Raw genomic sequence first — 72,089 nt, forward strand, 5'->3', positions numbered from 1 at the left:
TTCGTGCTCGTTGTAGTATTTTTTGTCAAAAAATGCAGTTTGTAGAAGCTTGTATACACAAGGAACCATAGCCAATCACAGTAAAGTGAAATCCAAACTTCATTCAATAATTTTTTTACCTTTGACAGCCTTGCATTTTCTGAGTTTATTGGTTTTATGCTAATGAAAGATTAGGTCCCCATTAATATTTGCCTCATGAATTTAATCCTCTTGTGTCTGAACATACCAGTACCTGATATGATGCTTTACATGAGAAAAGTGTGATGTGTTTTAAATGTAGAGATGGAAAAGATCTACTAAAACTGAAAGCTATTTTATTAAAGAACAATCAGTCATGAAAATAAGACAGGTCTGGGTACAACGGTTCCTAACAAGTAGTGATGAAGAGTTGAACAGTGGCCATAGATGTGTTTGTGACAATCTAATAATTGTCACTTTATTTTAGTGGATAACGTTGAGTTTTTAATATCTGTGAAAGTAGGAAAATAAAGGTTTTAATGTTCTTCACTACAAACTGTAATTTAAGAAAGAAAATGGAGGTTTTTTAAGTAAAGTTTCATGTGGCCTTCTAATACAAAACCCTGACATAGAAATTGCCATGAAGTGTTTTCCTGCAGTACTAAAACTCTTTTTTAGTGTTCTGTATTCAAGGCACGTGTCTCTTCACTGGTATTCATGCTGTCCAGGGCTTCCTTTTACAGTATTGATTCAAGGCCTCGGTATCTTGTCTGGATTAAATCCGGGATATATATATATACTGTATTCCTTGGTTTACACCTCAGGATTGTCACTTAGAAATTGTCCAGCAAAGAGCCCTCTTAAAGCTTTTTTTCAGCTCTTAACAATTGGGACATAATCAATCTCATGTACAGACCTGAGTGCCAGTGCTGGAAGGCTTATTTCTTAATACTTTCTTTCTCTGCCCAACTCCCTTTCATCCTCTTATTACTTAATATTGGATGGTACCCTGGTTTGGTACTCGGCTTTGAAAGACTACCAATAAATGTAATTATGCACAAGAGCTCCAGCTAGACTTTATTGTGATTTTTATTTTATTTTGCAGGTATGACAACAGAAAGCTGTTCAGATTAGACTTTAATTGCATTCCAAGCACATCAAACAAGGGCTTGATAAAGTATAATTAGGTTTCCTCCTCTGCAGTAGAACTTGTTTTATCTTCTACTGAAATACTAGTGAGGATTATACTGAACCTCATTTTTCCCAGCAAAAAGTTGAAACTTGAAACTAATGTTTTTACTGCCCTTTTTGAATTCTTACAAGACACCATAAGATATATATATTATTTCCATTGTTCTTAACAATTTCATAATTTATAATTATCACAATAGAAATTCAACATTCAACAACAATGGTGCCTGTGGTATGTGTATTTTTAATGTTGAGCCCCTGTATGCACATATTATAGTTCTCCACATCATACGGTATTGGAGTCAATAAATGTGCGCAGAAATGCTATTTCTCTACAGTATATAAATGTGTATAGATATGTAGTATATGGATATTTTCATCTCTTTGATCAGCACCTACTGTATCTTAATGGTAAGAATGTAAAGCAACACGATTGTCTTTTGCTTTTGTTATGGTACGGTATTTATAGATTCATGTTTATTACTTTGTTTCCTACATCTAATATTGCTGATATTGCTCTCCAAATGCCTGACATATCAAAGAGCCAATTTTAAGCATGTGTAAAGCCCCCACTAAACTGTAAACATTCTATATTGACATGCAAAGGCCCCTTAAAATCACTAAATTGTGCAACTTTGGAGAATGTTATGCAAGCCAAGCTTCCATAAAAATGTGTGTTGTGTGATATTCATACTCTTTACATGTTACTTGTGTCTAGTGGCATGGCTCTTATTGATGGTTTCATAGAACTGAATGACTTTTCAGAAGACTTACAGTTTCCAATAGTGTGAAATCTGTATTAATGAGATAATCAAATTTCAGTTTGTTATCCCTTTTTCTTAGCTCATTCTCAACCTTAGCAATCAGCCATTTTGTAATTATTCAGTGTGTAAAAACAATTGGCAAATATGTATTTTTATTGCTAACAGAGATTAAGTATTCACATGTCATATACTGTATCACTAGCATTTTTTATTCTTTTAATGTTACTGCATTGATCACACCTCTGAATATGGATCATATTCACAGTCCAGCAGGTGTCCAGATAGCCCTTTCTTAATTGCGGACATGACATTTTATTCATACCATCTTATTGAACCATTTGTTTTTTACTGAGGAAGATGGCACACTGCTGTGTTCTCTCCCATCTCCAGAGTGCAGAGTGCTCCTTAATGTTCAAGCCCTGAATATAATGATCTGACAAGCAAAAACAATATCTTGGTCTTTCCTGCTGTTGAATAAAAAATGGGAAAAAACATATTTGAAATATTTTGCTGCTGTGAGTTTTCTCAACCTTCAAGCTATCACGGCTTTCTTTTTGATCTTAAAGAAATAACTTATATAATTTAAATGTTCAAGTTAATCAGCTTCTGTAATACAGTATAATGAGGTGTGTATAGTAAGCACTGTTTTCTAACAAATATATATATTTTTTATTTTGCCTTCATTTCTTAAATAATTTTAGTGAGTTATTACTTTGTGGCACATCATGACATGTCATTTACCAAAAGTGGTGAATTTTACTGTAGTTTCTTTCAGCTTTTTTGTTTAATTTTATAGTCCTATGAAATGTTATAATGTTTTAACGTTTGAATTCGTGATAAACACTTGTTTGTTTTCCACTAACTGAGGAAGATACAGTATGCAGCACATTTTTTTACAGCTGTTACAACTCTTTCTGGTTAGAAGCTGAAAGACTGACTATACGGTTGGATGCAAATTAAGACATTTTAAAGTGGTATTGAATAGGTCAAAAAGACAAAAGAAGTAGCCGGCCTACTTTAGACTTCTCAACAGCAAATCGCATAGGATATGGCATATAGCTTATAAAAGTGTATCATTTCTAGAAGGACTTAGTGTCCTTGTATTCAGTCATTGGATTTTGGAACTGTGATGTGTCTGGCACCGTACAGTATCTCTGTCTCTGTATATTTGTTATTTTATATTTTACCAAAATATTGGCTAGTGCAATTATTATTTAGACGTCTAAATAACTCTGATTTACTGTATTATCAACACCATTAAAGAATTATGAAAGGTTTCTCTAATGTGTGAATATTACTGCATGCAATCAAAGTATCGCAGTTATTTATGCATGTCTGTTCTATACTTCATAGGAGAATGAGCTCAAAGTGGTTCAACAGGAAAAAAGTCGCTTGAGTATTCAGTTGTCAACCTACAGCCAGAAAGTAGCAGAATATGACCAGGTAAGAGCCGATTTGTTATATTGCTTGGACCAGATAATGAAATATGTGTGTCAAGCTGATAACAGGATAACAATTCCTGACCATTCTATTTTATAGAGATTTTTACCTGTCCAGTAACAAGCAACAATTTTGAAAAAAATCATACACTTGCTTTTTTCAGTCAAGACACAACAGCTTTGCCTCCTGTATTCTGTAAACTTAGTTGTATAGGCATATCAATGTCTGTATTTGTAGCTGTATGATTGTCAGAGAGTAAGAGGCTTCTTACTTGAGTTTCCATATGCCTCATCTGTAAAACCTCCCACTCAAGTGGTTTGTTGAGAAAGCCTGTTTTTTGATGATTTGAATCCAGGCTGTGGCCTGGAGCACTTGAGGTCAGCACAAAATTGGCTTCTGAGCTTCTGATCTAGGGTGAGATGCAATAACAGTAGTTGTAGAATCATTAACTATTCCTCAGTACTGCAATGACAGGACTGAGAAGAAAAGCCCAATCCCTCAGACAGTGAATAGATCTGCGTTATTTTCTCTTTTTATTTTATCTGCTTATTTCTAAGTGTAGAAAGAAGTACTTGGTCTGACTATCTGTGTGTTTCAGAGGATAGGTTTGAGTAATTGTCCAGCTAATTAATATCAAGATAGTTCATCTAAGTCTACACTGTAGCAATGTGAATAAAACCCAGTAAACTGAACTGACTGCAGTATCAGTGAAATGCAATTTACAGGGGTGTTGTATACAGTAGCTCTGTCTAGCTTTCATTCTTGAGATCTGTGTGATCTGCACAGCATACTGTAGTTGTTTTGTGCTGAAGTAAAACAATACAGAGATGGAAAAAAGAGAGAGCTACAGGCATTATTGTCTTATCTGAAGGAGATGTGCTTCGACACAAGAATTTATAAGGTAGATTATAGTTCAGGATATGAAAAAAGAACAGTGCAGCACTCTAGAAATTACTTTGTGCTAATGCGAAAGTATTGTGATGTTATCATTTTGAAGAACTGAAGAACATTAACCTGACTGTGACAAAACCTTATAAGCTTCACATCAAAACAGCATTTTAGAGCTTCAGTATGTTTTTTCCCCAATTAGGACAATTTTGCATTGTTGCTTTTTATTCCTTAGGAAATGACTCCTGCTGAGCTGAAGGGTGATGAGTTGATGCGCTTTTTTTAAAAACACAGAATGTCACTTCTTGTTATCTGTTTACTGTAGGACTGTATTCACATACAGTAGCATTTAGCAAGCCAGCAATAACTGCAATAATATAGACAAAAAATATAAATGTGAAGAAGAAACACTTGCAATACTTACATTCAAATGAGCCGAAGGTTTTGATCACAGGTAATGACTTGCTTTTGTATGAATGGGTATAATGAGGGACCATCAAAGAGTCTTGTTCTTGTTTTCTTATTCTTCGTCTTCAGAAATGAATACCTCTTAATATTGGGGGGAAATAGTACTCAGTATTGGAATGCTGTGGAAATGAAAGTATATTTTTTAGTTAAACTTTTTTACTCCTTAATCTTTGTTGGAAATACCACAACATAAATTGTAGAGTTTGGACTATTCATGAGGCATCCAAACATACAGTATTTTTCAGGAGATGTCCAGTTAAAGTTAAAGTGAATATTGATCTGTTAGGCAGATGTTATAATGTTGTTGGTTTAAATCCTTGTAATCTAACAGCTATAGCCACATTTTATTTTATTTTTTGTGGTACAAGTTTACCAAAAATCTAATCTGACATTATAATTGATTAATTGTTGTGTTGCATAAGAGGTTAATAACTTGTTTTCATAACTGTCTCGTTATATTGGATCTAAGCTTGATGTACTTTTGTGTTGCCTAAACAAGAATTCACCTAGGATCAGAATCATATTAAAGCTTCTAGTTTTTTTTTAAATTACATAAGTCTTCTACAATGCTCATATCTGCAATGTTGCAGTGCTCAGATCCGCAGATACAAGGATATGAGATTTTATCGAAAATTTGGAAAGCAGGCTTTATTCCAGATGAGAGAAAATGCTCATTCAAAACCAGAAGTGCAGTTTGTCATGCTTGAGACGTAGTAAGTTGTTACTTCTGCAAAAAGCCATTGAAATGACACAATTTGTTACTTTATGCTGCACCTTTTAGATGTAGAAAATTATTTTACAAAAAGTGAACAGATGGCAAAACAAAAGAGTAAAATAAGCCGTCTACCTCCGTGGGTGGAAATCAACAGAAATTATCACTGCCTATTAATGAAAAGGGATCTTCTGAAGGTCTGCTCGCCAGCACTAAACATGAAGTGGATCATGCTCATGGCCCATGAAACCCCAGATTCTGCAGTTATATAGTGCTAAAGATAATTCCCCTCTGTTTATTGTTTAATAATAAACACCCTACATGCAGTTACAGCTGTGGGTTTCTTGGAATTTAAGATGTTATTTTAGCACACATGTACATTTTGAAGAGCTTAGACCTTTTAACCTTTTTTAAGTGTTAAAAAGTGTAAATCCTAGTAAACAGGAAAAAAAAAGACTTATCAGTCATTTTCATGATAGCATCATGAGTTATCATGTGCTTTTCCTGGCCCTTTCTCTCTACTTCCACTCCCACTCTAATTACATATCAAAAAAGCGCGTCTAAAAATTACATATAAAAAAAGAGCACAATTACTTATTGTGACACAAATCTAATACCAGTTCTAGTTAATCATTTCTCCATCACATCTCTGTCAAATCGACAAAATATATAAAAAAAAACTGTACTGACAGATACTAATGAGATCACCAAAACTTGGTAAATAATACGGGGAAATGTTTTTTTGTGAAGACATGAGAGGACATGGAAGTAATCAATATATGAAATGAGAATAAAATGGAATGTCATGAGGTTACATGATCAAGCACCTGATGTAGTTGGATTTTAAGTTTCTGTTTCATTCTGTGTTTAAATTGTTTTTTTAAATCACTCCATTGCTTCTTATTGACACTATTTGTATTTGTATGTTCTCACTACGCTTGTGTGTGTTAAAAAAAAACACATTTAATTTGATTTTCAGGTGAAGTCGGACTATGTCCAGCTTAGGGAAACCCTTGATATTGTGACTCAGGACAGAAATTCGGCCCTGCAGGAGAAGAAACAGCTCCACGTCAAACTGGAGAACCTAGAGCAGGTCCTAAAGGTGAGGAAATTCACACAAAAACATCAGCTTCCCAGATATCTCCAGATGTTTTAGATGTTGCACTGTCTGATACATTCCAGAGTAAACCTGTCCTATGTCTACAACCTTTCAATTGCATAGTTACCGCTAAATCTGCTGAACAAAAAGGAAAATAAGCACTTTCTCCAAGCTGTTGCTAGACGTTTCTCACAACAAACATTTCTTAAACAGAATAATGCCAAACATCTTGAGCTGTAAACTAAAAGGATGATTTTGTAGTTACAACTGCAGAAATAGAAGATTAGTCAAATAAAAGACCTGTAAGTGCAGTTTGGATGAAAATGCACTGTTCAAAAAGGAGATTGATTTCAGATAAAACATTACCAAGAATAGATGACTGATGTCACTTGAACAGTACAAAAAAAGGACAATTGTTTTGTGATTGGGAAAGGGAAGCCTATCATTTATGCCAAATGACTGAGGTTTCAGTGAACCTATACAGATAATACTATGTCTTGTAAAATCCACTTAACTGCTGGCTTAATATTTGAAGTAGGACATGATTCTTAAACATAAATGGAGATTCCAGATTTAATTCCTGAGAGTTAATTCCAGATTTTTTAACTTGCCAAATACTATCCTAATGGACTATACAGTAGTATGCAGGAGTAAAACCCCAGCAATACTGGTCCCCACCCAAATACCTGTGTAGATGGAAGCAAATGGGGTACATTACCTAAACCAAGTGTAGAACAGCAATTTCTGTGGCACAGACTGAACCCACAAACCTTTAGTTATGAGTCCAATGGCCTATCCCCTATGCTACGCTACCCCCTTTTCGTAATATAAAATGTACGATCATTTTTCAATGACAGCTACTTTCTTTTTAAAACCCCAATCTTGGATTTAGCAATTCAGAGTCCTTGTACTGTAGCAACAGAGGGGGTAGAGAACTGTGTTTGGTTTCTTCTAAACAGTGGAACCATACACCACAAATCCCACAGTGCCTACAGCTAAGCAGCAATTCATAGTAGGAACAGTGCAGCTCCTTGTTACACATCAAAGTTGCAAACCCTTGACAAGCATCAGGCTCACTGTTGCAGGATGTGTAGGTCGCTCTGGCTAATGTTTTTGCCATTAATTGTGGGGAAGCCCTGACTACGAGCTTTTTATGACAAAGCAAGCTCAAATCAGGGTTATAGAGCTCAGTCTGTTCTTTCGAGAAGCCACTCTGGGACCCTGCCATTACAGATTTTATTGAGAATTCTGTGTTAGGCAATATTTCAGAGGAATCCTGGAATTCAGCATTACTTTTACTGTAAATTATAGTTGGAAATAACACTTCTTCATATTTTTTATTTTACAGTTAGAAGTGATGTGTCTATGGTTTGTGGGTACCCTTTTTATTTCTGTATATCAAGAGTAAAATTGTATTTCTTGTTCCTGTATTCAGTATACAAAGAGAAATCAGACAATGGCTTTAGCTTGAGAAGTACAGTGAACTAATCATAAATGCATGGTTTCAGTTTGTGATGTCATTCTTTGCTATTTTCCAGTCATTAAGCCCTTGTTGGAATTTCTCCAAGGAAGACTAAAATAATTTAAAAAACATACACATTGAAATCATCCAAAACCCAAATTACTAATCGTGTGCATGTGTTAATCTGAATTCCATACAGTATGAAAAAGTAGCAAAGATTGTTTTATTTGGGTTGGAGAAGGGCTTTGGTTGCACTACAATTCATTTGCTCATATCTGGCTATCTGTAAAACAAATGTCACATTCATTTTCATGAACTCATTATTCACAAGACACATGGGATACTACTGTCCTTGAACACCTCATTAGCACACAATTAAATAATACTATGCAGATCTATACCACACTTCCACATCAAATAGCTGGTTTTTCATTTTCCTTTCTGCTAGATAAATGTATTTTTATTCGTGTAATGTTTATACAAAGTTTTTGAAATACTGTATATATAATCCTGAAATACATAGCCTCTTATCATCAAGCGCAAAATACCTCATTGCTTGCTAGGAAACAGCTATAACACGAAATATTGTAGCCGTGATCATCAGTAGTGATAGTGACACAGAAGTGATTTTTGCACCAATTGGATTTTGTGTCATACTGCATTACCACTAATATTGGCATACAGTAGTTACTTCTCCCATATGCTCTTTCTAAAGTAATCTCCTATTTCTTTCATTAAATCTACTTCATCTTGCTTTCCTATCCAATATGGCATTTTCAGACTGCTACTGCTGAAACTATTATAAAAATCTTTTAAAGGTCTGCATTGTGCAATTCCTTTTTTCTCAAGAAATACGCCATAAGGCTGCATTCAGCTTTCCTTACCTATTCATTATCATCATTTTCTTCATTCAAATGAGTGAAGAAAAAGGAATATTAGGATATTACGGGATATTATAGGACATTCTGGCAATACATTTTCTCTTTGACTTGGACTTACACATTTGCACCATATTCATATCCCTCATTAAGAAGACAGTTATCACCAAAACTCTATTTCTGAGTTTGGAGAGTTGTCAATTAAAGAATTCTAGCAAAAATCATTAACCATCAATTATGAGAAAGCTTGTTATTTCTGATAAGGGCTATAGCATTCTAGAGCCTATCCCAGAAGCACAGGCCACTCGGGATGCCAGGTCATCGCAGGGCATACACGGATAAGCACGATACATAATTTAGTGACAAATGTTAAACGAGCCAACATTTCTTTTGAAGGCGAGTGCAAACCAAAGCCCTTCTGAAAACCCCCATGAACCCTGTGGAACCCCCATAAAAAGATGAAAAGAGATGAAACTCAGAAGGGCCCACGTCTGCAATCGAACTGAGGACCATGGGCTATTAGGCAGTAGTAGTAACTGGTATAACACTATTCAGTAATTGCTGCAATCTTCAGTTTCAGGTTCACGAGCTCAGAGCATGAGTTCTATTGGAAAAATCAGTATAGCCATTATTTTGTATGCCCGTTGGTCAATAGAATCTGTACTTAACTGGGACTGGAAATGGGATTTCTACAGCACAGATCTTAGTTTCTTTTCCTACTTATTGATTTCAAGAAGAGAGTTAATGAAGAAATTAGAGCTAGAAACATCTGCAGAGCATTTCAGGTGTTTGTTTCAGTCACAGCTCTGAAGTTGAAAGAAAGTGATACAACAAAGTTTTGGACACTATCTGTTATTGTAGAAGGATTTTTTCTTTCAGTTGAAAGTTGGGAAGGGGGTTGAGTAACTCATATTAACAGGGTGGTCTCGCTGTGAAAATTATCCATTCTCTCAGATAACAATTTAAAAAAATTAATGAGGTAATTACAGTGATTACTTTCTCTATTATATATTAAAATGCTTCCCATTAACAAGTAACACTCAACAGTACACCAGTAATGGGAACAATTGTTCCCTTTGGTGCTTTCAGTCATTAATGCCTGTTGCAGTGGAAAAGAAGGCATTATATAGTTGAGTCTTTTAAAAGAAAGCATTCACACAACATTCTGTTACACAAAGACAAGGTGGTCAGTGGATTGAAAGAACAGAGTCTCTGAAAATGAAAGTCCTGCTGATGTTCAGAAAATGTACAAGTATCCACTTTATCTCTTCAAAATGTTTTCTACTCCATATAATAAACTAAAAAAAAGTTCTGAGTTGCAGCATCTGCCTTCATTTTTCATCTCAGAAAGGTGAAATTCTTGTGTCTTTGTTTTACAGCTACAGTGTATAACATGACAAACAACTACTGTATCTACAATGTCTGCTTTGAAAAATAGCAAAGCAGAAGGTGTTGTGTTAATTGGTAGAAATTTAGAAATGTTTTCTAAAAATGTTTTTTGGAATCTAATTGGAATGTCGAAATAGCAAACATTTTTTTTTATTTTGGTAAAATATTGTTTTATTTTGGGGAAGGAAATGCACAGTTCCTATCAAATGTGTTGGTTTGTGTTGTAAATAACAGTGCACATCATTAAGGATAGGTTTCAGCTAGAAAAGAGTTAGGCCTCAGTACAAATACCTTCTTGCTGATGAGCAATCATTCTATACCACATCCCCAGCTGAGAGAATCCCAGAGCAGCTGTTAGTGCTACAGTACCTTGGTAATTTGTTTCAGTGTGCAAGTTGCAGTTCTTTCCCTGAATAAATGTAACCCATCTGTAGCAGAATACAAATATCATCTGAGGAATTGCCACGTTTTTACATTTAAGTGTCCATTCCCAGGGAACACCTTGAAATGCTGATTGCAAAGGAATGTTATGGAGCAAGAAAATCTGAAGTATATACTGTTCATGTGACTGTCCCCTGTTGTAGTGGACACAGATGGTTTGAGAGCCCGTCATTACTGCTACATCATTGCCCATTTAGGAGTTTTTCAACTGCAGCTTTTCTTTCCGTTTTGACTCTTAATCTGTGCTTTTTCAACCTAGGCTATATCTCTGCCAGGAAAGTTACTGTATATAAAAAGTGCAATCTGCTTCTCGCTGCTCCTAATTAAAATGCTACTGATCCCAATATCTTTCCATTTTTTTACTAAAGAAACTGATTTTGTATATATATTGTTGATACAATCTAATTAACTACCAATTTGTTTAATAGTAAAATAATCACTTAATTTATCTGAAACTCCACAGCACATTGCTCTTGGGAAATGATAGAAATATGAAGTATTTCGTGTGATGTAGATATGATATTCACTTCAAATTCCTGAGTTTTATGAAAAGCAGCCTCTCCCAAATAAATAGCAAGGTTACAATTTACATGTCATATATATTTGTGATTCACAAGACCATGTGAACATAAGAGGACTTCAGATGAGAGGTGACCATTCAATGCATCACACTCTAATGGTTGCTAGTAGATCGATCTGACACCTCCCACCCTTTGTGTAAAGAAGTCCTTTATGTTCTCATTCTTCAATGTACTTTCTTATTACCTCCATTTGTGATCTTGTCTTCTGGTTTTGCAGCCACAACTATACTTAATCACAGTTTGTTTTTTTTAAATTAACACTATTTTATACTCCTACGGTTAAAAAAGAGATTTGAAAGTTTTTTTTAGAATAAGGTAAAAGATACATATCTTTGTAAGATCATGTCTGTTTATTGTAAACAGTCTGGCTTAGCTTTTTTTACTTGTAGATTATATTTTTTCATCAGGCACTTTTTCCAAAATGCTACTTCATATCTTCAAAGCCTTTTTGCATCGTTTCACATTTTATTAAAAACTGAAAGCTTTCCTTTCCGCAAAGTGAAAATATATTTATTTATGAAAAACAAAAATGGGAACCTGACACAGTGACAGATTAATTTATTATACCCAGTTATATCCCCTACAAAATGAAGGATGCAGTACCAATAATTCTGTTTTAGCAGCAATGCCTCTTCTTGTATCCAATGAATGTGCATGAAAACAGATTCTGCATTACTCTTATAACCACAATGTTGTCAGTTAATCTTCTGAAGCATTAAAAGAGGGGAACTAACCTCCAGTCACAGGGTCAATCAGGTCCAGAATTGTGTTCCAAACAAGAGCCAAAACTCTGCCGTTCGCCAATTACAAATCACTTAAATGTTTATTGCTTTCCAGTGCCTGGTTGGAACTAATAACTGGAGCTGTTACAGCCTTGGAGGACTGGAGCTGTTCACCCCTGAGTTAGATTAAGAAGGTATCATGATATCTACCCCCATCAAGGTGGGGGGGTGGGCTGTTTTTATACTTATAGTCCTTCTTTCCTCTTCATCTTACGCTTTCTTCTGGCACGTGATATCTCATGAGGACCTTTCTTCAATGTACAGCACAATGCAGTTTTGCATGTGACAATAGGCATTGATGCTTCATACACAAACTCGGCTGCAAAGGGCAATCAAAGTTTTGTTAACGAGTGTCTCACGAAAACCTCGCAGGTGAAGTACGACGTAGCATGACAGAAGTATCGCTGTCAATAAACTCATCAATCCGTGGAAACATTTTGCAGAGTTAAGAACTTTTTTTCAATCCATTGTTTTCTTTACCCTATAAAATCATGCATTACTCATTTTGCCCATAATAGTCTTGGATTAAACCCGCATTTATTATTCACCAGTTATTACAAAGGATCGCAGACAATAACCAACAAACAATGAAGCACACTGGAGAGTTTACACCAAAGGGCTCTAGCAGAAAAAAATGATGCATAGTTTGAATGACTTAATACTGTTTTATTTCCTAGTGGTTTTCCAGATACCCAAATTAACATTCCCATTGAAGCTCATCAATTATATGTCTAAGAGATGGTTATAAAAGAAACTGGATAGCAATCTTTTCAGGGTGCTGAATGCTTTATGGATGCAGCATGTCTCCAGTCCTCTTTCATAATTTGGTCCGAGATTTCTTGCCCAAAGATCACTAGCAAAAGATACTCGCCAAGAGCCTCCAATGTGCTGCACGCTTCTTACTAGTGCATGGTTCACGAAAACATCTGGAGCTGTTACAGTTTAACAGGACCAGAGCTGCCCACTTCTCTGGCAGGCGGAGGTGCTGCTGTGTCTAATATGTTTATTTCTATGTATTGATTCATTGCAGCATATGCGTGAGGCTGCCGAGCGGAGGCAACAGCTGGAGTTAGAGCATGAGCATGCTTTGGCAGTTCTCAATGCTAAGCAGCAGGAGATCGACCTTCTGCAGAAGGTAAGGTAGGACTCTGTGGAATACAAAACGGACAATTAGGAATGCACACATTAGTAACACCGTCTTAACAAAATTTCAACTTTGAGCATCTCTTATTTGCAATGCATTCAATAAAGAATATTAGAAAAACAAAAGGCAGAAGGCAATGAAAAGATGTCATCGCACCCGGATCAAGATTTGGATACATGCTTGTATAAAATAATTATATCTAGAACAAAATGTTTTGGAATCTTCTTCTGTTGTCTAATCACTCAAAGTCCAGTGTAAGATTAAGATATAAGAATGGTACTGTACTTGAAAGCCTTCAAATATGGCTGTTGTATCAAGAAATAAAGTGTGGATGCAACACAGAAAGCATAAGCAATATCTATAAAATAAAGAACAAGTATTTTCCAAGATGGCACATGAAAGATCGAATAAGAAGGAATATCATCTGATACTCATATACAGTAACATACAACCCCCATCAAGTGTTATTCATGGGTAGAAGGAGTTAATCTTAATTTGCATCAATAATACCTTGTTACATTTTGCTTGCTTTTTCTTCAGGGGAAGGGGGACAGTTTAATCACTTGTGCTGTGGTTTTATAAAATTAGAAATATGGCAGATGTTACCTTAGTCATGTGGAACAACATTTTTCTTGACAGATGTTAGGAGTCATATCAAATAAAAGGAAGTAAATTGTGCTGTATTTTAGGTAATAAAGTTGAATGTTTGCAAATGCAGTATTAAACACCCATTAATAATATGGAATGGCTGCCTGTTTTGTACCTCAGTTTTCAGTAGCGATGAAATATTGTGCAGTAACATCTGATTTGCAGTGAGACCATAAAGTACAAGAACGTAACACAAAACAGGTAACAATTGCAAATAAACAATGGTAGCTGGCAGATTGTTGGTCTGAGAAACCTGAGAAGCCATGTCCCTAGGAGCCTTCTGATTTCCAACCATTTTTTAAAAATATTCCTTAGATATTTGCTCCATACACAAACTTAACTAAAGAACCATTGCTTCTCCTCCTTCCTGACACAATAAACCCAAGCAAAGACATCACGAACATGATCCTTCTCCTGTCAAGTTCATGTGCTCCTGCAGTAGAACAGGAGAACACTTGAATCTGAATTCTCCTAGCTCACCTAGTGGTTTTTACTAATCTCATGCACCTGTCCAGAGTTGACTGTGCTTTTTGAATTACTGCCCCAATATAGTCCAAAAACAAATCAGGAAGCCAATGAAATGGATTGAGAAGAGATGGGGGTGACAGAACTACGGGGTACAGCAATCACCATGAATCCACAATCTCATTGATTAATCTGTGACAAAGGCAGAGTTTAGTAGTGGAGTCCTCTTCTCTGCACTTGAAGTCATTCTACTCTAATGAGCCTTCAAATTGAAGTAGACGAGCACTTTCTGTTTTATTATGCCGATAATTTAGAGAAATAACTCTAATTGTTGTTCCGTATTATTATTCCCAATCACCTTATAACAGAGTTTAACTGCACAGAAGAAAATGTATCATCTGCGCAGAAAACATTTTTTAGTCTGTGATATTGCAATCTCTTCTTCAAAACCCCCTAATTAAAGTGGATTAATACGCCACAGAGTACTATTTGTGTATCCAAAATATTTCTTAAGCCCAGCATTATGTGGTTATTATAACACATTCTTTGGAACTGGCAGTACAGAAAGGGCATGATGTGATTTAATAGTTGTCTTGTTTTCTCTAGTGAAACAGGGGCTTAATTTTAATAACATGTTCTATATTTAAAACAAACTACTTAAGTACTCTCTTAATGCTGGCGTCATTAAATGAATCAACATTTGTAAGGGTCATGAAAGAGAAATTTGCAGAAGTATTTTGTTTCTTTCATCTGAAACATAAATTATAAATATATAAATATTATTACATTTAAGTAATACCAGTATGAACATTTGTCTGTTTAGTTTAAATATGATTATCTTTATTTTTTAACTTAATTAAAAGTACAATAGGTAGACAAAGCAAATGAGCTTATTATCGTAGTGTAAAATACTGCAAAGACACCAACAATATTAAAGAACTTGTCTGATGTAGAAAAAATGGATTTGTAACATTTGTAACAGTTATCAAAAAAGTGCAACCAACTCTCCCTGGATGCACTGATATTAGTGTTGAGTGTGGCTCTATTAACTGAAGGTAATGAAACCTAAACAGATGGCAGCTGAATGACTTTTTCAGTATTAGTTGTTTTAAAAGCTGAATGTTGTGGATTCTATTCTTATAAATTTATAGGATCAATGAATAAGGTACTGAAGATACAGAAAGCTTTCGTCTCACTTCTTTACTCTTATTGTCTGTGATTTCATGCATCTGCAATCATTGGTCTCAGCTGACTAACTTCATTGCCCTAACTGGCCTTCCACGCCTTCTTCATAAATGGACAGTATAATCTAGAGATCCCTTTTAGAAAATCAAAAATTCTCTGAAATCATAAACTGAGCATCACAGATAACCTCTAGAAATCAACAAGGTAATCACTGTGAAAATATGTATTGTGGCTGTTGCATTGGCATGTTATTCAACAGAGTGAATCTACAGCTAACGTCACAGGCTAGCGTCATGGGTGACCATAGTTGAAAGCAATGAAAGCTGTAAGTCTGTGACATGTGCTTTAAGCCAGGTTGCAGATGAAGATTTGTGAGATCTTGTCCGATTTCTTGTGTAGATCGTGGACATGCATGTGACTTTTAACTGCTCTCTTTACCCTAGATGCAACATATCATCACAGCCCATACCACAGGTGCTCACATATGGCAAGCAGGGCATTGAATTCATAGCTGTTGCATTCTTATCTTGCAAGAAAAGCATGATAAGGCATTATAAGACATACGAAGACATGCATTGTCCTGCTTGAATGTTGTCTCACTAGGATGAGCCCGTATGAAGTGGACCAAGGAACTTTTCTTCCCTGAATTTCACCAGACATGACATTCAATGGGTTAAATGACTTAATCACCAGCACCCAGTCAGCTCCCTTACTAATGAGGTGATTTAGTACTATTGCAACAGGCAGCATCACTCAGTTAATCAAAATGTCAGAATTACTTAATCAAAATCTGTCCACTTTAGTTTTCTAAAAGCACATAAGCATAGCTGAGTTGGTGTCATAACTAGGTGTCTTTTGATGCTCAATAGTGATGGTTTACGTGCTTTATATATCATAGATATTTTTTTAATATTTGCTTCTTGGTTAGGTTTAGTCTTTCTTCTGCCATATTCACTTCCATGTTAATCAAGAAAAAATCCATCCAAATGTGGATCTTAAACACTCAGCAGCATCAGTTAGCTAATATCTAAAACCTCATACAATATATTATCTGTCTGGCGTACTGTCAACAGTATTGTGTCTACCACTAATGAGATCATATTAATAAGGAGTTATTTTCACTTCTAATACTCAACCATACACTTTATCCAATATAGGATTACGGGGGAGCTGGAGCCTATCCCAGCAAACAACAGACCCAAGGCAGGATACACCCTGGATGGGACAGCAGTTCATCACAGAGCACACAAACAGACACAATCACACCACAGTCAATTTTCCCAGAAGCTAATTTACCTACCAGTATGTCTTTGGACTGTGTGAGGAAACTGGAGCACATTTTATGGATAATTGTTAAGAGAATCAGAAGGTTTCAGCAAAGAAATGGCACATAATAAAATGTATTTACTACACTGAAAATTCTCTAATAATGAGCCTGTTAAATCATAGTAATAACAACACTATCAAGCACAATCATTTTGTCTTTCTCCAGTGATTATATACGTGTGAACAGGGGACCCTACCTGAGAGCTCATTGTTGCTGACATTTATAAGAAGTGTCTCCTGAGTGTTTGTGTAGCTCTGTGTTGTGTTGATATTTTTTTTTTAAATCACTTGTTTAACAATCACTGAAAGGAAAGCATTGTTTTTAAAGGTGTACACACTCAAGAGCTTTTTGATGGTCCTGACTGGGTCTTTCCTATCACTATAAAAAGTGTCTGACAGAAACACTGCCTTTTTTTACACCTAAGTTTTTCTTTTCTCTTATTGGTAAAGGCTCAGGTTGAAGCTAAGAAGGAGCATGAAGGAGCAGTACAACTGTTAGAGGTAAGCAAAAGGTATTTTTGTCTTTGTTTTTTCTCATTTCTTAATTTGTTTAATTTTGTTGTTAGAAATTAATTTGAATGTACTGTAGCATGTACTGTAGGATCAGATGTGGAAGTGATGTGAATACAGCTTAGCTAATTGTGGTGTTCTACATTATTAGTAAGATGTTTGTTTTTTTAATAGCTGAGCACCATAAGCAAGAAATTCTTATCTGCAAAAGTTATGGGAATAAAATAATAAAAAAACAATAAACTGGGCAATCTTCCGAAAGGTTGTTAGAACTGATTAAAAACATAAAAAATATCATTTTCTCCTTTTTTATTCTTTGGATTGCTTGACCAATATTCTCCAAGCATCCAGATATAGTCTAAATGATGGCAAATTTCCTGAACAATAGTAGAGTCAAAAGTAGAATGATTTACAGTTAAGTGTTGACACATTTTGTATCTGGGGTATTTAAGACATTGCTAGGGTTACAATATGAGTTCTGTTGAAGCAGTTATTGCATTTTTCTAGCATTACTTTTATATGTTGTCATTTTTGTTTCATCATTGAATTTTTCTTTGGATAAGTAAAATGTACGCATATATTTCTAGACCTATGAAGAACCAGAGCCATCTCAATATGAGCAGATAATAAAGTTAATGTTTGTCTAGTCCTCACACGCTCTTATTTTAACCATTTGGTACACAACCCTAACACCAGTTTTTTTTCCTCATAGCCTTATAGTTTTCAAAACCCTAACCCTAGCTCAGTCCAAACCCCTACTCTCAGCTCAATGCCTTTTCAATTCTGTCCTTCATCTCAGCAAAAATATAACTTTTAGGATAGAAAATAATATTTTCCAGCCATAGTCCAAATGATGGTAAATTTGCTTTTCAGTTCTTTGAGGTTAACATTGGAGGAATATTTGGTCAAAACAGTTGGCAAATGATAGGTTTCAGATATTACATGGACCTGGTGTATTTTTATTTTTAATTATTATTTACATTATAGTTACATCAAAGTAATCATTGTGTTTTTCTAGCTTTGCTTGTATAGTTTGATTTGCTGTTCAAAAAAAATGTTTCAGTTTACATTTTCTTTTGCAATGGCTCTCAGTATACATATGGTAGGTAAGTTAGATGATTGACCCATTTGGGGACACAATATTATTTTGTAACACAGCATTCAGCACACGTTTTACTTAATGGAGCTCAGACCATACATTTGGGAAGAAGAAAAAACCTCAGTTTCCATTAGTTGGTTCATGTACAGTACACGTACTGTGCATACTCCTTCCCGGTTGCATTTCTCAACATCCCATCCAGCCAAGGTAGTTAAAGTCAAAAGTTTGTCCATAAGTCCATTTCAAGTGTTAATGAAGCTTTCAAATGCTTTACTTCTTGGGGGTATTTTTGAATTCTTATATGTGGTAGGTTTCGGATGAGTTCTCCAGAACAGGTCAGAACAGTGTTCCCAAAGGCAGGATATTAATCTCAGTTTAATTAAAAAAAAAATAGCAGGCAAGAAAGAATGGACATGAGAATAAGTTTTCTAATGTTGCCAGTATTAAATCAATAAACCGTATCTCTGAAACAGATATCGCCTGTGTTCATCTCTGATTTTGATTGTTTCATTGTGTGATGTATTCCTAATATCATTTAAAGCATATCAATTCACATAAAAATGGAATCTTTTATGCTGAAGATATGTCCACTGAAATGAAATACAAAGTGAGACTTTCAAACGCCATTAACGTCCATACATTTGTTAAGCCCGTTGACTGATTGGAAAAAAAATCAATTAAGCAAATCTCTGGCCTAGTGGGATGAATTCAGAGTAAAGGTACTTGGTTTATGATGAGAGGTAGATTGAAGTTGGTGGTGAGGAGGAGGTCTGATTTCCAAGTATTTACAAAGTCTTACCGGTTTTAACTGCATTTTGTGTTATAGTAAGAAAGTGCTCGATCATGTTTCTTTTTTTTACTTTTTTGAAATGCATGTGGAATACTCTGGTCTGCGTCAGGTCATACCTGTACGTATATACTGTAGATAATTTCTTGGAAGGAACATTCTTCAAAGTTAGCATGTGTATTAAAAGCAAGCAGTCTTCATAGGTTATGGGTAACTATCAATCTGATTCTGTAGCTGAGTGGTACCATATTCAAAATCTAAGCAGTTTTTGGCTATTTTGTACAATCTACCAGGCACTTTAGGTTTCTAAAAAAAAATAATAGAAACCTCCAGAAAAATATAATTTATGTACAGTAGCTGTATTCCACTGTATTTGAATGTCCATTTTTGGGTTCACTTGTCAGTTGATACCTGCTTTCCTCTTTTAATCAACTTTACAAATAAGGTTTTTTTTAATAAAAGAGTGCTTGCAAGTCACAATGTCTAGGTTGTGACAGAAAGTCTGCAGAAAATAAGTATAACTTGTATTTGTTCTTGTCTAAATATTTTTATGGATTGAAAGCAAATACAGGGCAGCTTTTCTAGAAGCAAAGCTATCGGATATTACCAGCATTAAAGAAAAAAACGCAGATGTAAAATAGATGTACTATATTCTTCTGTTTTCACTTAACATTTTCTGCAGGATGTTCAGTTACAGTAGGTTATAATGCTATTTGTTTTGCACTTAAGTTACAGTATGTTTCTATTTATATGTGAAGTTGATTTGTGTGTCATATTCTGTTATTGATTGTTTTGCATGATGTGAAATGAAATCCTTTATCTTTTCTTATTATGTTAATATTCAATAGTCTTACTGTGCATTATGTGACATTATTTGTGGTATCTTTTTCTTTTGTCACTGTGTTATTGGTATGTTTATTTCTTCACATACAGAACACCTTGGACAGCATGCAGGTATTTCAGAATTGTTTGTTGCCTAACATTCTTCAACTATTATTATTTTATTATTTTGAAAATGACAGATGTCCCCCAGTTTAATTTGAGCTTTAATTCTATTTAATTTATATTATATTTCACTATTATCTATACACTATCAATCTGTAATCATGCTATTATGCATTTACATTATTTTGATAATCATAGCATTTGAGGAACTGTATAAACTGCTGATAATTAGAAATATAAAAATAAAAAAATAATATTTATTCTACTGTTTTTATAATCTTAATGTTTTTGTAATCTTAAAGATGCCTATTCAAATTTACTGCATTTTCTTGAGAAAAAAATTGATGGCTAAATTAATTTGGGGGTTGCAGTGCTTCAGACATTCTTCTCTAATTTTGCATGATTCAAGAACTGAACAGATGCCAAAGGTCAAAAGAGATAAACAAGACAATAACTTTACTTTTTTCATATGCAATCTTTAAACCGTAGAACCAAGTACAATGTTGATTCTGGCCACAAAGACATGTTACCCATTCCACAATTGTTTAGGCTACCAACTATTTCTAATAATTGCAGAAATATTTTTTGATTGAATCCTCTGATTTTCTGATTGAATCCTCATGGGTAAAATGAAGACAACTGAGAAAATAGGAATATTCAGTTCTTGGACATGTACTACAGTGTGTTTGCAATTCTTCTTAGCTGTAGACCTGTGTGGACTGACTTTATATTGCTGAATCACTAGTGCAGATGAAGTAACTGAATTTTAAAATCTGATCTGAAGGATCCACAGCTAATAGCTGTCCTGTATTAATTTACTAAATGATAGAGAGACATTTTCTCTAACTACAAACTATACTCCATTAAGACTTACAAAACAGAGCTGAAGGAAGGCCCCTTCGAGACAACACACCTGCTGGTTTCCATTACAGCTGAGCACAGTTGCCTAATTGAAGCCTTAATTGAAATAACAAGCTTCTTGACTGGAATTATTGGCAACTTTTTTCACCACTGAAAAGATTGGGATTTTATTCCACTCAAGAAATGCAAAAGGCAATTTTCAACATGAGCTAAAAGCAGTCGGAAGTTCAAAACAATTCTGTTATTAAGCCAATTTAGGCTCCAGTTGTGTACAGTAACTGAGAGCTCAGCAGGAGCAGGAGCAAGAACCAGTATCTATGTGGTCCCGACCAGGATCCCTGTACTAAAGCATTCTTCTATTGAAAATAGATTAATATCTCTTTAAGTATGTGCTTCTTTAGTTTTGCATGAGTTCTGCATGTATTTACAAGATCATTATGTAAGATAGTGTATATTCTGAAATATACACTGAAATATATAATTCACCAACTCAGCTATTTTATGATATCATTTAATTATGTAGTGATCTAAAAAGTCATATGAGCCAACCTCATACTTCAGTCACATCTCTACAACCGAAATGTTGTGTCTCTTTTCTTTTCCTCCATGGAAAAAACCTTTACCAGTTCCTAAAAAGTGACATCCCTGATTTTAGATGCATATTCAAAGAGCAGCAGTGTCTCTGAAAAAATTATAGTTTTTCTCTTAAATGGAGCAAACCATTTGGAGAATACAATGTGCAGGACAGAGGAAATAGTCAATCTGGGAGAATCTGTCCGCACTCTAAACACGTGTGAAATCTCATAAAGTGTGCTGATGATATTTTCCATTGTTTGAACAGTATACACAAAAGATATATACAAAACAATATGCAGAAAACTTGATCTAGAGATGATTCATGCCAGCACATAGAGGAGTGAGCCTTTGTAAAATATCAGGGATAGAAATATGTACTTTGTCAAAGACAATTGACTTGTTGGTAGAGGCCGGTATATGTAATACTATGAAACACAGTTGTGAAATTCAGCTATAGTATACTGTATTTACATATGGTCATGTGTTCCTCTTTTTCTTGGCTAACGAATGACCAAAGAAACAATCACGCATTCCACTGTTCTTTATGAAAGGGGTGGCAATGGGGCTACCTGTATGTCCCATCACTAAAATAAGCTATAATCAAATTGAATCTCATTTGATTTCTGTTTTATGAGTTTTTCATGTCAGGGACTGATCATTGCTTTTCTATTCATTACCATACTTGGCTAAAAGGCTAAAAAGAATTAATTTTTTTGGTTTAAAAAAATATTATAATACCCACAAACTAAATGCTGATGACCAACTTTCATAAGAATATTCTGTAGCAAAGGTTACAAACCAGAGGAGGCATTCGGCCTATCTAGCCCATTTAGAAGTTAGTAGGTAGATTCCTGGATCTCATCCAGCTGTGTCTTGAAAGAAGCCAGGGTATCAGTTTCAGTAACCTGGCTTGGGAGCTTGCTCCATATTCCCACAACCCTTAACCTTTCGTCAAAGTAGAAGTGTCAGCAGGAAGATAAGTGGAAAAGAAAATTAATAGTACTCATCTTGTTGGATACATCATGCTTTGGAATATTAAAACTAATGCATCCTTAAAAAAAGGCCATTTTCTTCCTCCTCAGAGATGAAGAAGTGACCTTGAACTACTAAGTTATCTATGACTTTTTCCAGACTATGACCATTACCATAGGTTTTTGTATTTGTAATGCTGTACAATGAAAAAAAAACAATAATATGCAATTACAGGAACCTTAGTTTTATGTTGTACTCATGAAGGGCTAGGAATTGTCTGTGATATGGAATAATTGATCTGAGTCATCCATCCTAGTAACCAATACAGATATGATAGCCAAGTAATGTCTGCTATGAAACCTATAGAAATTATTTCAGAATAAAAAATTGAGTTGGAAGAATTCTACTTCTTATTATACCTTATGAGACAGGCAGCTGTAGGATGCAATTTTTTACATATACAGAATTGACATCACATACAGTATGAGCAATAAAAATATACTTACTATTTATAATCCCTTAGATAAGTTAGTTCCTTCTTTAATTTTTACAATATGGGTTTACATCTGCCAGTTAGAAGGATAAACTGTGTAAGTCTGATCAGCAGCAATAGATTTGTCCCTCTTGGTGGTCCATTCTACATGCAGTGTGGCAGGATAAAGGAAATCACAGCCTGTGCTCTCAAATGCTTTACAAACATTTTGTGTCTGTGTGTATGGTAGGCCAAGGTTCGAGAGTTGGAGGAGAAATGCCGGTCACAGAGTGAGCAGTTCAATCTTCTATCAAAAGAGCTCGAGAAATTTCGCCTGCAGGCTGGGACGTTTGATTTACTCAGCACTAACCCTTTAGCAGTGTGTGATACTCCTGGGACTCCCACCAAATCACTGTCCCAGCTCCTCAATGGACTAGCCACCCCAATTGGGAAAGGTGAGGGAACCTACCTTCTGTGTCACAAGGCAATAACACAGATCAACTCTAACCCGATTAGGTTTAAAAACCAAAAAAGTGCAACAAAAATTAATTAACTAATTGTGGTGAAAGATAAGATGGACTGGTCATTGTCTTTCTAGATATCATGCCATTTGTAGTAGAGAATAATTGTTTCAAGACCGTTTTTTTCCATAAATACTACAGAGCTAATTTGTTCTTGTGAAAACACTGACCTTAACGAACACAGAGAGCGGAAACTCTCTTGTACTTGCTTCACAACTGGTACAGGGTAGATAAACTGGTATAATTTAATTAAGATTTGCTGCCTCATGATTTTTTTTTTGTATTCAGTAGCATTAACATCACTTTTGTTTCCTTTTTTACAGTAGAAACAATATCTTAGATCCAGTTGAAGAAGTGATCTCCAAGATTAAAAACTTGTTTTGAAAGATTAGAACTTATCAGAGATACAGTGTATGGGTATTTCAGAAAGTACATGTTTTAAAAAACACAGTTGCGTCATACAATAGCAGTTATACAGTAGCAACAAGATGAGAGAGAGAAGTACTTAAGTTGTAAACATTTTTGAATACATTTAAACAGGGATAAATTAGATTTGGTTCTGTGTATTACTGCAATATTGTTTAAAAGAAAACTGTGTAATTTTTAGTGTATTTTTCTTCTTTTCTAGGCAATGAGAGTCCTGCAAACAGAAACATAATATCCGAATTTATTCAACCTATCCAGATATCTGGAGACAAACCTGAACTCCTGTCTGTGAAGCCAACATTCCTCACCAGGACTCGGACTAGTAGCCCCCATCGTGCATTTTTGGCAGAGGTCAGTTGTTTTATAAACTTATTATCTCATCATTGATACAATTTAGCTTTTGCTTAAGCTTTCGGATCCGTCATTTGCTCAAATGTATAGCAAAAAAAATAATAGTATGTACAAGCTGCTTACGTCCCGTCCAGACTGTTCCCCGCTTTCTGCAAGCAACAGGCACAGACTTCCCCCGTGACCCTGAACTGGATGAAGCAGTTAGAAAAATAAAGGATGGAGGTACAGGCTATATAAAAATTAAACAGTGAAACTGAAATAGGAGAGATGTTTACTGGTAGTTGTAATTTCACAAAGCTTTCATCAGAAGTTCATGCCCTTAAAATATTTTATTTTGTACAAGTAGAAAATCCAGGGGGAGGGAATATTTGCATTTATCCAGGGTATAAATATGTGCATTTGTGTAATGAGCTAAACCTTTGTATCATGTCAAGACACCAAATGTGCAATTTTATTGCTTATTGTATGAGAGAGAAAATTCTGCCAAATATGCTCAATATGAAGGACAACCTACTCTAAATTCTTACTGTGAGTCCTCTGAGAAAGAGTTGACATTCTCTTTAGCTTTTATAAAATTTCCCTGTTAACTCATTCTGCTAATAAAAAATATTTAGATAGTGTTGCCGGAACACATCGTTCTTGGCAAGTATTTCCCTGATCCAATCTTTATTGTATGCAACTCTGCCTGATTTATAGGCATAAAATAAATTCTACAGCTTGGCAATCATCATGCAAGCAGGCGAGTCAGTTTTATCCCTCTCCCCTTGCTGGTCTTCCTTTCTTTTACCTTGTAAGCTATCAAAATCTTGGGGAGTCACACTCTTCAAGTGCTTTTTGGGGAATGTTTAGTTTGGAGGAAGGCATGAAGTAAATCTCCAGAGTGTTGGCCAGTATTGCAGTCATTGCAGCTACTGCAGAGAGAGCTCTTTCATGAGAGGCGAGGAGGCAAAATGCAGACTGAATTTGGTGTTTCACAATTCTCCCAGGGGTGGAGCACAAGCTACAGTATATGGCTCCTAGGGTGTGTGAAGCTGTCTTTCACAGTTACTTGTACTGTACCATCTTTTCTAAACATTGCTAATGTAATATGTAAGATATCAATGTTCCATCTAGCTTGTTTGGTTTCTAATAGGTGATCAATTCAGGGATCTCACCCAGCTGGTTTTTAAATAAGGTCAGGTTATTGCTTTCAAATATTTGGCATGCTGGATTGTTCCAGTCTCCCACAACACTTTCTGATTTCTACCTTCAGTCTATGGTCCCTGTCTCACTGTTGATCTTGAGGAATTTGTGTTGACTTTGTCAATGTCTTTGAGGGTTTTGAATTTAACACGTTGGTGTAGATTTCATACATTCCTTCAAACCCAGAAAGATACAGAAAGAGAGCCCCCCCAAAAAAGACCAAACTTACTGTACTTGTTCATTCTACTCCAGTAACCCATCAATGCATGTGTTCTTTTTATAGTGTCTTTAGACTTGTTGCTAAGCAACCATTAATTCTCAGCACTCACTTTTCTGTCCTCTTTTTGCTCAGAGGTTTCAAATGAAAAGAGGCCACTTAATCCATGTAGCTCATTTGGTAGTTAACAGACAATTGATCCAGGGATTTCATATCTCATCCAGCTGTTTCTTGACTGGTTCAACAATTTAATTAGCAACATACCTGTAACTGGGTAGCTTGTTTTAGATTCCCAAAACACATTTTTAACACAGGACCATGGTGTGTCATAAGTTCATATCGTTTGGTCCATGTGTTTACAGATTGTTAACTGAGAAACAAGAAAAAAATCAAAAACAACAACAAAAATGTTACTTTGGGTATGTCAAGCTGTTTTACTATCTACTGTATAAACCAGGCTATAGAAGAAGGCTATTGCATAGGAGACCAAGAGACCCAGTTCTGCAGGTTTTAGTATCAGGCAGTAATCATCATCTTTTACACTACTTTTATTAACAGATGAGCAAAAGTTTGCCAAGGCCAAATGGGTATTAATTCAAGACCCTGAGTATCTTAAAATGGTTTGCTTTTAAGTACAAATTCAACATTTTTTCCTGAAGCAGAGGTGTTTCCCAGTTTATACCTCGCATAATGAAAGGGGTATAAAGAGTTAAATATGATTTGTGCCCGTTGTTGTCCGTGTATATGCACTTATTTCAATTATTGCCCCCCAATGTAATAGATCTCAAAAGGTTTCAATATTTTAAACTCCCTTATGCAGAAGATTGTGTATATCACATCATATCACTTCTGTCAGTAAAATTACTGCAAGATTTTGTAGTTCTTTTTGTAATAAATCCCTGCAAAGTGTTAAATTTCAGCTATTAATTCAGGAACCATTCCATTCCCTTGTGGTGGTCCATTTATCTTTAAATACTAGATGTAGTGCTATTTCTCTAGATAAGAAGGATGTGATTTCCTCATGAAATTGCTTAGTGGTGCAATTCAGGCGGATGGATAGATAAAAATGTGATACAAAAGATTGTTTTAGAAATGTGTGCTTTGCTTTCATGCAAATAAATATAAACAAATTATAGATGCAGCTTTGTCTTTCAGCTATCAGATTGTCAGACCATTTTTCATGTTGTTATTGAGCCTTACATTTATATCATACATTCATATTTACAGGGTGCAAATATGTCAATAATCTTGAGTGACTTTCCTTAGTATCCTTCACACTCTTATCTAGGTCTGTGACTGATGAGCGCTTTTAGCTGTGTTGTTGAGCTATTACATGAACAGGTTCATCTTTGTCTCAGTAACTGATTTGCTAAGCATAGTGAGCATTACATCATTCACAGGGTTCTACAGTTAACTCTGGAATATCCTACAATAAAAATTAGTGTTCTTTCAAAAACTATTTTAGGAAATTGAGTTTACATAGGATACAAAAGATCATGGTTAGTTTCTAAACCCCACATGTGTATTTCTAGTTTTCTAAAAAGCAGTGGCTCAGGTAAGGTCTCAGTATTACTTACTGAGTATTTACTGTTATAGCCCTGTGCAAACACTTATAAGCTCATTTCTATTTGGGCAATTCCAGAAAAGGGTAATGATTCCATAGCCGAAAGGCTTAAATTCGGGAAGTTCATGCTCAAACTCTAGCACACCCTTGTTTGCCCTTTCCACAAGAATCTTTCCCACCCCATACTGAGTGTTACTCACTTCTGAACGAGTCCTGAGAGGAGTCTGTCAGTAGCCTATTAATATTATCAATATGGGCAGTGTTGAGGTGTTTTGGAACTGTTGATCAGACACATGTAGCTGGGTAATATTTTAAACCAATTACTTTTATCTGACAAACCCAAGGTGTTATAATATAAAGTTTCAAACTTTCAAACAAAATGCATTTGCAAAACACTGTTTAAGTTGTTTTAGTTTTAATTTTTCCCTACTCCTCAAGGAGAGACCTGACAATTCATGCTTTCACCAATTAGCATCCATTCTAGTCAAAGACATCTCATCTGTTTCTGATCTGAACTGGTTGAGAAGATCTTTAACAGGTCAGACCTCACCTTGATCAATAGGGGAAAATAAATATTCTATTCTATAATTATTCGAAAACTGATTGTAAATATACACGAACCCATGAGTGATAAAGTTATTTGATTTTTTTTAAAATGCAGATGGACAATGAACTAAGTTCTACTACTTCCAAAGCAAGGTACACAGGAAAGGTCCGTCTCTGTATTGCCCGATACAGGTAAGGGTATTGGTAATTTATTCAGTCTCAGTAATTGAAGTTCATAATCAGTGGAAACATGTCAGTTTGGAAAGGTTATTATTATCTTTGGTGTTGCAGTCGCCTGCCTCTCCCACAGAGTTGGAGAAGGTGCTGCATTATCTGAGTGTTCCTCAGCTAGTGCTCCAGAGTACAGATCATCAGGCACTGCACTGCAGCATTTTTTTGCTGTTTTGCACGTCATGCTAAATAAGGAAAGTTAAAATTGCAATTTGTCATATCATTTATTTTTTCTTGTGCACTCTGCTCTCCCAAAATCAAGATTATTGAAGTTAGTTTTCCAGCAAATTTGCTCCTGCACACATCCTGGTTTTAGCAATAAGCCATATCTGCAGGTGTATCGAAACCTAATATTGACTATGAAACTTTAAAACTCTCTTTCTGAGATTGTCATTTAGATTAACATGAGCAGTGAATTCTAAGAAACTTAGTCATGGGAGGGCAGTTTGTATACATCTATTATTTTTTATAAATCCCCCAATATCTCTCCACATTTACAGGTGAAGTCTGTACAGATTAGCTTAAATGAACACAGCTGGTGTTCATCAGTAGTTTCCTGTCTGTATTTGATCTTGCAAAACTAAAATTTGTTCTGTTATGGACTGAAGGTACAATTGGGAATTACTACCGTCAAAAGCCCTAAATTAAAATTGCCACTTGTTTAGTTGTGAGGCCTCTTCAGTAAAAAAAGTGTTCTGGATAATTGTGGTCAGCAGATGGTACTAAGCAAGTGTTAAGTGTATGTGACTTTCAACTGCTCGAAAAATATAGTAAAAAACTAAACTAAATCTTAATGACTTTATACAACGTAAGTTGTTCTGGGGTAAAGGACCCCAAAAATGATTTCCCATGGATCTCTGCAGCATTATTAAAAATATAAGAGCCACAGCTGCCCATACGCATTTTTATACTTTCAGTATATCTCAGATGGTGCTGCTCAGCATGGCTTCCAATATGAAAAAAACAAATTGTGCTCAAAATAATTGCCGTTCCCTAGAACAAAGAGAACTATAATTCTTATTCATGAAATGCATTTAAATCCTCCTACATTTTATCGTCAGCTCAAGGAATATAGTTTGTACGAAAAACAAAAAAGTTTCTTCATGATGAATCAGTTATTCTCCAGTTGAATTCCTTAAATTGTATGGATGCCCTTTTTAAGGACTATTTGCTGCAGCTCTCCAATGTATCATATTTCATTTTCTTTACTTGCTTCACTTGTACATTCATCTTTTTATTTGCTCAGTTCATTGTTATTGCCCCTTGAATAATTTTAACAGCTAGTTTCTATTTCCCCTGACTCCATCTCTCATCCATTGTATCATTAGAATCAACACTAAAACACTTGTAAGGGGGAAAATCTAACTGGTGCCATGCCATAGGATGAGACCACTTAAACATGATCTAGACACCACACTTGCTTTGAATGTCATGAAACAACCAACAAGCCCTACAGCATGGATGACATTATTATCTACAGCACCTCCTGAGCGGTCCACCTTTATCACAACCCATCCATCCTTCAGAAGATCAAGAAAGAAGGCCTAACCATCAATGGTGCTGAATGTTCTTTTTCCCTCATAGGTGTTTGATATCTGGGTGAAATCATGAGTGGCATAGTCTGGTCTTATGCAGACAAAGTTGAGGCTATCCATAAATGTGCCAATCTTAAAGGCATGTAGTTGTTCTTGGTCTGATCAACAGGTATCTTTTGTTCCTCTGTTTGCTGACAACAAACAGTATAAGTAACCCCACAAGGATAAAACTCAAAAAGAATCTCACTTGGAAAGATGAATGATCAATTCCTTTCCACAACCTAAAAAAATCAATATTCATGCACCTGTCCTTAAAAGTCTAGATATTACAGCTCTGCCTTTGGTGCATACAGAACAGATGCCTCAAGTATTATCTTGGAAGGATTTGCCCTGGAAAAAGATGAATAGGAGCCCCCAGTTATATACCTGAAAATTGCAACTGAGAGAGATGCTTGACGTTGAGGTCTTAGCTTTCACATGGGCTTTAGAAAGTCTAAAATGTTGCATACTGGGACAACATTTCAAATGGGAAATGGATCATCACACATCTCCGGGAGTTTCACATACTGTATTGAAGGACATCAATAATCAATGCATGTTCTGGGCGTTATCTTTGCAAATTTTCCTTCATTGTTGCAGTTTATTTGTCTTGAAATCCGACTAACCTGGCAATTGACAGTGCTTGCCTTTAGAAATCCAAGGACTGGAAGAGGAAATACTGTATCTTCCTGCATGGAAATTAAATCATGCCAACACCTTGAAGATCACAATGTTCTCAAGCTTCCTTTGTAAAGACAAGGGGATTTATTGTGACAATGCAACAACAGAGGCTACACAAACAACAAAGACGTGTACTCACCTGAATCTTGAATCCCACACCATCAGCACATGAGTCATCCTTGGCAGATTAAGGCATTTGGATAAAAGAAGAGGGACACAATTAGCAACCGACATGAAGAAATGTGACATATAGACATTTTTACACAAACACAAATTCTTTCTGATGTAAATATTTTAATTGTTTTGTCTTAACTGTTATTTTCTGATCTGGAGTATGTCTTTTGTGCATTGCAGACAAGGATAGGATGTTTAAATACTAACAAATTAGTCTGTAATTGCCTAGACCTGAACAAGGGAGAAGGGCATTATATTTCATATTTTAAGTATATCTGTGTCCTGTGTTAATTGTTGGGAAAGAATTAGATGGTAGTGTAGTGGAGAAATAGTAAGACAGTTAACAATTGCATAATGCAGGTGAATAACTGGACTAATTGGTGGAGCAGAAGCTCGATTCTCTGGAGGCTACCATATAAACTACATATAATATGTTTTCACAGTAATTATGGACTTTTGACATGATATTTTAATTCTTTTAACCAACAACATCACAATCCTGGCCAGCTTAGTTTGAGTAGGTCCTTTTGTCCTGACATACTTTAGATGGGGCCCTCTGTTTGCGTCATTCCTCCATGTTATTGTGATATCTGTAGGCTCCCTATTTTATAATTCTGTTTTTCTCCTTTCTCTGTTTTAGTTACAACCCCTATGATGGACCCAATGAAAATCCTGAAGCAGAGCTCCCCCTTGTTGCTGGGAAATACCTCTACGTCTATGGAAATATGGATGAAGATGGGTTCTATGAAGGTCTGTTGCATAAGGTGTACTTCAGCTGTGTGTTGTATCTGACTGTAGTTAATCCACACCTCTCTTGTATTAAATACTTATTCCTTCTTTATGTATTTTATTAATAGTAAAGAAAAGAGAAAGAGAAACACCATGAAATTAAAAAGTAGAACACAGAGAACCAACCTAGATATTAAAAGCTAAATCATTTATCACCTGCAAAAATTAATGAACCACTAAAATTTTAATTACTAACATACTGCATTATCTCATGTTATTAAATTGCTGAACAATAGTTTAAGAATTTATTCATCAGGAATCAGACGCGAAAAAGATATATAGCCCATTTAAAGTTCAGCGATAACAGAATAATTAGACATCCATGCTCACATAATCCATTAATGCAAGTATGAATCCATTACTTTGCATTAAACAATAAATGTGCCACATCCTGATTTTGTTTAGATTTTTAATAACACTGAATATAAAGTGTAGCAATAACAGAAAAATATTCCTGGCACACTGATCATTGAAATCGCTTTGCTCAGAATTTAGGATGATTAAACACAAGTCCTATAGTCAATAACTTTATAGTTTGATAACTTTATAGAGTACAGGTACTGACATTTGGTGGCTATGATTAGGCACACACAGTAGCAACATACAACATACAAGTGCCGTGTCCTTCCAGAAAAGGGGGAGAAAGGACAGAGGAGGTGGTTGCTTATCTTAATTACAATTTGGATGCCTTTGTTGTTCGACAGTGTCGGTTACAGCTGTATCTGTGCTCTTCTAGGTAGTGAGCGTGTTACCCAGATCCTACCATGACATAAAGGTGATTTCTAAAATGAAAAATATATACAGGTATGCCTATTAGTGAAGCAGATAAGTAACTGTGGTAAGCATTATTGCTTGTCTTCAGTGAAGCCGTGTTGGGTATTTATCCTTCTGCTTGTACCACATATGAAGTTGCTTTCATTGTAGTATAAAAACTGATGTTTACTGCTGTTATTCTAAAACCACAGATCTATGAAGTTTATATTGTGTTGCTGTTTGTCAAATTCTTGTTCTTACGGTGTTTCTCCAATAGGAGAGCTGCTGGATGGGCAGAGGGGTCTCGTTCCTTCCAACTTTGTGGACTTTGTGCAGGATGAGGAGATGCCTTCGGTCCACACTGTGGACAGCGGTAAAGAGCAGGGTTACCTCAACCACACGGGCCAGGCGAGTAGTGGCATTCTGCCGGATTCCAAATTCGACGGCAGCTTGACTGGTGACATCACCAGCTCCTGCAGCAATGGGACAGGGACCCTGGATGTCAGCATCGACGAGATCGGAGAAGATATTGTGCCTTACCCCAGGAAAATCAACCTGATCAAGCAGTTAGCGAAGAGCGTGATAGTGGGCTGGGAGCCGCCTGTTGTGCCTCCGGGATGGGGCCCCATCAGCGGTTACAATGTCTTAGTGGACAAGGAGGTCCGCGTGAGTGTACCTTTCGGTGGCAGGACGAAATCTCTGATAGAAAAGCTGAACCTGGCTACATGCACGTATAGGATATCCATACAGAGCATCACTGAGAAGGGGCTTTCAGATGAACTGCGCTGCACCCTGCTGGTGGGGAAGGACGTGGTGGTGGCGCCTTTCTACCTCAGGGTGGACAACATCATGCAGACGTCTGCAGAGCTCTCCTGGCTGCCCAGCAACAGCAACTACAGCCACACGATCTTCCTAAACGACGTGGAGTACGATATGGTGAAGGCCGCCTGCTACAAGTACCAGTTTTTCCAATTAAAGCCCAACATGGTTTACAAGGTGAAGGCAGTGGCTCAGCCCCACCAGATGCCTTGGCAGCTGCCCCTGGAGCAGCGCGAGAAGAGGGAGGCCTCTGTGGAGTTCTGCACACAGCCCGCAGGTCAGACCATGTTCTTTTTCTCGCCGCACTGTCCTAGACAGACCCGCTGTCCTTCCATGTCGTCATGGCGACATATTTCCACGTAAAACAAACACTTGTAAAATGTGGAGGACTGTGATGAAATCTCTAAATGCATTTTCATACTTTCTCAAATACTGGATATTGGTGTAGCATTGTGCTTGTAGAATAACATAGCAGGTGATTTTATCTAATTATTGATAGTTCAACTGTAATTATCTTTACTTTATATCACTTGACACACTAAGGGTATCTAGAGAAGACCTATGATCAGTTGAGCCTAGGGTTATTCTCAACAGGGGAAAGTTAACCTGGAAGTTTCTTATCATTTTGTTCAGGTTTTTGGTTTCTGGATCTTACACTTATCCTTTTTTGTGCTGTGGTAGTGCACTGTGTCAATCTCAGGTGCCCTGCTGCACAAAAGATCAGAAAGACAAGTGATAAAACTGCTTCACCAGCTGAAAAGTGCAGCCTTAAGAAGGTCATTCTGTTGAAGACCAAATTGAAATTCAGCCAGGACACATGGATATCACCCCTACTCTTTCAAACAGTGCCAAAGGATCTTTAATATCTGAGCAGTGAGAACCTCAGTTTAACATTTCAGCTGAAGGACAATGTATTCTACAACACATTAAAATAAGTTTCCCAGTAAAATAAAACCAACAAATTAATTAATTTTTTAGTATTTTATGTTTTTCTTCATTAGAGCATCCTACAGAGCTGAGATAAAAAATTGAGCAAGTTAAATAACCTCGTATTATCTCAAACAGTTGTTGTGCCTCAATAATGAGCATCTTAAGCTGACATTTTCTTGTTCTGTCACCATAGCAGTAGAACCTGTAAGACATTTTCTGTTATTTGAAAGCTGCAGTGACTCATTGATTTCAATAAACCTAAATCAAAGAACATTATCTGTACACTTTGTACTGCATACAAAAGAAGTTAATGAATAGGTCAAAAAGATAACGTCACACATGACAGCCCCTGGATATTCCAATTTGATACTTGTAGTTTACAATATTACCTGTATTTAATTTTTTTAAAGTCTTAAAGTAGTATTCTGACTATATAATTCATTGTGACAGATACTTTGCCTGTTATTTTTTGGCAGTTTATCTTATTGTACATTCTTTTATTGTCATTATTTTGATGCTGCTCTTGAACTTGCAGTGTAATAAAATTTCTTTTCTGGCTGCTGAATTAAGCTAAAAAAAACAGCATTTTCTTTTTCACCAACAGTGTGGAGGAGTGGTTTAAAGTTCTGGATTAATGACTGGATGTTTTTTTTAATTCAAATCCCATGTAAGACATTGCTTTTGTACCATAATCTCAATGAATTTATAGCTAATAAATTCCTGACAAGAGCTACAAGATCTGTTATAGAAGAAACACCAGTAGACCAGTAGAACAAACATGTTGTCCTTTTTTTCCCAAATAACTGCTGTTTCTCTTATTTGTTTGAATTTATGTCCCACGAGAAAATTTGTTTCAAATAGGGTTTAACCAGTCAGGGTTTGCAAAACTCACAAGTCATTACCTTTAAGTTATCATTCAGCAACATTGCTGATTTCACTTAAAATGTTCTGTGGGACACGATCAACTGCATTTAATTCTGATTCTGCAGTTCTTATTGATTTTCAGTAGAAGATAGTTCTTACGTATTGACTCTAATGAAGATCACGTTTGTATGAAGAAATCGCATCAGCTGAACATGTACATTTGTGCAGCACAGATAATGTGGCCTTTCAAGAGTACGCACACACTCCTTCTCCTAGAATTCAACCATCTGCAGTCAAGCGTCTCCTAAGCCATCTGTGCAAGCTGGTTTGTGTGGCCAGAGGAAGTGGTAATTTCCTGGTAATTTGCAGTTTGTCAGTGGTGAACATGAGGGTGTTCACCTTGTGATGTCAGGAAAGTTTGATAAGATAAAGATAGCATTTGAGTGCTTTTCAATTACAGGGGGATATCCCTGCCCCTGATGGTTAACTATTAGATTACAGGATGCAGTTCATATGGGGCATATTTGTGTTAGTTTTCTGCTCACACATACTGTAGTGAACAGTTTCATTGTACTGATTTGAACCTCTGCACAAAATTGGAAGGGCAAATGTGAGGCACAATTGGGAGGTCTTCATCCTGGAACCCCCAGTGTGTGTGTAGTCGTTCTTCCTGTCAATATTGACAAGCTTTATCTCTGCATTTTCCCTGGTTTGTGAGATTTATAATCAGTCACATTCCACCGTAGCACATATATGAATTAATTAGCTATTAATTTACTTAATATGTTCTGTAAAGTCCCTTGATATAAGGAAACGTTACAACTAGCTCAAACTGGATAAATCAACAATTAATTTGCTTCATTTTAAAGCTTCCTGATATGATTAAAAAGATTTTAAAAACAGTATATTCAAAGCTGATTTATCCTTTGAGGGGGAAGTAACTAAGTAGTTCTGGTAATTAAGATACACCATTTATGTATGTTTTGCATATGATCTGTCCTTTAGTTCCCATCCTGTTGCTGTTTCTGTAACATTACAGTAGTTTTTTACAGGACAGGGCTGTTAGCCTTGTGCCCAACCTCCAACGTGGAGGACCTGGCGCCCAACATGAGCCACAAACCCACTACCCTGACATCATGAGTCTCACGCTCTACCAGCAGAGCTAGTAGGGGCCTGTCACAATAATTCTCCAACCAAAATCACAACTGTCTGATCACAGCGTGGCCACACTTTCTCCGTTAGAAATGTGATCTGTTGTTTTGGACACTTTGTGTTTCCGCCCACTGAATTATTTTGTATTTTATTATACTTTCAATAAGAACAAATAAGGTATTTTAAACAACTGAGTTCATTAAGTCTTTGCCAACCTTTCAGGCGATGTTTTCTTCATTATTTTTTCTCTCACTTTGCTTGACAATAAAAATGCAAAATGTGCTAATTTAGGCCAGGTCTACACAGGTGGCACTCAGATTTGCTAAGCTGGTTGCTGGCTGCTTCTGCAACCAATTCATTAGAAATACCGTGCAGCCTGACAGGCCAGGAAGCAGATTCTGTAGCATTAGCATGACAGGCTACTGCTGTAGAACCTGAATGATAGATCCTTTTCATTTTTCACACACCAGCTGTGACTGTGCAAGAGCTCAGAAACCACACATGGTGAAATCAGCTGAGCTGTGTATTCCTGCCTGGGACTTGTCAAATGTTCTTGACTGGACATGTTCATTTTTCTAATGACAAGGTCATTAATTTAGAAAATGAGAAATGTTGAATCACACCCTACCATTGGATGTGTGAGTGTTTGAGGATGTGTTTGAGTGTTCTCTTGTAGTTAGTGTTTTAAAATGATTAAAATTAATAATCAGAAGACCTAGTGTTCAAGAAGTGTCAGAAGTAATAGAAATACCTTACATGTGTGGAAAGTAGTACTACTGTACTGAAAAGAATTGTGTCCAGACAACTGCTGTAATTTGACAGTAATAGTTTATTTTGTCGTAGTCTACAGAAGTTTATAAGCGCCACAGAAAAAAAAAATAGGTTTATAAGAAATAGTATTGCATTTAAACAAGACAAGTATTGCGTTTAAACACAGTAGTTAATTTGTGAACAATGTTGCCTACCATATTAATATATTGCATTTTATATGCAATAATATTGTCCTGTGTAAAGTAGCGTTGACTTTAACAACATAATAATATTTTTACACTCCTCTTTTTGGAAAAAAACGTGTACGTGTACTGTCTTTTGTATACACGGAGTAGAGCACAGTGACAGTGAGCATTCCTGGGTTACACGCATGTTTGTGGCGTTTCTGTGACAAGTAGAAATGACACGGCTTTCCAAACGTAAGTTCTTCTTGATGTGAAGCTGCAGAAACGTGTACTGTACATCGGTTTTCGCCTACTCTTTAAACATTGAACGGCATACGTTAGCGATGACTTGATAGTAAGACTTCCGTCATTGTCAGTCAGGGAACCAAATGTGTCCCATAGTGGACTTGGAAACAGTGAATGTTATAAGGTAGAAAGAGGAATAGAACATCTGAAAAAACTGTAGACCAATTATTCCCAGTTCAAAACCATGTGTTTAAGTAATCTCCAATGACAGTATCTTAACATTTTCAGGCAAATATCCCTTTGCAAAACCTCAAACACACAGTATCTACAGAAGAATCAGAAGATTAACACTATTACAAATAGTACTTGTTTGAACAGGAAGTGTTACACATGTGCCTATGGATTTCTTTAAAATAATTCAGTTTCAATTAGTGAAGCAAAGATTGAGATTATTTTTTAAAACAAATCAGCAGTTTATTCTTTCATTTTATTTTTAAAAACTGTTCCTGGTAACCCAGCCTATGGTCCTTCTTTCTTCAGTTAGGTTTTCTTACTTTGTTTACAAGCAACTCAGCATTTATTCTAACAAAGAATTCCATTATTTCTTTCAAATTAGGGTGGTTTTTCAACGCTGAAAGATTGATTTTTTCATAATGTGCGACTAAAGTCCTTTGAGGTATAATTACCATCGGTTCACCTTTACTTTCATTATTACTTAACAGCAATTAAAACAACAGGAATCATGTTAAGCTCAGTGATGAGTGTGCTGGATGTGAACTGAACCCAGCAGCTGTATTGATTGAATGTATTTCACTCTTGGGCAGCTCTCACTGTCAGAGGAAGTGAGCCTTGCCACTAGGCATGCTCACCTTGAGCTCTTTATTATTTTTTTTCTTCTCATTTTTGTCTTTTTATAGTATTCCCATTTCACTGCATGTGTCTTTCAGTGATCATAAAGGAATTCCAATAGTCATTGATAAAATTATTTTCCTCACTTTTCTTAACGACACTGGTGGTGGCTCAATGCCAAAAGTCTTGGCAACTCTCACGCTGTCACCAGCTTTAACAGCACTGTCAGCTGATTGCAGCTTTGATTCAGCTTCCTTGGCCTTTCGGATTTAATAGTAGGTTCTGCTGTTTTCAAAGCCTAAATTGACTTCAGCACATGCATTATTGAAGACACATGGTGATTGAGCTTGAGGAGCAGCTTGGCAGAAGGTATCCTACTGGACCACCCTTTAAAATCGTTTTGAATTTATTGTAAAGAACTGTTGGAGACGTGCAGTGCTTGAGTATTTCTGAAAATAAGTATTCAGTGTTTAAAAATAAATTTCCTGCCCCCAGGACTAGATTCAGCTGTGGTATAAAAACCAGACCATTTTCCCACAGTACTGGGTGAGTTGTTTTGAGCTCCTCTCTGTGCTCAAATTTCCATGTTCTTAAGGAAATATCATTTGTACCTTTTCTCATGAAGGCTTGGTAAATTAATTTGATGTTTAATTGCAGCAGAACTGACACTTGTCTGGTCAGTACATGATCAATGCATCATATGGTGGCTCCACTGGGTACACTAACTAGTTTAAAATACATTTACTCGAGTGCCTTTTTCTCTGTAAGGGGGAATAATATCCCTTCAAATTAATAGTGCTAAAAGGGGTGTTCTAATACACTGTTTATCCTGTCCCAAAATCAGATTCTGTGAAGATTGATCTCAAACCTAGGTTTGGAATTCTGTGTTATTGAAAAAAGGCACCAGAGATTTATGAATAAAAATAAAAATGTTAACTATACCATAAGTCCTTTAACCTACTGTAAGTCCTTCGCAGTTTGTAGATGACACCATATTGCTTCTCAGTGGTAGAATTACCCTGATTTGCTTATTACACCATGAGCAACAAATAAAAAATAAGACTTCTAGGACTCTAAAAGCACAAATTCCAAGTTGTTCTTGGACTGCTGTTTTTTTGTGAAGGGCTTACTACCCCAATTTGGTCTCATCTGTACTGCCAAAGAGGTTAAAGAATTGACCTTCGGGAGCTGAAAAAGTTTGGTGAGAATATGCCACCTAAATGTACTCACATGGAAAAGAAACACACTCAAGCTGCATTTACCTGGCATTTTTATGGAAACACATTAATTAAATATTCAGTATTCTTTTATCCCAAGGGAAAGTACTACCCGAACAATCAAAACACTCAGCATTTTAAATTGAAAATAACATTATGGTGTGTGCCTCATAACTAATTAATGCAGAGCACACACTACACTTTCATTGTACTGTACATAAGTACAGCAACCTCCAAACGTATCCATAGCTTACATGAACTGTGATTAAACTTCATTTAGACGGAAAGTGAGAGAGAGAACACCCACTGTTTTCTCATATAAAAATTAAAGTCTTATTTAGAATGTGTCTTTCACTATTATGTGTATAAGCTACATCTTTTTTATGTCAAAAACGGTTACATCCAGTCTAAATGTACCCCAAAACTCAGTATCTTGTGAACCCTCCTTCTACATATTTACAGGGTTATGAACACGTTCTATTGAAATAAATGATATTTTTAGAGTAATGCTATTACTCTGTGCTACTAAGCATTCATTTTTCTTGCTTTTAATTCGTAAATGTTAAAGAGTCTTGATGTAAACCGGCATTTTCTTTGCTACATTGATGTAGCTGCCGCCCTTCAGGCCTGTGAACCCACTTGAAGGCTGCTGTATGGGCCACTAGGCTGTGTTGACGTGTGGTGTCCCTCCAGCAGGGCCCCCCGCTGCCCCCCAGGAAGTGCAGATCGAGTGCGGGTCAGCTCCAGGGGTCATTCAGGTGAGGTGGAAGCCGCCGCCCCTCAGCCCAAATGGAACCTCCAATGGAGCTAATGTGGTCGGCTATGCTGTGTGCACAAAAGGACAGAAGGTGAGCCAGCAAGCGTCGCAACTGCTGTTTCCCTGTTTTATTTTAACAGTATTCTGAACTGTATTTTATATATATATTTTAGATTTCTGCTTTTCTATTTTCCGGGTACTGTAGCCTAGGGGGTCGGGTGGGTTGTGGGCTCAATTTTGGGTTTCATTTAGTTCAGCATGTATGGAAGATGGCTGATCAGTTCTCCCTAACTAGAAGGAAATGCAGTGAGCTTAGCAGAAACAAGCTCCTTGCTCTTTCTGTAATCCATGAGCTGTGCAGTGGATCCATTTACCGTGCTGAAGTTTTTATTTCCCCCCTCTCGTTGCAGATTGCGGAAGTCCTGTACCCCACAGCAGACTACGTGACGGTGGAGCTGACGAGAATCCAGTGTCTGGAAGCCAGGGAAGTTATTGTCAGGACATTATCAGCACAAGGGGAGTCTCAGGACTCCCCCGTCGCCGTCATTCCACACAACCTCCTGGTGCCTCCGCCCCCTCAGCCTCACCCCGCCCCCAAGCCCAAGCCATTAGCAAGTGCCAGAGAGCCAGAAACCAAAGAGGAGCCCGGCGCGGCTCCGAGCGCGCGGCTGAGCGAGCCCTGGGAGCCGGCCCGCTCGCCCTCGCCCTCCCCTCTGCTTCACGGGCGCTCCCTGGAGCCGCCGGCCCCCCACTTCCACAGCCCCGCCCCCGGCCGCCGGTCCCCCTCTCCGCAGAGGATACTCCCGCAGCCTCAGGGAGAGCCCATCCCCAACACCGTGGCCAAGGCCATCGCCAGAGAGGCGGCCCAGAGGGTGGCCGCGGAAAGCAGCCGGGTGAGTGTCCCTCGAGTGGCCCCCGAAATCAGGAGACGAGCTGTATTGTTGTGCGGTTTACAGGCACGCATTCCTAACCTGTAACTGTGTAGCAAAGATGTTCAGGACCCATTTTATTCAAGATTAACATCTTTAGCCGAGTTTGAGTCCAATCAAAACTTTTTAAAAGTTTTCTTTTCCGTCCTGCATGGCAGGGCTGATAGTAATTGCAGAGTTCTGTACTCTGATTGCAGCAATCACAGTTATAATTAGTTGGTTTTGTCTCCCTTGCTTTTGTGGGTAATTATCATCTACATGTTTGCCGAGTGATTAGAAATATTATGCATTAGAGTTCATGAAGGCACTGTCAGCTTTTTTTTTTCTCTCTTAACTTTTTTACCTCTGTCATTTTCTTTTGTTAATTAAGCTGTCTCTGTGGATTGAACACAGAATTGAGAACTGGGTTTACCTTTGATTTATTGCTGAACGTGAGGTCTGCTTGTTGGCCCTGCTTTTCTGGAGTGGAGTAAATTATGATTCCCAAATCAGGAGTGGCATTAGCTGGAGTTCTCTAGTTCTCTAGGAGTGTTAAGTGCATCTGTAAAAATCATTACTGTATATTATAGAAAAAGTCTTTACAGACCACATTAAATCATGAAGTTTAATACATGCTATTTAGTATTGCCATAGTATGCTATCAGGAAAATTTAGTTTTTTTTCCAAAAGTATATAATATATGTAAGATATAATAACAGTGATTTTTTCTGAAAAGTCTGTGTAATCTAAAAACACTTTTCTGTGGAATTAATACTGTTTATCTTCTAATTTGTAAAACAATAGGAAATCATTAGCATACATTAGCTCATTCCAAGCCTTGAGTGTTGTAATACAGAAAGGAAAAATATCCTAATGTTTTTAATGTATTTTTTTTACTGAATAAACACTTTTACTTTTTAGCTATAATGTATTCTACATTATTGTTTTTGCTTTTTATTTGACTTTAAATAGATTCACAGGAAATTCACATTATTAAGTTATTTAGTACTTTTATCTCAAGAAATAAACCTATTAAATGTGCCTTAATTGGATTATTAATACTATAAAATGCATTAGTAAAGGTACAATATGATATAGAATATGTAGACTGCGGTATATTTTACAATGATATATACTTAATATATATCTTAATATATCTTAAAAGTGCAGTGAATGTTAAGCAGAACATACTGTAGCATCAGTTTTTACATCTAGGTCCATGTTAGTAAGCTGGACTTGTTTTCAATTGGCGGTATTTGGTTTTAGATGGAGAAAAGGAATATATTCAGTGAGAGGAGCAGTACCATTCATCCTCTGAACTCGGATGAGGACGAAGACGGCTACGAATCTCCACACGTGAAGAGGCGGGGGGCTTCAGTGGATGAGTTTCTGCGGGGCTCAGAGCTCGGCAGGCAGGTAAATCACTCTGTGTGCATTACAGGCAGCGGTGCCAGTATGGCAGGGTCAGTCTTGATTGTCCAGAGTCTAACTGTCCTTTCAACCTTCTTGTTGCCTTTTATTATTTGTGATTTGAGCATGTACCCACAGAGTGTACAATATTACTTTGCAGATGCACATGCCAAGCTTTGTATGTCATATTGAAAAAAAAACCTGTATAAAACATATGTTTCCCATGGCGATTTCAAGCAATATGCAGCATGCACATGATGTGATGTTTTAGGTTAATTTAATTTAGAGTAATTATTACATTTTCTGAGGTCTGTGATGTGAATAAAACAGGATTGTGAGTAAAGCAGTGGTCTCCCCCTGCTGGCTGCTCGGTTGTACTGCACAAACGAATCAAGAGCAAGATTGCGGTCTGAAATGTGCATCACGCAAGGGAAATGTGCAGAGCTGTAGACTGGCGGACTGAACGGGATTTCTCCCTTTCCATCGCCCAGCCCCTCTACAGCCACAGTGAAGACTATCAGACAGAGAGCAGCCGGGGCTCAGACTTGTCAGACATCATGGAAGAGGATGAGGAGGACCTCTATTCAGAGATGCAGCTGGAGGAAGGTGGTCGGAGACGCAACATTACCTCTCACAACACACTCAAGGTACGGGGTCTCCTGTGCACATGTACCTGCAGAAAAACCATGCTGATGGGACCAGCCCCCAAGCCCCCAACATCCACAGTGCTTCTGCCTCCTGCTTCTTCTCTGTGACTGATCCCTATCTTAGAAGCACTGCACTCCCTCTCTGACGCATGAACTGCCCCGGTGTAACTTAAGTTGAACTCCTTGATTTTCTGTCTGTTGCTTAAGCAGCCGGCTCACACCATCTCAAGCGCAGTGACTACGTGCAAGCCTTGTGAGTTAGATGCATGCACCTGAAATGCTGAGCAAAAGTTACATCTTGACAAGTCCTAGTGATATATGTTCCAATTTGATTCCATGGGCCTGCGATCAAATACTGTAGATTATGGTGTGTTCAAACATAGCCTGTAAAAAGGTCAAAATTAATTGCAAATAATAGCTATATTATAAGGCAAACATATTTAATTAAATTTAAAGAAAAAATAGTAGTAGTAACAGCAGTAGTAGTGGTAGCAGCAGTAGTAGTAATTTGTTTATCCCTCATCCAAGTGACTGACAATGGCAACAACAAAGCAGATAAAAATGTGTATTAATTTTATTTTGCCGATAAAAAATTAAGTTGTGAGCACCTAAAACTTTTCAAGAAGTAAAAAAATGTGAAATGTTAAATAATAATGCAAAGTTAGAATTAAAAAGATATAACGAATACCCATACTTCGTAAATAAAATTTCGGGAATCTCATTTAAGTAAGCTTGCTTAAATGAAATGAATTATTCACTTTTTGTTTTTGTTTGTCTCATGTTATTTCTGTTTCTGTTTTTTCTAGATGTAGATGCTTATTGTGTATAGATTGTCTCCATCAAAAATGGTATTGTAAAGGGGCACAATATAACAATACATTAAAACAGAAAATTTCATTTACTTAGCATGTACATTTTTTTCTTTTTTAGAGGAACATTACAAAGTACAAAAAATAATACATTTAAAAGTTTCTTTTTCATCTTTATAACTAAGAAAAGAGTGTGTATTATCTGGTAGCTACAAAAAGACATCTATTGTTTTACTTTCTTATATATAAAAAATATAAGGTTCTACGAGGATTTCTGTAACTATCGACGGGATATTTAAACTCAGAAGCATGTGATGGACATTGTGAAACATTCTACTAGATAATTTACAGAATTATTTAAGCATTTAATATGATCGAGCCTTGTACATACTCTGGGCTGTATTTACAATACATGCATCCAATCAGAGTCTTATAAATCCATTTTTTTTCTGTCCTGAAAAAAACACTCCTCTCTTTTTCTTTTTTGAGATTATTTTAAACACAAACGCTATCTTTGCTTAATTCCGATTTTTGTTTTTCGTTGTCTTGTCCTGAACTAAAATTCATTGCTATTCATCTTGGAAGAATTATTTAAACAGAATCAGATTGTCAGAATCATTGAAGACAGGTGATCAGAGTTGATTCAGGTTACTGACTTACTGACTTTAATAAATAATAAAGCTTTTAGATTCTTGTTTTCAGCATTCAATTCTGAATCTTGAGATAAACACGCTTCTGCTTTTATAACATGTTTGTGTTTAATTGAAAAAATATTAAAATATGCCTGTGCTGAGCAAAGATCCTTTTTACAAAAAAATCATGGTTAAACCATGAAGCATTCTTATTTTTACTGCAGGTTTTGCTCAGAGATCAGAATGCTAGCTGCTTTCAGCAGCTGACGGTCAGCTCTAATCTCAGTCTCTGTTAATTTGTTCATTTAGAACAAAATCAGGTAAGAGAAAATATAAACTAGTAAAAGAATATCATACAAAAGGAGGATGGTAAAATAAACAATAATAAAAACGTCTTTTTTCAAGCACCTTTCTTGGAAACAAATTGAAAATGGTTAGAAACCAATCCAGTATATAATACTGTCTGCACCATATATTAGTGCTCTGCTGCTCATATACCAGTAACTCTAGTTTCATTCACTCATATAGAATGTGCTTGGTCTGTGTTTTTCTGTTCTTATCGTTTAAGCTTTTTTACTGTTGTCACTGTATGTATTCATTTCCATGAGGATTTATAATTTGGCAGTTTTCTGTCTTATTTTGCTGAGCATTTTGGCCCTTTCAAAATCTATGTCTCCTTCCAAATCCCCTTGAAACCACATCTTATTATTTCTATTTTTCCCCTCACAGATTCCCGGTCAAAGCATGCCATTTCCGTCATGGAATGAAACTGCATGCATTACGTTTTGCCATTGCCTCTAATAACTAATTCTGTCTTTATTTTGTCTTTTTCCCATTTTATTTTTTATCACACACTGTGTTGTGTCCTGCCCGTTCTAACACCTCCAAATCAAAATTTAAAAAAAACTAAAATAAAATTTTAAAATCAAAACACAACAACAACAAAAAATAAAATAAAGGCTTCTTGTAAGCGTAACAATATCAGCGAAGAAGACTGGGACCTCCTCTGGGAATCATCACCCCAAAAGCAGCTCTGCAATAAAAAACTTTTCAGTATTCCAGAGGTTGCAGAAGAGGACTTTGACACAGGGGAAATGACCCAAAGATTGAGGCTGGATGAAGGCCAAGGTGTGTTTCGTGGGACCCCAAATGAGCTTAAGTCCACCATGCAGGGAAGATGCAGAACATCCACCAAAGTCTACTACCAGGATATTAGGAAGCAGTATTTCCTGTCTCCCAGCAAACGCAGTATCCTTCTGAAACAGCGGTCAGGACGAAGCATGGAGGACTGCCCTGTGTTAGAAGACCGAGGCTGCAGCAGGCTGAGTAGACAGGTGACCAGGAGCCCTGATAGTGGTTTGGACTGTGGTAGTGAGGAAGAAGAGGCTCGTTCCCTGACTTACAGGAACCATTGCCACACGAGCCCACTGAGAGCATCACCGGGGCCTAATGTAAATTCTAACTGTGATGTGGGTCCAGAAAGCAGAGTACCGACGCAGTCCACAGGCCGTAAGAGAACTCTAACCAGGCAGAGCATTGTTGAAGAAGACTTCTGTGATATTCCCTCGTCAACTGCAAAGACAGTGCACATAGCAGATTTTAAATCAAGGGATCTTAAATGCAGACCTAACAAGGACGTGACAAAAAAACCTAGTAAAAACATAGTCTTGAATGAAAGGCGACATGACACCTGCAGGACCGATGCCAAAATTTGTCAGAAAGACTTTAAGGCAGCGAGTACAGTTGCAAACCTGGTCAACAGGGAAATGGAAGAAACTCTGGTGTGTGAACTAGAAACTCATCTGCTTTACATTAGCATCCCGAATCAGTAAAATTTCATTCTTTTTCTAGTTCTTGGTGTCTTTCTGTGGGATCTCTTTTTTCATTTATTTGTTTTTGCTCAATATTTTGGACTTTTTTTCCTGCTGTGCATTGCATCGTGCCAATTTATTTCTGCTTCATTAGTGCATAGTTGTTTTTTTTCATAGAAAGTGCAGTGATTTATGTTTTTTTTGTACTTCAAGAAAAAATATTTTTTTTTTCTGGTTACCTAAAGGCCATTTAAAAAGAGTTTGTTTCTTGTTTCTGTGCCAAAAATGTTTTTTAAATTGAGCTTTAAGACAGTGGTCCAACCATAATAGTTTCTCAGTCATGTAATGTTTAAAAGACAGCTTGAATTTCTGATCCTTATATTTTCTGTAGATTTTCTCTAACACTTTCCGCTACCAAGTGGAAAAATAGCATCACAAAATTTTTACAACATTCAAGGTTTGAACTGTGAGCTTTCAGTGGTATTTTACCTGGTTGGAAAACATTCTTATAGGAACATCTTCCTATAATGTTTTTATTTTGTAAACAATATGTATCTTCTTGGGATTTCCCGATTAACTCCTTTCAAGTCTTACTGGAACCTTTGTCTAATTGAGAGATATTACAAAAATTACAAAAATTGAAACTAGGGCAGGAGTATAGAATGTGGTCGGCAATGTTTCCTGTATTGGAATATTATTGAGCAGATTACTGGATTCAAGATTCACTGATTCTTAATATAAATAATTGAAAAATACTTCACCTTGAGTTTTATTAAGTGAGTAACATAGCAGTCATTATAACAACTCTTTAAGAACAAACCATGAAATATACTGTATTGTAGCTCCATTTTAGTGTGTTTAGTCCATCTTAGCATATGGAGTGTGAGTTCATTATTCATTGTTTGAAAGGAAAACCCACTTAGGAGTCAAAATACCAAAATAGTCTTTAAAGGATTAAGTCAAGTGTCATTCATAATGCTCAGTTTTTCATTTATCTCTTACAAAAACAAAAATCAAACAGCTGTATGTTTTTCTGTATCTATCAGTGTTAACAAAGTGACCTCTTCTCTTCGATCATTCTGTTTCTATGAGAAAAAAATGTTTTTCTTCAAAGTCAGACTTCTTCTTCCATTCTGTGTTGAATTGTGTGCTTTTTACAGGAGTTACAGTATTTCTTTCCCATGATGCCATTCAGAAATAGACTTCCATGCAGAAGCCATTATGGTTGTGCCCATAGCTTCCTGGATACAAAATACCCACCCTGCTTTTCATCTTGTTTTCCATTTCAAAAGACATGCAGAACAAAAAACAAGAGTAATGGTCTTTAGCTAAACATTTAATTTCAAACAAATATGATTTATGTTGCCCTTAAGGTTTGTTCTGTTTGTTTTGCTTCTTTAAGAAATTACTTTAAAGAAAAGATTGTTTTTTTTAATGTTTTTTGTCGGAGAGTCCCTGGTTCACATGAAGCCGTGATGCTGATTTTATTCTTTTGTTTTAAGATTTTAGGGAACCCTTCCTCCACAGGACGTTCTGACAGGCTGGATCACTCAGGTCGAAGACTGTCTCATGGATGTGGAGCCCAACAACGTCCCCGACCAATGATGGTTCCCTCTATTGGTTAGTGTGTTCACTTCATAAAGGAACACAAGCTACTGTGTTTTCACCATGAGCCAACATTTAATCCATAGAACATGATTTAAGATTCCATAAGCTTACAGTCTTACCACCACTCTTGCTGAACAAACCAACCGAAAGATCATGTTACATACATTGTCTGCAAAATATTTGGTAGATTCAGTGAATAACTAAGAATTTTATTTGTTGATCTGAAGAATTTTTAATAAGCACATTCAAACACTGAGAGAAAAAGTCAGAAAAAATACACTTTCAGTTGTAATAGATGCATTTCATACATTCAAACATTAATTGAAATGCTTTCTCTTCTTGACTTTCTCATTTCTCTGGAAGGAGTGAAACCATTGCTGTTTTACAACTGACCCCTTATTTACCTCTAACATCAGACAAGTACAGTATACCCCAAGGAAGCCGAAATCTAAAAAATCCAACCTAATATAAAAAGCTGAAAAGGCCTTTTTTTTTTTCCCCAAAGCAGCCAGTTTACCGAGACTTCTAAAGGAAAGTCATACCTCCCCATCACAATATGAATGTAATGCTTTCATTGGTGTCTTCTGTAGAGATCACCATGGACAGTAACAGTGAAGGGGGCCGTTCCAGGTCAGGGAGTGAGGGGAATCTCTCACCTCTCAAGGAGGATGTTTACTATCGCAGTGTAGCTGGACGCAAGAAATGGCCATTACAGCGCAGTATGGCCTCTCAGCATCGATATGGTATGTGTGCAGCTCATGTGAAAAAACCGACAACAACACACTGATCGGATAAAAAAAACCGTCATTCGATATGCACTTTAAGAGAGATGAATCTGAATTAACTGGCCACAAAAAGGTTGTTTTTTCCTGGGGTGGGGAGATAATGTAGGTACCTGGGTCTTTATGTTTAGGCACTCCTGAATAACACAGGTATTGAAATTAGTGTTTCCAGTCTAAATTAGTATTGGGGTGCCAGGAGAGGCAGGTAGATGCTTATTTCAGGTAACCTCTAGGAGTATGCAATTGCCATCATCCTCGATCCCCAGAAACCCCAATTACCCCCCCCCCCCCCTCCAATTTTAATTTTGCATGTCAGTTCTTTTATAAGGGAACATGAACAGATAAAATCGTTAATTTTTGGTAACCTAAAAATATAAATGTACTAACCATAAAGAGTTGCATACTTGGGATGGTACCTTATCATCCAAATAAATGTTTATACTGCTCTCAGGATATTAAATACTCAAAGTAATCTTGACCTTGATTTACTTTTCTCCTGTGTCACCTTTATTCTGAAACAGAATATGAAATCTGAACAGAGAATCTGACATACTGTAAATGGCATTACTACAGAATGATTATAGTCCATGCTCCCACGTACTGTACAGTACATAACCGGAAAGTGTAGATTTTCTTAGACTTCAGGCTCCATATTCCTTGTAGTCAAGGACTGGAATATTTAATCTATAACCTTTTAAATTTGTAGTTTGAGTCAGATTTCCTCTGAATGCCAAACATGTTTAACAGCATGTTTATATATTGACTGCATGATTTATTTTTAACAGACCTTAATTGCTTTGCTAGTAATTCACCAGAAGGGAGTTCTGCGCCAGAGCTGTTGGTCTAGTTCTTTCCTTTGAGTTAAACGTCTTCCTTTTAGCTAAATATATATTTTTTGTAATGAAAGCATGGAGTTATAGTTTCCTTTTGGAGTCTTACTTCTTTGTACATTTATGTAGAGAGTATTTGAGGGAAGAAACATAGCTAAAATAAATCCAGTGCATGCAGCCAGTGTCGTTCAATAGTGCTGTAAAACAGCAATGTATGTTTGTTCTTGTGTTCTCATCCTCCTCCTCCCATGCATGCTACCTGGGATTTCTTTCATCAGTTTACATCAGTTATACGTTCTCCCTGGTATTTTCTACATGCAACAGTTACAGTATGCGAGCTGCATTGAAAATTCCAGTTACAACATGCATCTGTGAAGCTGTGTTAACCGTGGCAGTCATCTGTATCTGTATCAGAAAAGGGCATTTTCTAAGATGAATACTACGAGTATGAGTAAAAACAATACCGTTTTACGCTTCAGCGTCTTTTTTTATTGTAGATAACAACCACGGCAGGCAACAAAAGTAAGAGTTTGATTAGTTAACATCTGCTTTCTCACCAATTCCCAGCTGATTATTATTTTCTCTGTTGTTTAGTAACAATCTTTCTCCTCAGGCTAACAAGGCACAGTGGTGACACACGTGGGCACGATCACTGCTTGAGCTCTTGCTGTTCCGAGGTACGAGGAGGTGTTCTTTATATTTTAGATGGCTACGACAGGAGGGAGCAGCCCTCTCCCGAGTACTATGAAGACTCAGAGCCTGAGGACATGTCTCGGATCTTTGTCGCCCTGTTCGATTACGATCCACTGTCCATGTCCCCTAATCCTGATGCCGCAGATGAAGAGCTTCCTTTCAAAGAAGGACAGATAATTAAGGTGGAGTAGGATGCTCTCATTTCATTCACAAATCTGTGAAATTATGGTATAGCTCTATTCTTTCTTCTTAGACTTGTAAGTCCTTTTAAAAAGGAAGCACATACTGTATATGTAGTTCTGAGCTATCTTAGGTACTATACTGCAAGAATTCACCATATCACCCTAGCATGGATTACTCTATATTCTTACTTACTTTTACTCGATATTTTCTTCCTTAACACCTTTAGAAATCTTTTTGTGGCATTCTTTATAGTTAATCTTATCAACTGTGTACCTTTTCTCTTTCTACAGTTTTCTTGCTTTTTCTCATTCTCTTTTTTGTATTATCCTTCTAGGTATATGGAGATAAGGACACAGATGGATTCTACCGAGGAGAAATCTGTGGACGATCGGGGCTTATTCCTTGCAACATGGTCTCAGAGATCCAGACAGATGATGAGGAAATGATGGAACAACTTATCAAGCAAGGATTCCTCCCCCTTAACACACCTGTAGAAAAAATAGGTACTGGCATAATCATTATCTCTTGCTTCGATACAAAAACGTCATTCACAATTGAGTATCATTCCAAGACAGTAGTCTCCATGCCAATTCATTGCATTAAAAGTTGGTGTATCGCATTGATGCAATTAATTATCTATATCACAACACAACAAAATGCAGATTGATTTTTTTATCTTCTTGATCTTGTTTGTTGTTTTGAAGCTCATGTATTTATGATTCCTGTAACACCTGAAAACTTGCTTTCACTTTAAGCCAACAAATGAGTGTTCAAACTTTCAGTTTTTGTTATGAGCAGCAACAGCCTTTGGATTTTCTAATATTAATTAATTGATGTACTGATGTATCATTTAAGAATAAGCAACTCTTCCTAAAGTTTCTTCTGACTAATCATACCAGTATCTGTATCTGAAGTAACAAAACTATATAGAGAGTCTCTCAGGTCCCAGAACAGTTTTTATCTGAAAGGCTGTCTATGTGTTTTCTGGTCATTTACAAACACGGATCCTAATTACAGTACATGCATACTAATTTGATGTGCCATTTTTGCAGCTTGCCTGATAAGAGATTGATATGAAATTACTTGCTGCTTTTCATATTTTGAATAATTTTGCTGTGCCAACATTTTCTGTTATTCTGAGTGAAAAGATACAGATCCTATCAGGTTAAAATAAATCAGAACTGCTATTTAATAAGATATATAACTTACTCTTGTACTGTTTTATAGTGTGTAGGTTGTATGAATGTATATGTATATGTATTATATATACAAAGACCAAATGAATTATTTAATTTACTTTTATGTTCTCATTAAAATGACCTCCAAATATTTCTGCTTACATATTATTACTACATTATTTATGAAGAAATGTCATTATTATAGAAAAGGTCACACAACTATGAAATAAGGGCATGAAAAAACATTAAGATATTAAGGTTCAGTTTCAAAAATAAAAGTTCAACTTAAATCTGATTCATTTATATTAAAAACAATCTTTAAACAACAGCAACAGGATCTTTGTGCTTTTCACAGTAGACATCATGTTTTAATTGTGGGAAATGTATCATTTGGAAACCAGGCTTTTTCAAAATGCAAGGGGTTACAACAAATTGATGTATTAGGAGCTTGATATAAAAAAATCACTATAAATCATGATCTTGAGAATCATGGGATCTTCTATGTGCAATATGTGTAAATCTTGACTTGCCCTTTGATCACTCACAACATGTAGAAAATACAACAAATTAACAAGTTGGCTTTAATATATTATGAAAAACAGTCTCAAACAAATCTAAATAAGCAGAACATATGTTAGCAATATATTCTCTGGATTTCATGAAATGGCTATTACAGTCTAGACCATTGTGATTTCTAGTCAGTCCGGAGCAGTTACAGTAGATTCTTCCTTCGGCCTCTTCACTCTTTTTCTTCTTCTGTTTGTTTGCATGCCTCTCCTGTGCAGTGAACTGTGATCGTTTCAAAGACGGCGCACGTTCAGTTAACCGCAGGTCCCGAAAGTCCAAACGAGGTCTGTTTTTCTTCCAAACTGACTTTCATTCAGTTGTTTTGTTTCTTCTTTTTTCTCCCAAGCTTATACGCTTTGGGCTGGGCAAGAACTTACAGTATATTGTAAGAGTGCAAACTGATTAACACATCTGACTCCTTGAATGTAAGACTGCAGTGTCAGTTGTTACTAGCAAAATACTTTGCTTCAGATCTGGTGAGTTGCAAACTATTTTAAAAAATAGTACTGGAATTATAAGGCTTAGCTTCAGTATTTTTCATTAACAGGGTAATATAGGTCTTCATTTTTGTATTGCAGAAACGAAAACAACTTAATGGACATTGTGTTTGTCATTGTCAGAATAGACAGTGGAATGTACTTTAGGAGGCAGGAAAGTAGACAGTATTACATGGACGCAGTCGTTCTCTAGAGAAATATGTCCATAAAAAACTCAGCTCTAGGAAAACAGAACTAGATTCATCTGCAGATTTTTCCTTCTTTGCTCTAAGCCACACTGCCCTGGCCTCAGTCTTTTCCCTCGGCAGCGGAATTTGCAAAGCCTGACGAAATGTGTAGAAAATGGAAGGTATCATGAGCCGAAGCGGGGCTGAAGGAGACGGCTCTCACTGTCTGTCCCTCTGTTCATGGCTGCACAGAGAGGAACAGGCGCAGCGGCCGGCAGCACTCCGTGCCCACCAGGAGAATGGTCGCCCTGTATGACTACGACCCCCGAGAGAGCTCCCCAAACGTTGATGTGGAGGTACTGATCAGCTCTCCCTTTCTTCTCAGTTTGAGCCTCTCACCAGACAGCTGAGCCAGGGAGCACTGGAGGAAGGAGAATAAACTTGTTTCTGCTTACCACATGATATGCTGTCAACTGGCAGTTTATGTGAGGTTGTGCAATTTACAATTGTACATTTTTTTGTTCAGTAAATTGACTTTACATATCTCCTCTGTGTTGTATTTAGGTATGTCATCACCTACTCCGTGAAACCATTAGGCTTATAATGTGAGGTGAAGGTGGACCTGTACATAATATTAATAATAGAAAGTGGCTAATTGTAATGTGTTTCTAATGGCAATGGTAATGTGAGCTGAGAGGAACAAGAGGTAGTTAAGGCACAGACATAAAATGGGAAGGGGAATGAAGTTTGGAATGATTAAGAATGAAATATGCACTGGATTACGTAGTTTGAAAGTCAGCCAAAAGACTAAAACTGTGTCTCTTTAAGATTTGCTGAGGCTTTTTTTTGCTAGTCAAAATCAAAATTGAACCTTCAACAGCTGTCTTGCACAGATGGATTGCCTGTAGTAACTACTAGGGGTTATCTTTGGAATGAAAAACAAGATAGAATGTAATGTTAATCCATATTAGTTAATGGCAATTTGTGTATAGCATTTAGACCTATTATTCTTTGGATTCATTTCTTATTCTTAGTCCAAAACATTTGATCCTAGAATTCCAGTTATGACTAACTGAATAAAAGAATGAATGTTCGATGTTTCACTTTCCTATCTGTACAATGTACCTTCCATCGTAACCTTTTCTTATTTGAAGATATAATAATTAACCCAGAGGACACTGCTAGGTGCTAATGATTTCAACGTCGATAAAATCTGATTGTTTGGTGTTTAGCAAGTACACAGACTTAAATGGCTTTGTACATCAGTGTTGCAATAGGTTATTATATTTACTGCTTTGAGTTTCTTGTTTTAACCCACATATGAATAATCACTCCAAATAATGGTCTATAGGTGGGAAATGGAATGTGTGTTAAACGTGGAATAATCTTGTTTTCAGAGGAAGATTAGATTGAAGTACAAATCCGAGTTTATTGCATGCTTTAAAGTAAAATAAAACTCAAGCTGTTGTTCATAAAGTGAAGATTTTCCCTCTAGATTGCTTTCTCTTCTTATTGTACTGTATTTGTGTAACTTTGTTACATTGTGTCCAAATCAACCATTGAGTCTTAGGTCTGTTTAGTGCAGGAATCCTGTCATACTGTAAAAGCATAAACAGCCATGATGATTTAGAAGTTTTTTTTCTAAATTTATGACCATGAAACAAAATAAATTACCTTCTTCTAATTTAAGGAAATAATCTTTAGAGCGCTTCCATCCACAGTGAAAGATTGCTGTGTATGACATACGGAGTAAAGAAAAGAGTGTTGATATCAATTGCTGTAAACCTCCTGCCAAAATTGGAACCATTAGAAGAATAAATCACAATTTGTACATATATAGGCTGTAGTTTGCTTGCTATTCCCCCTTACGCTACAATTTCACTTACTTTCACTTTCACATTGGGGCTGCTGCAGACACAGGCAGACAGAGAGAGAGAATGTGGGGGAGAGAGACTGACACTGGAGGTGAGTTACACGAGATTAAAAAAAATATTTGTTTTCTGTCGTGATCAACGAAAGCTCGAACACAGGGACGTCCGTGTGAGAAGAATGGATTCGTTTCCTGACTCTCTGTCCGTGTGATGAGAATGCCCAGTCAGTAGGCGGGTGCCTCAGCGTTGTTTGGTTGTCTTTATTTGGACTTGTTTTTGTTCTTTTATGATGCAGTCTGAAAGGTTGTAGAGCTGGTGTTATGGAGGAGAAAAATTCACAAAATCTTTTAATTGCTTGATGAATAAAATGCACTATACATATTTGGGAGCATAGCAAGTACAGTACTTTCACAAAATGAAACTATTTTACCATTGCAATGGGATTTTATTTTTTGGATTTGAATTTTTCTTCAAAAACGTTTACTGGACAAGAAGCATCATAAACAGACCTTTATTTTTGTTTTCAATTTCTGACTGATATCAGAAACCCCTGCCTGAAACACTTGTCTGAGATCCTTTTTCTTCCCGTAACAGGCTGAGCTAACATTCTGTGCGGGAGACATCATTACAGTTTTTGGAGAAATTGATGAAGATGGATTTTATTATGTAAGTAGCCTGAAGCTTTACAATGACTTCTAAAACTGGGAGCAAGTGTTACGATAATCAAGATGTTACTGAAGACATATCAATTTCACAGTTAAATATTTTATAGTGCTTTTATATGAGTCATGGCAGAAGCTTTATTTTATTCTAATTTGCTCTACAGTTAAAACCTCTTATCAATGAAAGAATTGAAATGTAGAATAGGACCTGGGTACCAGCACTACCCTTACAGGGATAGTTCTAAAGCTTCTCTGCCCTACTGCCACAATTGATGTGGGTTTAATACTGTAACGCAACGGGGGCTCAGGCGGGCGCATCAGGTCGGCCCCACACCGTCCGGGGCTCGAACCCGGGACTTCCGCGTCTCTCTGCAGCGACCTAGCCCCGTGAGCTAAAGAGAGATCTCTCCACAGCCCAGTAGCTGTAGTCCTGCTATCACAGGGAAGGGCGGTGACGTCACCTGCTCTGGTACGCAGGCTCTTACACAGTACCTGTCGGCCGTAAGCGTTACAATACGCATATTGACAGGGAAATATGTAAACACTGTTTTTTTTCCACAGTCCGTCTGCTTTGTAATTAACTGATAAAAAGTACAAGAACAAAAGTAAAATTTTGAAGCCGCTGAGTTAAAAACTGTTGAAGTGATCAGGTTACAAAAATCCCACATGAACAGTAGATTTGTTATTTGCTGTTCAATCATTGCCTTTTCCCTTTGAATGAATTAAAAATCGGGGATATGAATCCAGTAGCGAGGACATGACAACCTGAGCTGAAAGCCGCAGTGAAATAAAGGTTCACATGTGTAAGACAAGTTTTATTAATTATTTTGGCAGGGTGAAATAAATGGACATAAAGGTCTTGTTCCTTCGAACTTTCTTGAAGAAGTGCCTGATGATGTAGAAGTCTATCTTACCGACACACCATCCCGATATGCACAAGACACCCCAGTGCGGACAAAGACCAAAAGGGTATAGCTTCTTTCACAAAACTTTCTCTTCCAGTCATTGGCCTCTGTTGTGTGACAGCAGAAAAAGTCGAAATCAGGAGATAGAGACTATTTTTTTATATGACTGCAGCGTACCAGGGATGATAAATTCTAGTCCCGGAAAGCTACAATCCAGTTTCTATGTGACAATTAAGCCATGAATTTCTAAGTAGTTGGAATAATTTTATTTTGGTCACTGAAGTGGGTGACTTGTTCAGTTACATTTACTGAACTCACTGGTTATTTGAATTGAAAATCCTAAGACCCCATAGCTAGAAAGATACTAGAAACAGGTTACTAAAGTTTATCAAAACTGGGGTATTCCAAGTCAAATAAATGGTTTAAGGGTGACTTAAGAGAGTTGCTGGACTTTGGCTCTCCGGTACCAGGGCTGGCCTCCCCTGTAGTACACTGTAGACTAAATCCTTTAAAAAAAGACAACTTACACAGACTTTCATAAAGCATTTCCTATCCCATTTTATTTTTTTGCAAATTAAATAAACCCTAATGTTCACAAAGAAAAATAAAATTTTGGGGACTTGAAAAAGATGTGAGCCAGAGTGCTTTCAAGTGGCTCAAATGATAAAGGTGCTTGTTTGAACTGAACGTTCAAGATACTGCTTGGTCCAAGACCTGGCTGTGCCATTTGCTGAATCGGCAATAATTAAGCTGGACAGCTCAGGCTCAACATGGCATTCTTGTCTGCCCTGTGTTTTCTTTAATTTCCATGGGCTTCCAGTGCTGCAGATCTGAGTCATCCTTGTAATCAATATGGGACTGGCTATTAGTGTTAGGAAAACACAGGTGGTAGAAAATGTTTTATGAAAGCCCTAGTTAACCTGCCTCCACAAAGAAATAATATCAAGATTTGTTATCTGCCTGAGGTGACACTCTATGACAAAGTTTAGCTTTGAGAAGTACAAGATTTTTAAAGGGATTTAATGTCTCCTGTCAGAGTCATCGTGCAGCCTTAAGGATGTTTTTCTCTGAGGCTTTGTAGCTAAAGTGCTTACATTTACAATCCAATTATATTTCAGCTAGTAGTAATACATGAAGTTTAAAATGCATGCAAAGAAAAGTAAAATAAGCAGCAATGTGAATGTTATTCGAAGGGTTCATCATAGGTTTTTTTCATATTCATTATGTGGATTAATTAAAATGCCATCACTGCATTCTTTTTCTTTTCTCACCTGCTTGGCAACAGAAGAAGAGTGTTCATTTCACACCTTAAAGGCACTGTAGCCATCACGTAAGTGGACAACTGAAGATACCAAGATCTAATCTTTCCCAGGTCTAATGCAGATGACATGGGTGTATTTAGATGTTGGTATGCAAAAAAGGCAGCATCTGTATAGTTTCTAATGGTATTTTTAAAGTACTTTGATATTATTTTTCCTCTAAATTCTAACCCATGAATTAAATCCACATTTATTTAGAAGTCTTGTAACTTGTTTCCATGCTGGAAATATTCTTTCAGGATTGTTGCTAATTCTTTCGGAATTAAGGCTAGTAGTGTCCAAGCAAGACAATGCGCAGTCAAAACGATGCTTAGACACTTGGAATTAGAAAATTATCCTTTGAAAAACCTGAAATACGTGTACTTGAGGAAACAGCCCAGCAAATGCATTAGACAAGTATGGTATCTTCCGTTGTTTCTCTGGGTGTTGTACATTAAAATGTTTGTCTTTCATTATAAGTATCCCTGCTGTTAATCATGGTAAGCTAAAAGGCCATTTGCACATCAAGATTGCCTCTTTCGTTTGCAGTTTATTACACTGTCTAATATTCTATTAAGGTCTTCCCTTCCTCTGAAGCAGTGCACCCTGCCATACTTAAAAGTGAACAATGCAATATGAACCTACACATCTGTTTCCCTGCGTTTTCACTTCTACAAGAGTCAGTCCAACAAAGGCTGTATTACATACACATGGACTAAATTATTTTTACAATCTGATTTTATAACACTGGTGAGCTGATCTATCCTATGTTACAGTTCCTTCAAGATGCCTAACCTAGCAATGTACTAATTAAGTGAGTAGGGTGCACTTTTTCTCTGTTGCCTAAGGAATGAAAAGCAATGACAAAAGTTCTACTAACAAGTATTTTGTCTCATAGAATGACCATCATGACCAGATTTCAAAAGTCCATCATTATATTAACATGAGAAACTAAGACCTTTTATTTTATTGATTATTACAGTGCTTGCAGCCAGATTTGTAAATAAAAACTTTTTTAAAGCAGGATGAATTGGTTCCAACAACCTTGATGAAGTATCCTTGGTGAAAAGTGATATATTGCATCAAAACTGGTAAATTATCTCCTCTCTTCATATGGTAGATTTTAAATCATGCTAGTAGGCGCCGAAACACCCCTCAGTTTTAACTGAGCAATTTCAGTTGGACATTACATTAACTAACACCTGCCTTCTCATGTTAATGTTTTATTTCTAGATAGCATTAATTCTGAAGTGCAATTGAGAAGGAGCCTTTTAGCTCATGATTACAATAAAGGAATATTTAGATAGTGGATGTTTCACTGTAATATTTTTATATCTGCCACCTTATATGTAAGGTAAAATACACAATTTAAGGAACTTTAGTAAAGCGCAGTCTAAACAGATTCTGTATTAGAATTCACATTTCTAACCTGGTGGTTAATAAGAAAACTGAAGCCGTAGCATTTCAGTTTAAATTAGCAATTTTAGCAAGCATTGTTTACTGTATACTTTTTTGTTAACGTGAACTCTTTAAAGGTGTCATTATGCATCTACATAGTTTGGCTATCAAGATAATGAATCCCAGTATTCTATGTTCAATAACTAGAAATAACTCCAATCCTATTTCTGTCATGCAATCTATTACAAAGCTTAAGGTATTAAGACATCATGCAGATCAACCCAGCAGAAATTTGGTATACAAAATAGGTTCTTCAATAAATCAGGAAATAACCTTTAATCAAACTAATGGTTTTTAAGGCCTGTTATCAATCACCTGCTAATGAATGGAAACAAACTGCAAAGCCTTTGGATAAAAAAATCTCCAGGATAGCCTTGTAATGTAACAGGTGTAATATTTTAAGAATGTATACTTCTTGCAGAATGAAGACCTCAGTACAGCACAGTCAATAATGGCAATTGCACCTTTGTTTCTGATTTGGAAATGTATGATTAGAACCAGAATACTCAGGGTCCTGAAAGCAGGTGGGGTTGTGGTTGGGAAGGTTATTCAACATCCAAGAGTTTTGCACAGTAAGAAGCACTGAGCTTCAAATAGGAAAACAAAAACAGGTTACAAGCAAAGTATTGCCTCTTCATACTGGATGATTGGAGGAAATGGGGAACATTGAACTGTAAAAAAAAAAAAAAAAAAGCTGCATTTGTGCTCTTCTAAATTTTTCCACCCCTGAACTGTACTTTACGGATCTCCCACTAGGTTCCCTCAGAAAACACTGGTTCCTCTAGAAGAGCCCCTTCCCCTACTGTGCGCCAACACCACCAAGGCTCTGGACCCGATCCTATGGGCCCTGGCAGTCCTGTCAGGGGCAGAGACTTGTCCTCCAAAAAGAAAAAGGGACTGCTCTCCAAAGGGAAGAAACTGTTAAAAAGGCTTGGAGCCGTAAAATAATATATTTTTTGGGAAAATATGTACACAACCATATATATATATACACATGGATACATTTCTTCCGATCTTGTCATTTAAATTTGGTGTCAAAACTAGGGTTTTCATGACTACTGGCAACTAGGCAAGTGCTGTGTAATACTTTTAAAACCAGATTGTTCTGGTTTACTTTAAGTTTCAATCCAGGGATTTTACAGCTGATGACAGAAGGGGTCACCCTCCTTATGCAATTTCTACAGAAGAATGCATTTATGAGGCTGGGTCACAAAGCCCAAAACCACTTCCAATTCCGTGACTGGTACAGTTTTTTCTTAGTGGACAGAAAGATGTTTGCTCTGATATTTGTGGAAGAGAAGTAAAGGAGTTGAAAATTCTGATGCATAAAGTAGTATTCCTCCTTTGTGTACCTTTTTAACCCAGCACAGGGTTTGACATACAGTAGCGACCTGTTCTCAGCTTTGTCTATCCAAACTTGTTTGCAGCATTTTTTAAAATGGTGGTCTTAAGTCCTATTATTCTTTGAAACTAATAAAATCCAGTGGCTCATATTTTGCCAAGAACAGAACAATGTATTATCCACTTAGCCTTTATGTCGCACCCTAAATGTTCTTTGTTTTACACAGGTTTTTAGATTTCTTAATGCTCCATCAACCTCCAGAACACATTCAAAAGAAAAACAATCTCAACTAGTTAATCAGTATTTAATAGTCATGAAATGCCTAGTTGAAACCAGCCTCGATGTATTTGCCTTATAAATGCACAATGGTTTGTATTTTGTCCAGTAAATGAAGCAAGAATAGTTTTTCAGTACTGTGTACATTCATGTGTGTGCATTCCTTCACTAAAAATGTTGTTGAAGTTATGTGATCAAGTGATGTGCTGCTACCAACATTTCCATGTGTAATTTTAAGAAAAATTTTAAACCTGCCATATTTAAAAAAAACACAAAATTGTCACATTTTGCAAACATTTTTCCTCCAATACTATCAGTATTCTAAAATCAGTCACTAGCAAGTGCGGGTCCCTTCCACAAGCCCATCTCAATCAGATCTAAATCTTTACAAAATCTATATAATGTATACTAACAAAAAGGAAAAACCCTACCCCTTTGCTGTCATTTGACTCAAACAAGAATATACATTAATACAATAAAACAGGCTTCCCTTAAAATTCTGATAGCTACAGTATAGTAAGTCATCAGGGTTAATCGGTCCAAGCTGTTTTTGCAAATAAGTGTGGCAGGGAACCATTCTTCCAGATAAGATGTAAAGAACTTGTGGGAGAAGAAACTATTAGAAACAAATTTTAACTCGAAATAATGTTCCTATTCCTATTTCTTGCTCAAAAATCAGTTTTGGCATTGATTTATGAAAAAGAGATTTGATCAGAGACTGCCAAAAAAAGAAGGAATGTATTGAATTCAACATGCATAACAGCCAAAACACAAAACGTGCGTTTTAACTATAAAAATGTAAATTACTAATTAAACCATAATCCAGTGCTCTGACATTGCTTCCACACATTGTTTGAGTGACTGTTGCTCTTTTTGTACTTTGTCCATTTGTAAATTGTTTTTAAATGTTTATACTTGATTTTCAGACTGCCTTTTTTTGTAAATTAAAATTTATAATCAAACAGTGCAAGCTTTCCCCATTGTGTCTTCAACAAAGTCCGCAACTGTGTGCTAGCTTTATGGCTCTGTAAGAAAAATCATTGGCCTATTTGTGGTTATCAGCTGTGAGTGTGCATGTGTACATGTGTAAAAAATTTTTTTATCAGAATAAATTTGATATTTTGTAGAATGGGTGGCTTGTGCTGTTTCAGATTAAAAAGAAATCACTGAGAAATAACAATGCTAAACTTAAATACAATCAATACAAGAATAACAATTCCTGCACATTGTTCACCACTTTTCAAATTATGAAGCAAAGTAGTAAAACGCAATTCAAATTGTACACGTACCAAGTGGCATTACTGTTTCATGAGCTTCACTAACCTCAGAACTGGAATCAAGCTTTCCTACTGACAGAGCAGCACAGATTTAGTGAAAACTGAGTCGGAGAAAACATACTCAGCAATTGATGTTAAATGGTCCAGATTCACAGAAATCGCACTAGTGCGGTGTTTGCCAGTCCCGGCAAACCAGTCTCTTCTGATTTTAGTAAAAAAAAAAAAGAAACCCGTCAAAGATTTCATCAACTCCTCTCGTTTAGGATTTCGTTTTGAATGACCAGGTGCAATTTAACCGAGTCTGTGCATCTACAAATATGATTGTTACGAAAGACTTTCATTCACACGGATTGTTGCGAATGTTTCATGCTAAATTTCTCAAGATGGTCCAATTATTTCAGATCTAAAACCATTATAAATGAGGTTTTAAGGCTCTCGGTGTACCTAAGTAGTGTCAAAACAGGAATGAAAATCAGGGGAGAAATGTAGCCTCCTTGCAATCCTGGCCCGAGATCCCCAGGGACACTGGAGGCTTTCATTCCCACCTGGCTCGCACGCTTAAACAGAAAAACCACCTGAAGATGAGAAGCTGTTCAATTGGTCTAAAGAGACTTGCACAGACCATTAAAGGAAACTTGCACACAGAGTAGCCCTCTGGGACCAGAACTGGGCAGCTCTAAGCTAACATTATTCACAAAATAAGGTTTATTTCCCCAACTCATAATAGCACGGGAGAAAAACAGTGAACCGCTATATCAACTGTATTCACATATATTCCTGAACACTAAACCTTCAGTCTTTTTTACCCAAAAGGTCTTGAAGACAGCCCGTTATACTTGATTAACTGCAATTCTTCCATACCATTGCAGCTTCAAACCATGCGTCACAATTACAGTAATATGCAGGATTGTAAGAGGAAAACTTTGTGTACCTAAAACAATGCATTAATACTCGTCACTAACAACACCTCTACAGAAATTTCTACTTGGAATTAGCAGGTGATCAATGGACTGTATCCCTAAAACTTGAAGCTTAAATCAACAGGCTTTAAGTGCAAGAAAAATGTATTTTATTTCAGGGATTCAATCAGCATTTAAACAACAGAACAGATTTATTTGCAACTTGCAAAGAAATATTAACCGATTTACTACATAATCTCTCAACAAGGGGAAAAAAAGAATATGAGAAAGAAACCAGAAGTTTTAAGTTTTGAAAAATCAAACTGGACGTATTTTTTTTTTAGAGTGCTGCTAACTCATCTGGTCGTAACGTTTGCAGCTTACTTGAAAACTAAACCTTACAATATTGTATTCAACGTTAAATTAAACAAACTCCCAACACTATGTCTTGTTGTCCGAGTGTGGCATCACAGAACTTTAAAAATTAATACGAATTGCTCCCATTTCATTAACACTAGTAATTTATGCCACCTGTGTGGTTCCCAAGTGGCTCAGTCAATCTAGAAGTCACAAGGCTGATCCTGGGTCATCAGTCCACTGTGACAAGGATTCCCAGAGCTCATGTGGCATGAGGACCCACCAGGTTAGGGCTGGGGTTCTGGCAAAATGGCAACTCCTGCAGCCACTGGGGTCCTGTCCTGTCAAGCTTGCAGTGATACGTTAGACACACAGCCTCTCCGACTGGTGCAAATGCTCCTGTGAGGCTCTGTGTCACTTGCAGTTCTCCAAGCAGTTCTGCAGCTGGCTGTCCACGTAACATCTCCTGTAGCCCATTTTCTCCAGAACTGCTGCTGGGTAAGCAAGTCATAAAATCTGCCGCATGCAAACGAAACCAAAACCTGCTGTTTGTCATATACTAGAACTCAACTTTCATCCTGTAAGGACAGTATTAATATTTGAAGTTTTACAAGTGCTCAAATGTTTAACTTGCAAAGAAACTTTTAAAGAAAAAAAAATCAGGTTTCATACACACCTGCTTAAAATCTAACAGCATTTCAGTCGGTAAATTGTGAATCTCTCCCAATTTTTTTTAGTTTAAATCTGGTCTAACATGCAAGTCACCCAAAAAATTTGTCACACATTCTCTTCTGTTTACTAAAAAATGATTTTAACTAACTTACTAAGGAAGTACCCTTTTAAGGTGCCATCTTTGGAAACACTGTCTCAAAACCCCATGAAGTAATACAATTGTTTTTGGACCTCTTGAAATATCTTTAGGATAGATCTAGGGATATGTCGACAACAACAAAACAAAAAACAGCAGGGAAATCTTTAACAAATGTTTTTTTGTTAAAGATAATAAAGAAAATCATCTAGGTTCCTGTTGGGTTCCCTGTGAATGCTCTGACCAACCAAGAAAGCCAATTTATGGGCATACTGGCAGGGGGCAGGCACTCTGATGATCCCCTGAAACAAAAAAAACAGAATTAATAATATTGTATCAAGCCTGGTCTATGGCACGATCAGAGGCCCGAAGGAGCAGATCTGAGATAAAGGGCTGGACTACGCTTAATTCCTTACCAGCAACAGGGCTCATATACCTTTTATGACAATTCGGTAACTTTCTCAAGTATCAATTTTGACAATTTTCAAGGATGCAATTTATACAGTTTGAGGTAGTTTCTGTGTAATAAACTTGTCAAAGATTAATAATGACAATCAAAATTATTTTCAATGAGATCTAGAACGCACTGGTAAAATTTCTTAACCTGATTCACTTATTTTCTTGAAATCATGAATGGTTTACTCTATAAAACTGCTATTGATAAATGTGGGTCATATGACTGATTTTTTAAAAAGCATAGAAAATGATTTCAAGATCAATCCACATGTTCATCTGTTGCTCACTGAAATCTAAATTTGCTTTTACCTTAATGTAATAATTGGCAAATTTCAAGTTTCCATGTTATGCAGAACTATGCTTTACTCCATGTAGTAGCAGTCACATTCCATACAAACAAAAAAATCTTCTTTAACTTTGGAGAACAAAAGATCTTGCAACATGAACCTTAAAGACGACTTTCCGATGAAGAGGAAATTTTAAAACTCTATAATCACATGCTCTTAAATAATACACCTAATGAATGATTTTTCAAGGCAGGGCACAGGGCAGGATACACCCTGAACAAGATGCCAGTCTCTCACAGATTATGAATATATTACCTGCCAATTGTAGTACAAGTGGCAAAGTTTGTACGTCAGACGCTGCATGTAATCAGGTTTCAAGCCACTGTTGTCGTATATCACATTGTAATGAGTTGGCGAGACACTGCCGACACGCACAGCTTGACTCACGATGTAAAAATCATACCTGCAGGAAAGAAACATGGTCACTGCACTCCGCTATGGAGGTCAATGTATCCGGATTCAGTTATTATCAGCTAATATGAAAGTTTACCGTTTTTCAGTAGTTCTCGATAAGGGAATTAGCTAATTTCTGAAAACATTACAATGGAATTTGTCGTGACGTATTCAAGACCTAATCAAATCTAGTAGAAGTTATTAGTAAACGTTAATATTGATTTAACATTGAAATTAGGGACAACTGCATGCTAACTGCAAAGAAACAATGGAAAACTGTATTTTGTTTCTGACCAAACAAAAATCCTTATAATCACCATTCAGGTCGGGTAACATCAGTATCAATGATAGTTCCAGGGGGTGGATTAGACAACTTTCCATCAATCCGTGCAAAGAACCTTGTGCTGATGCGCTTCTTCACAATGATGACCGTGACCTTGGGACTGCAAAACAGAAATTCATTTCATTGGAACACAACGTAGATTTTCACCCTTCATAAAACCAGTTCAGACAACACGAGCAATGTTATTGGTAGTCACGTGAGAGTGGTCAGGAGGAAGGGGAAGGGGAAGGGTATGGTAGGTTTAGCAGGAAAGAGCTTTTTCAGAGGTGCTTTTTTGAACTGTGGATTGTGATGATAAATCAAAAGACATATGGTTAGTCCGGAAATATGTCAAAGATGTCAGGTTTTGTATATATTCAATGTATTATTAAGCTTCCTTAAAATCTTCCTTACCATTTACAGTTAAGATTTTAGTAAATCAAGCCTAACAGAAAAGTGAACTATTTAGAAGAATAAATATAAAGCAATACAACTGCACCTAGAAAAAGTAAAAAATGGCTAAATCCCTACTCGGGCTGCGATAGATTATCTTGACAAAAGAACTACATCTTGAAATTATCACCTCACCTGTAGTCCTTTCCAAGAGCTTTGATGCAGTCCAGAATCTGCTGCAGTTCATAACTGACTACACTCTGCAGCTGTCCATCACCAACTCCATCTCTGTAGATAATTATACGCTGTGGTAAACCGTTGTTGTAGTTCATCCAGGTCTTGAGAGCAGCTGGAAAAAAATGTTTATGAACAGCCAAGCATTGATATATTATGAAAAGACTTTTAAATCTGTTCATGATTCTATAATACTGTTTTACTCCTTGAAAGGCAAAAAAAAAGTCTATAATATAGATCCAAACATCTATTTTTGCTGCAGAGTAAACTCACATTGCAAAGGTACTTTCAACCCATCGATGATTTCCTGGCCTCGACTCTGCAGCACACATTTAGAATACCATCTGTAGAAGTAATCAAGTATTTTTATGTCAACTGCACAATATAAAAATTGGAAAACAAAAATCTTAAATCAGGACAAACATCAGTTTCAAATCTAAACTACAAACTAAAATTAAAAAGTATAGTTTCAAAACATTTTGCTAAACGAATGAAGACGATAAAACGCAAATGAGAATTGTTAAAACCCTGCCTTGTCATTCCTGCGTTGAGGCTGGCCACCAGTCCTCCCACAGATCTCCTCCCTGCCGATGTATCATGGTAACAATCGATTCCCACGATCATAAGCTGCCTTAGCTGTTAAAAGTGGACAACTGTTTCAGGCAAATATCAATCCAGAAAACACTGAGAACACTGGGAGTCCAGAACAAGATAAACAGCCATGTCATCGAAGCCAAAATCATCACTTTTCAAGAAACAGCTGGGTAAGATCTTCAGATGAATTAGCAATTAGATTCCAAACAAGCTAGATGGGTCAAATGATCATTATTTGCAGACTGTATTCTTGTTACCACTTACTGGGATGTCAACACTCCACAGTTCCCCTCCCATCTTGCAGTTCATCTGAAGGGCTATTTTGGTGGCGATGGTCATGAGGGCTTGAGGCTTGCTTAGAGTCCGTGCCAAAACACACTGGCTGGGTGTGGGGCAGTCAACACACAGGAACTTCTTCACACAGTCGTACTTGTCTTTACGGTTAGTTGGAAGAATGCACACCACCTATTTGCAAAAAATTAAGGCAATTTAGTTTCAAATCAGTTACCTTCCGAGAGAGAAAATCTGAACAGACATAATAGGATAGAAGGACAGAAACTAGTTTGTCTTGTAATACAATAAACTACAACTTCTACTGATGACTGTAAAAAGAAGGTTAATTGAAAATGTTTACATTTAAATTGCATTAGTTCTTGCATTGGCAATGTACTGTATAACAGATATATCTTACTGATTTAACTTTATATGGGGGAAATTTGTTTTTATTGTATTTTAAAATAGAAACATTGGATACATTAAGCAATCTATTTACTCTGGTCTCAAAAAATGCAAAAAAAAACAACCACATACCATCTGAGTATTTGGACCAACATTCTGTTGTAAGGCTCTCAACAGAGAATCCTGACGATCTTCAACCTCAATCCTGCGATAAAAGTTTAAACTCTTTTCATTGAAAAATCTGTAACTTATAAAAACACAGCCCAACCCTACCACAATGATCTAGAACTTACATGCATGCTCGCTGTACTCTGATACCTAGCGGCTGGCACACTTTGTGTAGAGTCTGAAGCAATGAATGGGCACATTCTATGTTCCTACGTGTGTACAGTAGTATCCAATTGTCCAGTGGTCTGCAACTAATCAGAGGAACACCCCTCATCTCCTTTGTCCAATCTGCAGCCCATGGGTTGTATTCATACTGGAAGAAAAATACAAAATGTGGTATTATTTGGGGACAAATGTTACATTAACAGCTGTGAATTTTACAGTTTTCTACGCATTACACGTTGAAAAAAATAATTAGAATTGTATGAATTGTAACTGCACTCTTAACAATATTTTTTAATTGCCCTTGGTTGCAAGGATGCTACTTACAGATCTTGCACCTTGAGTTATCTTTTCTGGAGGAAGAACTCTCGACTGGATACTTAGAAGCTTGTTATCAAAGTCAAGGCCCCAGCTTCTCAACTCTGTCTGTGTATCAGGACCACTGTAGAAAAGCAAAACAACAGCCAACAACGTTTTATGGGCTGAAGAAATTCAAGTAGGTAGCTGCGCCTGCATGTGTAGGCTGAAAAGGGACAAGTAAAGCTTTATTCTATGCTAAAGAGATTTTTTTTCAGGGGACATGGTCATAAGAATGAAATAAATAAGCACTGTGAATTACAAAAATAATTCTGTAAATACTGCCAAATATCAAGGCTTGGGGAAATTTAATTAAAAGTAAGCAAGAAGAGGTCATTCAATCCAAATAGTTCATTAGGATAGTAGCAGCTAGGGTACTGGCACTGTACATATCCAATGCAAAATGATTAAATGTCATTTTTGCATTTTTCATCTTAGCCAATAGGAATTGTAGTGTGCACTTGGCATCACTGACTTTTCCCTCACACATTGATGCAGAGAGGAGAAAAGTGGTGTATACAGCTGCCAGGGACAGATTTAAGTATTGCCCTCTCCTCTATCAGATGAAGACCTCCAGCTTTAATCAGGCTGAAGCACTTTGTCAAAGTACTTCCCTGACAAGCAGATGAATACTTTCTTAAATTAATACTTCACACTTACCTTTCACTCTTCAACATTTTACATTATCTCTGTGACACTTCATTCTTTGCTGTTCTTTTTTGCGGTTGTAGTACTAAAACAATAACTACCCGATACTTAGGTTGCTATATGGGCTACAGAGGTTTAACTGGAAAACGAAAACAAGCCTGTGGATGACGCCGATGAATCTTGTCAGACGATTCTCCCTCTGATCTGGGGTTAGTCTTGTGTGTGAAGACAGGTCTCTCATGATGTTGAAGTCACTGCGCATCCTATCTGTCAGACCTTGTTTAGAACAAGAATAGCTGTGATTCAAAGACCAAAGTACTTGAATTTTCTGTTTTTTACAGAGGAAAAACTGATGGCAAAACACTTTCATTCTTTTGGTTAACTATACATCACACAAGTTGCACTTTAAGTTCCAACATCAAATGAACAACCTAGGCATGGAGTTTAGAGGGATTACCAAGGTACAACTTTTTTGCTGTATGTACTACCTTCCCTCAATAAAAGATCAAGTGCTGGTGAATCGCTTCAAATTAGACATGGATTTTATTTATCCAAATGACTTCAATAATATTTATACCTGTGAGATAACAGAATTCTGGAACAAGCATTGCTGGGCCAGGAGGAGGGGCACCTGCAGGTCCCAGTCTCTTAATATTACTGATCAGAAGCACTTGGTTACCGTCCGAAATTTCCAGATTATATTGCTGTTAAACAAACAAAACATTAGTTATTCAAGTGTCAGTTTCCTGAAACTACATAATCACAATTCACATTTTGCATTTGTTTCAGAAACATACATTTTTGTAGTAGTCCTTGAAGGAAATTTCAGAATCCCCTCTCTTGAAGGTATTGTTAGGTGTGTGATCCCAAGCAATGTCATCAATCCTGTATGTTTTGTTGTTGTACCTAAACAGCAATAAGACACAAGGGACAGGCTTTATAGTCCACATCCTTCTATCTATTAGGAAGTTTTTATGAATGACTAAATTTACAATGAAAGACCACAGAGGTTTAACCCAAGCCGATACAGATATCTAAATAGATTACAGCATTTTAATACCTGGTGAGAACAATCAATCCCACAAGCTCCTTAGTGCAGGCCTCAGGAAACCGCTGGTCCCCGACCTGCTGTCTCAGCTGAGACATGAAACTCAGAACAGTCTCACTGCGAAGGACTTTGTGGCTTACATCAGTGCAGAGCATTATGCCGGATTCATACTGCAAAATTGATGTTGTAAATCCAGGCCAAATCATAAGCCTACAGCAAAGAAAATACACAGTCAGATAGGTTTAATTCAACATAGATTTCCTTATACAACAATCTATACTTGAACAGCAAGTTGGAAGACTTGAATGTCTAAAAGCGATACAAAACGAAATGAATATGGTTCCACTAAGGATCAGCAGTTCAAACAAAAAACAATTAAGGGGGGGGATATTCTGCCTCTGTCTTATGAAAATGTAATCTTGTTAATTTTTTAGTTGGATTTCAGTAGAATTCCAGGTGACCGTTTAAAATTTAAACTTAGTATATGTACTTTTAACATTTATTAATTGACTAAAAACACAATCATGCCAGTTTAAAATACTTAGAACCTAGTCTATGCACACATAATAATAAATGGACTCATAAGAAAAATCTTGAAAGTGGCAGAACTCAAAAAATGAGACTGGTTGCAAGACAAATAAGTAAACAAAGGGAAGACATTTTTCCCGTAAAATGTTCATCTTGTACTGCCAAATATTTAATAAAGCTGCCTTTTAAGTTTTTTTCCCCATCTTTAATAAACTGTAGGTTACATGCTGCTTTATAGGGATTAGAGGAAAAAAACTATTTGATGTTATTTTTACTTGAGTCTTGATATAACCCTTCTGCTGAGATTGGAAAAAAAAAAAGATAGAAAAACTAAACTGAACCTTTACAAGAAATGCATTGTCACAACTAGGCAAGATTAAAGCAATAAGTCTCATCTCTCAGGCACAAATAGAAACTAACGGCAATTACAAAGAAAACCCACTAGAGGCCAGTATGTGACCAAACTAAATACACTATTAATATTTAAATAAGGAGACAAATAAAAATGAACCCATTCCACCACATTCCCTAACAATTAGACGAACCTGTGCTGTGGAATATTCAGAGGATCATTTGGGTTGTAGTAATGGCGACCAATCTGCTGCATGTTCAAGATCCTCAAAATCCTTAAAAACAAGTTGAGAAAGATTACAGCAGCTTCTACTCTGAACCTCAAAAACTGCTCCAGCAACTCACACTTGCACGTCCTTCATACAGTAGTCATGTCCAAAAAAAGAGCAAAGACGGCTGTGAATCTGAACTATCAGATCACACAGGTTCTACAAGACAGGGTATATAATATTTCGGTGGCTTCAAGGGTAGAAATTCCGTATTGATACCGACAGGTACCAAGAGTGGGCTACAATTATTTATTCTTATTAAATAACTAAAACTCACCTTCTGAAAATGATATTGTAAAACTGAAGGCATGTAGGAGAAGATGGAGGGAGCTCATTTGTCAGAGTTACTGTAATCTTAATTTTCTCTCCCTGACGTGTCTCACTGAACAACACTGTCTCCTAAAAAATAAACATTTAAGCGATCACTAATCTTTTTAAAACCACAACGAAATATTTATACAAGTACAAGTTTTTCTGATGCAAAACTTAGAAGTCTGCAAAAATATCTTAACGTTAAATGTTTTTTTATTGCAAGATACAGTACATTCAAAATGGATCCCGTTTTAAACGCCTTTGTAGCAACTTCTGCTTTACTGAATTTACAAGGCCTTAAGCATACTTTTCAGGAAAGGTCTTAAAAAAGTTGGTAGAATTTATAATATTACGTGCAGATGTGTCTAGAGAAAAACATTTACTATACAACAACCCCAAGACTTTTGGTGCGAATACCACATCACGCAGTCTACATGGCAGGAACAGAATGCTTCCATCAAAGGTTCGAGTCGGGCCAAGAGTTTCATCATGCTTAAACAGGAGAGCAGAGCGCAGGCGACGAGACTCAATAGGAGGGTTGTAGTCAATGTGGTACTGGTACAAAACCCATTGCGGTCGGGAGAGGATTCGGAAATAATTTGTCCTCAGTTCAATAGGAGATCCAGAAACGCCTGTCAAAAGAAAGTGCCAGGAGGTTATGCTGCCCTTTTACTCAAGGAAAATTAATCCCTCCATTTTCTAACTGCTTTATCCAGCCAGAGTCTATCCCAGCAAACAATAAGGCGCAAAGCAGGATACATCCTGGACAGGACATCAGTTCATCACAGGGAAGACAAACACACACATTAACAGCAGGGCCAGTTTTCCCAGAAGCCAATTAACCTACCAGTATGTCTTTGGACTGTGGGAGGAAAATGGAGCACCCAGTGAAAACCCGCATGAACACGGGAAGGACAAACTCCACACACGTGGCACCTCGGGAACTGAACCCAGGGTCCCAGCACTGCAAGGCAACAATGCTAACCACTGCGCCAACATACTGCCCAGAAAATAACTTTCCCATTACTACCACTTTAACTCACTAATCTAGCAGCACTCCCTTCTCTTCAGAGTCCAGCCAACTGCACATTTCGTAGTGTCCATTTCTTTTGGGCAAAGCCAAGTCAGAGGAC

The 72,089-nt window shown here is 36.8% G+C and overlaps 2 protein-coding genes across 6 annotated transcripts in view; one reads left to right on the forward strand and one right to left on the reverse strand.

Annotated features, from left to right (window-relative positions):
• The first annotated feature begins 12,129 nt into the window (after positions 1 to 12,129).
• rimbp2b (RIMS binding protein 2b) lies at positions 12,130 to 60,479 on the forward strand. Its single transcript, XM_088935873.1, has 23 exons — positions 12,130 to 12,187; positions 13,084 to 13,188; positions 17,272 to 17,322; positions 20,151 to 20,171; positions 23,294 to 23,498; positions 24,193 to 24,341; positions 27,966 to 28,042; positions 31,151 to 31,260; positions 32,330 to 33,148; positions 39,761 to 39,912; positions 40,232 to 40,714; positions 41,996 to 42,145; positions 42,631 to 42,786; positions 45,187 to 46,008; positions 47,541 to 47,658; positions 48,237 to 48,389; positions 49,964 to 50,133; positions 50,469 to 50,637; positions 52,098 to 52,163; positions 52,796 to 52,899; positions 55,009 to 55,080; positions 55,911 to 56,045; positions 59,494 to 60,479. Exons 2-23 carry the CDS (start codon positions 13,087 to 13,089, stop codon positions 59,683 to 59,685), a joined length of 4,476 nt encoding a protein of 1,491 aa, XP_088791999.1. The 5' UTR covers positions 12,130 to 12,187; positions 13,084 to 13,086; the 3' UTR covers positions 59,686 to 60,479.
• Positions 60,480 to 63,881: 3,402 nt separating this feature from the next.
• piwil1 (piwi-like RNA-mediated gene silencing 1) overlaps positions 63,882 to 72,089 on the reverse strand; it is a 10,138-nt gene continuing 1,930 nt past the window's right edge. For all 5 annotated transcript variants that reach the window (XM_088935784.1, XM_088935783.1, XM_088935780.1 and 2 more), the window contains exons 4-20: positions 71,374 to 71,588; positions 70,922 to 71,043; positions 70,570 to 70,650; positions 69,509 to 69,706; positions 69,246 to 69,354; positions 69,026 to 69,152; positions 68,607 to 68,724; positions 67,771 to 67,885; positions 67,407 to 67,594; positions 67,246 to 67,318; positions 66,700 to 66,900; positions 66,374 to 66,477; positions 66,115 to 66,185; positions 65,803 to 65,956; positions 65,210 to 65,335; positions 64,755 to 64,902; positions 63,882 to 63,998 (exon numbers count right to left, since the gene is read on the reverse strand). In XM_088935784.1, the coding sequence (XP_088791910.1) occupies positions 63,882 to 63,998; positions 64,755 to 64,902; positions 65,210 to 65,335; positions 65,803 to 65,956; positions 66,115 to 66,185; positions 66,374 to 66,477; positions 66,700 to 66,900; positions 67,246 to 67,318; positions 67,407 to 67,594; positions 67,771 to 67,885; positions 68,607 to 68,724; positions 69,026 to 69,152; positions 69,246 to 69,354; positions 69,509 to 69,706; positions 70,570 to 70,650; positions 70,922 to 71,043; positions 71,374 to 71,588 (2,267 nt within the window). The remainder of the gene's footprint in view (positions 63,999 to 64,754; positions 64,903 to 65,209; positions 65,336 to 65,802; positions 65,957 to 66,114; positions 66,186 to 66,373; positions 66,478 to 66,699; positions 66,901 to 67,245; positions 67,319 to 67,406; positions 67,595 to 67,770; positions 67,886 to 68,606; positions 68,725 to 69,025; positions 69,153 to 69,245; positions 69,355 to 69,508; positions 69,707 to 70,569; positions 70,651 to 70,921; positions 71,044 to 71,373; positions 71,589 to 72,089) is intronic.

This window comes from Atractosteus spatula, chromosome 17, assembly GCF_055471065.1.
Source record: "Atractosteus spatula isolate fAtrSpa1 chromosome 17, fAtrSpa1.hap1, whole genome shotgun sequence".
NCBI classification, from domain to species: domain Eukaryota; kingdom Metazoa; phylum Chordata; class Actinopteri; order Semionotiformes; family Lepisosteidae; genus Atractosteus; species Atractosteus spatula.

What these genes read in the sequence shown, in the direction of transcription:
- rimbp2b (XM_088935873.1), top strand. Translation starts at nt 13,087, where the DNA reads ATGCGTGAGGCTGCCGAGCGGAGGCAACAGCTGGAGTTAGAGCATGAG. An exon ending in GGGAAATGGAAGAAACTCTG is followed by an intron (nt 46,009 to 47,540) that starts GTGTGTGAACTA and finishes TTTTGTTTTAAG; the next exon opens with ATTTTAGGGAACCCTTCCTC. An exon ending in CACACCTGTAGAAAAAATAG is followed by an intron (nt 50,638 to 52,097) that starts GTACTGGCATAA and finishes TCTCCTGTGCAG; the next exon opens with TGAACTGTGATCGTTTCAAA.